The sequence below is a fragment of the Nelumbo lutea genome, chromosome 4 (genome assembly GCF_056320005.1).
Source record: "Nelumbo lutea isolate HS-2025 chromosome 4, American lotus-T2T, whole genome shotgun sequence".
Classification (NCBI taxonomy): Eukaryota; Viridiplantae; Streptophyta; class Magnoliopsida; order Proteales; family Nelumbonaceae; genus Nelumbo; species Nelumbo lutea.
The window spans coordinates 13,262,515-13,334,603 of record NC_142687.1 but is presented as its reverse complement, the minus strand read 5'-3'; the positions used below and the strand labels follow the sequence as shown (position 1 = coordinate 13,334,603).

Genomic DNA, 72,089 nt, shown 5'->3' with positions numbered 1-72,089 from the left:
TCACCTTCAATTGTAACATATAACACACTAATCAATGGACACTGCATTTTAGGAAGACTAGATGAGGCTTTGGGAGTCATTCAAGATATGGTGGTTAAAGGGTTAAACCCAGATGTGGTAAGTTACAGTACAGTTATAACTGGTTTTTGCAGAAAACGGGATTTAGAAAAGGCATTCCAAATGAAGCATGAGATGGTCAGGAAGGGTGTTTCGCCAGATGCAATTACATACTCAGCACTAGTTCAAGGTCTCTGTGATCAAAGGAGACTGGCTGAAGCTTGTGATCTTTTCCATGAGATGTTGTGCATAGGTCTGTCTCCCGATGAAGTTGCATATACAACTCTGATCAATGGTTACTGCATAGAAGGTGATGTTAAAAAGGCTCTCCATCTACATGATGAAATGATTCAAAAGGGGTTCCTTCCTGATGTTGTTACCTATAATGTGCTTATAAATGGTTTAAGTAAGCAAGCTCGGACAAAGGAAGCCAAGAAGCTTCTATTCAGGTTGATTTATGAAGAGTCAATTCCAAATGACATCACATATGATACTTTGATGGGGCATTGCAGTAATGCCGAATTTAAGTGTGTGCTGGCTCTCATAAAGGGATTTTGCATGAAGGGTTTGATGAATGAAGCAGATCGAGTGTTTAAATGTATGTCTCAGAGAAACTGGAAGCCTAATGAGGCAGCCTATAATATCATTATACATGGTCATTGTAGGGGAGGCAATATACGAAAGGCACTTGATCTATATAATGAAATGGTGACTTCTGGTTTTGTTCCTAATACTATAACTGCTATTGCTCTCATTAAGTCACTTTTCAATGAAGGAATGAGTGAGCAAATGAGTAAAGTGATACAAAATATTCTAAAGCTGTGTAGGCTTCCTGATGGTGAGATCACAAAGGCTCTTGTCAAGATAAATCATAATGAAGGGAACATGAATGAAGTATTTGATGTACTTACCATAATGGCCAAGGATGGCCTCCTTCCTAACAGTGGGAGAATTTTCATTTCAAAGGAATAATTACTCTGGATGGATTACTCACTGGTTGAGCCTTTTCGAACACTCTACTGAACGTCTTCCCTTCCTATGTCTGGAATAGGACTCACCAAATAGCAAGAATCCCTATGTCATTCCCTTTTGATCATTATGGGTGCAAGTCGACATAGCATGGGGCCTAGAGGGTCTAGGCCCATTCAGTTGTTTGCAAATGCTCAACCTGAGCCACGCAAGTTGCAGCCCTATTAATCATAGCAGCAAATGCTTTATTGGACTTCATGCGGCAGATACTTTGAGTCTTTGCCTCCTTGGCATCTAGAAATTGAAAAGGATATAAGGGGGACTAATTAATTGAATATCAGAGTGTTGACTTTCAATTTCCCTTATGCTGTGTCTGGCTTGAAGAAAAAGGTAGGGAAACCTATACAAACCATAAAGGTGAAAGTAAGAAGCTATTATCACTGATCTCCTTCATTGGAGTTATTTCTATTCTGGTTCATTTTGTTTACAAGTATATTGTTGGACTAAATTATTGAAATTTCTATGAACAGAGACATTGTAATTGCAATTTCCGAGTTGAAACAATGGAATAGAATAAAAGTTTGTTTCGAAGTTACTAAGGGTAGGAGTGCGATCTTATTTTTTCTCTTCTATCTTTTTCTCAAGAAGTCTGAACTGTAAACTTTCTTCTCTCTTCCTTTTTTTTGACTATTACAGATCTGAACCTCTTTTTCATATATTGAATCCTTAGTTCCCATTCCTTACCTATCACACTTTACTTTTACTATTTTTGATAGTAAAAGTAAAAATTTTCATTAAAAAGGAAAAAAGATACAATCTGACCAGGTGTTAAGGCAACACCTTGGAACATCATGAACAACAGAAAAAACAATAGAATACAACAGATCAGATCATATTGTGCAAATTTCAAATTTGAAATCCCAACACTTCCCCAAACCTGTCCCCAAGGTCTTTTTTCTTAATTTGTGTAAAATCAAGCAGCTCTATTTCCTCACCATATTCCTTAACAAAACTCTTCTTCTTCCTTTACTTAAACCCCCAACTTTTTCCAGGATAACTCCCTTCACCCTCCCCTCTTTACACTTTTGACAACTCCCTTCACTCTTCCTCAGAAAAATCCTCTTCTCTCCCTTCTCCTTCGTCCCCCCACCCTCCCCCGTTTACTCTTTTGACAATTCCCATCACTCTTACTCAGCAAAATCCTCTTCCCTCCCTTCTCCTTCGTCCCACACCTCGCCCCCTCCCTGCTCCTTTCAAAATGTTTAATTAACTTTCTAACCACACTCTCCCCCGCCAGAAAAAATAAGCCAAGTGATTTTCCAACCTTCACCTGTCTCTCTACTGGTTGTTCAACATCCACCCTTCCGTCGACGGCATTTGCCTCCTTTACCCCCCCCCCCCCCTCCCAATACCTCTTGTCCTTCCACTTCTGCCCTTTCAACCCCAACTCCTTCATTCATCAATGTTATTTTGCTTCTCTTTCTATTGTACACCCTTTATTGTTGCTCGACCCTTTCACCCACTTTAAAAAAATTTCTCTTCTTTTTGCTTCCCTAGTCTTTCTCTTCTCCAACATTGAAAATTCCATTCTCCCCTTCTTTATTTGAGGCCTCCATCACAATGAGAGAATAAGTATTAGAACTTGCCTCAATGTTTAGACAGGTGACTACCTTGAGAGATTTTGAACCAGGCAAGAATCTTTTCAAGTTCTCTACCATTGCTACCTTGTCCTCCTGATTAGCTAGCACTAACTCAAGCCCCTTCAGCTATTGTTCCCCCACTAAGTTTAGTCTTCTAGCAACTAAATAAGATACCACAACCTGGTTCTCAAACATCAAGCTATTATGCTTTCCTTTTTCTTTTCTTTTTTTCTTTTGATATAGTTTTTCTTATTATCAATAAGAAACCCTGCAAAAAGGTTGGTGATACAAGTAACAAGAGATTATAATGTCAAAGTACTAGAGACATATTTTCATGAATATGAAATGAATTGTACTGATATGTCTGCCTTTTGAGTTTCCTGAAGTTGTTATGTCAAGTCTAACACTTCATATTAGTGTCAATGTCCTCATCATATAGCCCTATGTCATCATATTATAAAAGATTATGACTATATATGTGTGTGTCTGTAGTAGTAGTAGATTAAAACAAACTCTAAATTTGTTTTGGTGCTTGTTTTGCTACTGGTTTTCAGTTTTCTCATTATTCTTTGAATCCTTTTCACTTTTTGGCATACATATAGTCTTTGCTTATTAAAAATAAACAAATAAATGGAATAAAACAAATCCCTAGGGGACAGTTCAGAAATTCATTAGGCTCTGAAGAAACTAAACAACCTATGGGCCATTCGGCCCATCTTCTCTACACTCCCCCTTAAACTGAGCATAGATGTCAATCATGCCAAGCTTGCTGGTATCATGTTGAAGTTTTGCCTTGGGAATGCCTTTGGTGAGATAATCTGCCAACTGTCCTTCAGATATGATGAAAGGAAGACACACTTCACTCGAAGAGACCCTTTCCGTAATGAAGTGTCGATCAATTTCAATATGCTTGGTTCTATCATGTTGCACTGGGTTGTGAGCAATGTTGATGGCAGCCTGATTATCACAGTACAACATCATTGGCTTGTCATATTCAACTCCAAATTCTTCCATAAAGGATTTTAGCCATAATAATTCAGAAACTCCATGTGCCATGGCCCTGTATTCTGCTTCAGCCGAAGACCGAGCAACAACCGATTGTTTCTTGCTTCTCCAAGAAACAACATTACCAGCCATCAAGCTGCAATACCCAGAAGTAGATCTTCTGTCATCAATGTTTCCGGCCCAGCCAGCATCGGTGTAGGCTTCAAGTTTCAGATGACCATGCTTGGTAAACAGAATGCCCTTTTTTGGGGAGCCCTTCAAATAACATAGGATTATCTCTGCTGCTGCCATATGAGTGTCTCGGGGAGCATGCATGAATTGGCTAATGCAACTGACTGCATATGCAATATATGGCCGAGTCATGCATAGGTACAAAAGTTTCCCAAGAAGTCTCTAAAAGATTCCTTTGTCTTCTAACAATGCCCCTTCTGAGGCTGAGAGTTTATGACTCATATCAATAGGAGTAGCAACTGGTCTAGCACCCATCTTTTCAGTCTCGGAGAGCAAATCAAGAACATACTTCCTTTGGGAGATAAGAATCACATCCTTTGATCGAGCCACTTCTATACCAAGAAAGTATCTCAAGTCCCCCAAATCTTTAATCTCAAACTCTGTATGGAAAAAAGATTTTAGATCATGAATTCCTAAAACATCATTACCAGTCACTACAATATCATCTACATACACAATGAGGTATACTACCAGAGGTCCACTCCTCTTCACAAAAAGAGTATGATCGGACTGTGTCTGCACATAACCAAAGTTAACAAGTGTTGTTCTAAATCTCTTAAACCATGCTCTAGGGGACTGTTTCAGTCCATAAAGAGATTTCTTCAGCCTGCATACCTTCCCTTTCATATCAGTTCCATACATCACTGGAGGAAGAGACATATAAACCTCCTCATGTAATTCACCATTCAAAAATGCATTCTTCACATCCAATTGATAAAGAGGCCAGTCAAAGTGAGCAGCTAAAGATAGAAGAACCCTCACAGATGTCATCTTGGCAACAGGTGCAAAGGTCTCTAAATAATCAATCTCATATGTCTTTGTATAGCCTTTTGTAACCAGCATGGCCTTGTACCTTTCAATGGTGCCATCAGCTCGGTATTTGATAGTAAAGACTCACTTGCAACCGACTGGATCCTTCCCTTCAGGAAAATCCACCACTTTCCATGTGTCATTCTTGTATAGGGCATCGATTTCAGATCTCATAGCATCCCCCACTCTGGAATCTTAAGAGCTTTTGACACAGACCTGGGAATAGGATGAGAAGCAACAGAAGAGAGATAGGCAAAGTATGGAGGTGAAAGAAAACTGTAGAAAAGGTGCTTTGAAATGCAGTGTGCAATGCACTTCCGTTTTCATTTTCTAACAGCAATGGGAATATCAAGTCAGGGAAAGATGAATCCAAAGGTGCTAAAACAGTATTTGTTGTCTCTTTTGTGACTGAAAGTGTATGAGGTTCATGTGTTGTAGGAGAAACAACCTGCACATTTCTGAATCTGTGCCTTTGATACACATTGGGATTGAGGATAGGATGAGGAGGTAGAGTATTGGGACAAGGAGAAGGAGACACATCAAGAGACTCAACAGGGACAGGAGAAACAGACACATCAAGAGATTCAATAGGGACAGGGAGAGGAAGAGCAAACACCTGTGACAAATCCTCCCCCTGTGGACAATGTCCTTCTGGAGATGAACCATAAAAGGGGGAAAGCTCATCAAAGGTGACATCCATTGAGATATACCGATTGCCAGACTTTGGATCAAAACAATAATAACCCTTCAGTGTGGGGGAATAACTAAGGAAGATACACTTTTGAGCTTTGGGTTCAAATTTATGCCTTTAGAAACTTGGAACATATACATAACAGGTGCATCCAAAGACACGAATAGGAACAGGAAAAATGTCCTTATCTGGATGAAAAAGATGGAAGGGAAACTTAAACCCCAAAACCCTGGATGACATACGATTTATAAGGTAGGTAGCAGTAAAAACAACATCACCCCAAAACCTGGTAGGAACATGTGAGGCAAATAAGATACTTCTTGCAATTTCAACAATATGCCTATTTTTCCTCTCAGCAACCCCATTCTGTTCTGGGGTCCTAGCACATGAGCTTTGATGAATGACACCCATGTCAGAGAGATAGCAGGATATGTTCTTCTCAAAGTATTATTTTGCATTGTCAGATCTGAAGATTTTAATCTTGGTATCAAATTGGGTTAGAACAAATTCATGGAATTGTTTTATAAGTCTTGGAACTTCATCACGTGATTTCATTAGGAATATCCAAGTGAATCGAGAAAAATCATCAATAAACAGGATAAAATATTTATAGCTACTCATGGAAGGTAAGTGTTAAGGCCCCCACACATCAGAGTGCACAATATTAAAAGGAAAGGAATATCTTTTATTACTCAAAGGATAATTGTTTCTACACTGCTTTGATAATTCACAAGACTCACAATGAAGACTAGACAAACTAATTCCCTTAAACAGCTCAGGGAAAAGATGACTCAAGGCAGAAAAAGACAGATGACCAAAACGATGATGACACAACATAATCCGACTAACAGACTCTGAAGAAACAAATCCAAGAGTAGCATTCCCAAGATGATCAGTGCATTGTTTTGGGGTATCAAGCAGATATATTTCGTTCGCCTCATGGCCACTCCCAAACACAGTAGGAAGGAAAGAAGGTTACACAATAGTTTAGTGACTTGGTTAAATTGTTTACAAACAACAAATTTGTATTTAGTTTAGGTACATGAAGGGCAGGAGGTAGGAACAAGGAATCCGTAGCCTTGATGGTTCCCTTACCAGAAATAGGGGCAAGTGAACCATCAGCTAAAGTGATTTTATCCCGTCCAGGAAGAAAGTCATATGAAACAAATAAGGTAGAGAAATTGGTCATATGGTCAGAAGCACTTGAGTCAATAATCCAAGAGATCTTGAGATTACCTGAAGTGGTAGCATGATTGACAGAAGCCCTTATACCTGAATGAGCAAATGCTGAAGCAACAAAAGAATTGCCTGAAGGGTTGGGAGAAGAGGTCACATCACTCAGCTGACTGATCATCTTCCCAAACTTTTCATATTCTGCTCTTATGGCTGCCAACTATGCAGAAGCAGACATTTCTTCACTATTTGGCCCAACAGTTATATTTGCATTTCTTGATCTTTTACTATCATGCATTTTCTGAAACCGACTGGGAACAAGATTATGATGTAATTTCCAACACTTGTCTTTGGTGTGTTTCGGCTTCTTAAAATACTCAATATAACTTCTTTCTTTCCTATGCCACCAGAAGTTCCAGCATTCCCTTTGGGTTTAATTCTCCAATTGGCAAAGTGATCATTAATATTAGCCCCTTGAACCTGAACAACCCTTTTGCTCTCTTCACTACTCACCAATGCATAAGCTTGTGACAAAGAGACACACTCCTTGGAAAGAACATTTTGTTTTGTGATATCATATTCTGAGTTTAGTCCAGTTAAGAATTCAAATACCCTGTTCCTTTCGACCAATTTTCTGTAGGTCTCTACATCATTGGTGGTGTCCCAAGTTACAACTTTTATTAGGTCAATCTCTTGCCATAGGGACTTCAGGGTTGAGAAATATACAATGAGAGGTTTCTCCCATTGCCTTAAATTCTTTACATCACTTCTCAATTTATATGCCCGGGCCACATTGAGTTTTTGTGAATAGGTTTTCGCAACACTGTCTCAAATTTCTTTTGCTGAATTCATCCATAGGTAGTGTTGATTGATTTGTGGCTGCATTGAATTCATAAGCCACCCAATGACAGTGTAATTTTCTTGCATCCACTTCTCGTAAGATGGATCATCTTCTGGGAGAGCCTTCTTACTCCCGGAAATGAATCCCCACTTTCCTCTACTACAAACATGAATCTTTACTGATTGTGACCATGCTAGATAATTAGTTCCATCGAGTTTAACTGTGGTCACAGTCAATAAGGAATCACTTGGAGTCCCCTGAACCAGTCCATATTCAGCACCATTTTTGTTTTCAAACTCTGAGGAGTACATCATGTACACACTTTAAATATGATTTCAGATGACTTATACAAATATACTGAATGAGGACAAGCAATAACAGAGTTCAGCCGACCACAAGAAGACAATATTCTGAGTTCAGCCTTCAAGAAGTAATCAGAAACTCCTAGGCACTGTGTATTCAGCCGAAGTACCTTTTCAAAGCTGTGCACTCAGCCAAGAAGAGTAAATACCAATCGGTATTGCTGAACAAGCCTTTTCACAAACACAATGTGGGCAATAGAGACAACCCCACTGTCAAGGAAGAGAAAAGACCCAAAAAACAGTTCGTACAACCAGCCAAAATATGAGTAACAATACACAACCTTGTTACAAGGATGTTTCGGTAGGTTTTAACAGTCCAAGAAGAAGAGAAAAACAGCCTAGAAATTTCTGGGTTAAACTAGATTTAATGCAGTCGAAGATAGTACAGAACAACTAGGATTTTCAAACACTTCAACAGTCCAAACACAGTCGAAGATAATACAGAACAACCAGAAAAACTGAGCACAACTTACAGTCCAAACATAGTCGAGCTTCAAAACAGAACAACTAGAAAACTGAGCACAACTTACAGTTCAAACTCCAACAGTCCAAACATAGTCGATCTTCATAAACAGAACCGAGTTGTTTCTCTTCCCCTCTTTCTTTCTCTGATTCTTCCTGGCCACCGAACCACTTTACCAAGAGATTCTAGTCTTGGGCTCGTCCAATGACCTCCAAGAATCAGGCAGTACATGACTAAGCTTCCAGCCCTAGGATATTCAAATTCAAATATGCTCTGATACCATGAAGAAACTGAAGAGAGGAGAGCTTGAGAGTTCAGCAATGAGGGTCTGAGAATGAGAGTTTCGAACATTCCCTCTCTCAACACCCTAACACTCTTTTATTAAGATATATTTGAATAATTACAAGGAGGCCCCTAATTGGGCAAGAATTTACACAGAACTTAATATAGACAGGATGGGCCCAGAATAAAGCCCATTACAGAAAAGAAACATAAATAACAAGAAAGACTAAACAACCTATGGGCCATTTGGCCCATCTTCTCTACAGGCTCAGTTTGGAAGGAGTACAAATACAAACATGTAGAGTGCAAAACCTTGTATTTTGTATTATTTTCGTATGTATTTGCACTGTACATATTTGTATTTGTACTCCTTCCAAACTGAGACTTATGTGCAGTAATGGTCCATATACAACATTCCTTATGGTAATATAATTGCTCGTTCATGCTTCTAATGTTTGGCTATATAATTGCTCGTTCATGCTTTTGATATTTGGCCATATAATTGCTCATTCATGCTTATGAGGATCTAGGAGAGAATTTGTTGCATAGAATGCCAAAAACCTCCAGAATCTTGGTAGTGAGGTATGTGGCACCCATCCACCCCCTAATAGCTAGACTTATGTTATTCGGATGTGGCAAGCATATGGCTGGATACAGTATCAAATATGAATTTTACAATAAAAGTTGAAGTATTTGGCATGATACAGCACCTTTGTACTGATATCCAGGTATCATACTACATCACTTGAACGACTTTCTGTAAAATTTCAGTCACTTTAGGAGGGTTACATGTAGGAGATCCTTGATTCTAAATTCAGTTGTTGCATTTGTTGCTGAATCTTGGAGAAAAACATGATCTTACCAAGAGAAGAGAAGAAAAATTGGACTAAAATGTGCCGTATAGCTAGTTTTTGTCATGTACCAACTAAGATCAACTAAAATGGGCTGTACCATTCACACAAAAAGCATGTGTCAATGGTATTTGAAAGTATTATCCATTTCAGGCCCAACTAAGATCAACCAACTTGCTCTCTAATAAACTAGGCAGATTGTTTTTGTTATAGTAGAAGAAACAAACCAACCAAGCAGCAAATTGATATCTAATGCACTTTTTGGGAATTTAGGAGATCTAAAAGAGCTACCGGAAGACTGAGAAGAACATAAGCTGATGCAGCAAGAAAGGATATGATAATTAACAATTTGGCACAGGATGTCTCATAGATGGAATGATGAAATAGGATTTATGCAGCTATCCATTAAGAAAACAGGATTTGTGTAGCTGGCCTCATGTAAGCTCCAAATTAGCCTGCGAAGTTCTAAGATAAAGAGAAAAATCTGGAAAACAGTCCTTTTAGGGAAACAGTGATGTACAACATAATTGGATCATGATATTTACATCTGAACGGAACTTTGTAAGTTTCCAACTTGTTAGTAAGTAGCCAATTATTTTATATCACAAACATTTGCCCTATGACTGTTTCTTTCAGTCAGTTGTTGCTTCTCAAACATTTGGGTTGATGCCTTCTATGTACATAATTGTTTTGCCAGTTACATTCTTGGAGAGCTGGCATATAGAGCTGCATTGTGTTGAGTTAATGAGGGACACTGGCTTTTCAGGTTTTTCACCAAACATGACTTCAAGGCTTTCTATGTAAGGCCTACCCTGCAATGCCATAAGCCACTGCATGAAAATCCTCCCAAAGGGGCACTAAATGAGAGGTATAGGAGTAGCCCAAAATGGGTATTGTACTCACCCTTCTCCTTTAGGCTTTAGACAACAATTGGTATTCTGCAACCTACCTACAAAAGTTTCTGGGACCAGGGGGTGCCCAAAAGTTTCTGGGCTGGAAGTATCCCATGGACCAGTTGGCTTTGGCCCATGTCCACCCCTATTTACTCTGGTGTCCACAGTTTCGTCATGACTCATGAGGCAGCCTATGGTAATTTCCCCCATTCCCTGTTGAATTGTCATTTAAAGCTATGTTTGGTTCATTCTCTGAAGATTACAAGGCCATGTTTGGTTCACTGCTATGGGCCTCATTCTTTTAGTTCTTGCTCATTCTAGGCAAGAATGGGCAAGAATGAATAACATTAGAGTGTTTGGTTACAAAATCCTTGCCATTGGGCCACATTCTTTTTATAATGAAAAATCAGCCCCATAGCACAAAAATTGAGTAGCCTATCACATGAAAAATAATCATGCCCCATCTTGCTCATTTTCATTCTTTAATGAAACTTTGCCTACAAAGCTGCTGCCATAGATGTTTACTTTTGCGAAAACACTTTTATGAAAGCATTTTTACAAAAATACTTTTACAAAAATGCTTTTACAAAAAACACTTTTATAAAAGTAAATTTATGAAAAGTGCTTTTGTGAAAGTAAAGTACTTTTACGAAAGTACTTTTATAAAAGCACTTTTATAAAAGTACTTTTATGAAAGCATTTTAATAAAAACATTTTTACGAAAATACTTTTATAAAATTACTTTTACTAAATCACTTTTACAAAAAAAGTACTTTTTATAAAAAACATTTTTATGGAAGTACTTTTTACGAAAGCACTTTGACAAAAGTACTTTTATAAAATCACTTTTACAAAAGTACTTTTATAAAAGTACATCTATGGCAACTAATAAACATTGATCGTCGCCCATCCACCAGTAAACATCTATGCCAATAGTTTGGAGACCTAAGTTGGTGGTTTATAAATACCAACATGTTTTTTTTTTTTTAGAATGAAAATGAGCAATATAGGGCACTTGACAGTGTGAAAATAATTCATTTTTAAGAAAAAATGTTTGGTTCATAGCAATATTTTCTCATTCTGCCTATTTTTACCCATTCTTGTCTATTTTAGAATTTTATCTTGGGTAAGAATGAGAAATGATAAGAATTGAATCAAACATGGCATAAATAACTTTCCTAATTGGAGGAAATGTTATCAACACTTGATGGGACAATATTGTCTTTTCGGGTTGAATCTTTTTTGAAGGGACAATATAAATTCACATACTTGAATCTAATTTGATTACAATTTTTCCTTGAAAATGATTGATCATTGACCGGCAAAAACATAAATAGGGTTGATTTCGGTATGGAAAAATTCCACTTTAGTACCTTGAAGTTTGGGGATTGTCAAGTTAGTACTTGAATTTCAAATATGTCACTACAGTATCCAAACTTTCAAAAAGTGTGAAGTCCATCGTGACATGTACAACTGTTCGTTCTCTTTTACTTTGAGACTGAACCGATTGATGTGTAAAACCACTAGCGTTTTCTGGCTTTTTAATTAATGTCAAGAGTGAAATGTTGGAAGTTCTCCCTCAATGCGAAACTCATGAAGAAGAAAAACCTATTGAACTGCATCTTCAATTTTTGAAATATCCGCAATTTTTCATTTTTAATATCCAAGAGAAATTGTCGCGTTGGATTGTCTATACGGAATACCAAGGGTCTATTTGATTGCTGAGAAAAGATGAGAAAAGGAAATATTTTCGAATGATTCTGTTTTGCGCGAAAAACATGAGAGACGCGGATCCCAAAATTAAGTAACGAAACGAAAGTTCTGAGAGGGAGAAAGAGAGAGCGAGCTCTGAGAGGGAGAGATGGAACACGAAACGAAAGGAGGAGCTAAAGCAGTGTTAAATCTTCAACCGAACTCCTCAATCTCGATCGCTTATCACCCCCACTTTGGGCCCCATGATGATCTTATGCTTCTTGAAATCGACGAGAAGCTGCTTCCTGATATCCTTCACAACAGGTGATCGCAATGAGTTTTCAACTCTTCAAATTCGATTTTTTAGGTTTCATCCATATTTCTTTTCTGTATCTCTGCAGTTTCTTCGACTTGGGTTATGATTCGGTATTCAGTTCTAGGGTTCTTTATTTGTAGAGTGAGTCTACGAGGTCAGTCCGACGAAGAAGCTGTTCTTTGTACGTCGTCCAAGACTTATGCCGTCAAGTTCGTCGGAACCTCCAATTCTGTGTTCCTCGTTCCTCCATCAGATCCGTCGGAGTCGAGTGAGACTGCTAGCGATGAGCCAGTGGTTGCATCGGTACTCAAAGTGGCACTTGGAATTATGGAACTTGTGGAAGTTGCTCCCAAGCTGGATAAGCTTAAATTGCTCCTCATGGAGAACCCCTACAGACCAGAAGATGAGATGGATGTGGAGGAATTGGAGGAGATTGAGAAAGACAAGACGGGTTTATTTCGATGGGAGGACTTAGTTGACAGGATACAAGCTAGTGATGAGGAATTGAGAGCTGGTCTGCCAGCTCTTTCGGCTGTGGAGATTGATGGCTATTGGAGAATCGTGGATGAGAAGTATGTGGATATTGTTCTGAGTATGCTTTTGCACAATGCGAGCTCTTTCGGCATACCGCATTTGTCTGCCTTAAGGATTTGGCTTGGATTTTCAACATTCTTCAGTCTAATATATATCATTATAGGATTCACGCTGTCGCTTAAAGATGGTAGGTGCTTCTATGTCCTATGATTAGTTATGTACTGTAAAAGTTTAATTATGTCAAATATTTTGTAAATTCTCTTCCTTAATTATCTTTGTTTTTCATCTTAAAAAAGAAATGATGTTTATTTTTTCATATTGTATATTCTAGTTATCATGACCTTCCTTGTTCAAAATAATGTCACACTCATAAAATCATTGAGTACATTTTTAACTGTATCTTTACCTTCTTATCCTCTTGGTATTTGTCCATTTTTACAGTGCCAAATAAGAGATGGGCATTCTTTGAGACCAAGGACTAGCTTTTGTATCCTGCTTGGTACAAAGTAATGTCCCACTCCCTTTATGTGCATTGTCATGATGGATACCTGATTCTAGTACTTCCAATATTGAATCAGTTTTCTCAATTTGGTTCTGATATCCCCAGCCTCTCTGGCACTGTGCTAGTTCTAGTGCAAGACTTGTGGTTGTTAGTATTCTTCCAACATGTATGTTGCTGTTTTGTTGTTTTGGATTCTAATTTCTAAGCAGGATTTGCTTTCTTGGATATTGGGGAAGGGAAGTACTGCACTTGGACTAAGGTAGCAAAATTCTATGGAGATTCCTGCACAGAGATGTGAAATAAAGAAACATGGAGAAAACTTAGATAATTATGAGCTAGTGTTAATAAAGAAATATTTAAGCACTAGTAAACAAGAGACATGAATGGTGAAAAGTAGGCTGAGGATAGTGTGAGCCCTCTGAGTTTAGCTATTAGAAATGGAAGGAGTGTTAAGAGTGTTAAAGAGAGAAGTACAAATTTGCATCAGATATTTCACCTAAAATTAGAAACATCATTAGAACCTTTGCCCAACTAGGGATGCAACTTGGGTTGGATTAGTTAAGAATTTGTCAAATTTTGAATGGGCCTTAGCCTGATGTAGTTGAAATCTATTTTACCTGGATATGGAAAGGGCACAAATGGATTGGATATGAAATTTACAGTAAAAATTGAAGTATCTGACATGAATCATGATACGGCATACAACATCCTTGTACAGCTATCCAGGTATCATAGGTTGATATTCTTGAACTTGGGCAACTCAACTCGCACCTCTAGGCACAAAGATTCTTGGAACTAGGATATTACATGGATATTACACTTTGCGATGGTTAGATATGGCCTACTCCTCTAAAACAATATCAATATCAGTTGCTGAACTATATTATATAGGCAGCTTGGCAGTTATAGTAGCATCAGTGTTTGATTTATATTACAACCTTGAAAACTCAACAGTAAAGCATGAGTCCAGACTCTTGAAGAGAAGTTTGGTACCTATCCATCTTATTTTGTTCCTTGTTAAAAAGGAAAAAGATAAAGGCCTCGTGGTCTCTGAGGCTCTGTGCTATATTTCATTAATCTTGACCGTGTGCAATATGAAAGAGAATAACTGTTCTCTGGGGAAGTCAGAAATTAGGGTGATTACCCCTAGAAGGTAAAGGTTAAAAAAGCGTATGAGATGGTGATGTTGATCTTGGATTTGCAAGGGGAAGTAGTGTAGATCTCTCCATTTTAGTTGGAAATTGATTTAATTAAGTAGCACTAAGATTTTCTTTTGCATGTTGGAGGCATGAAGACCAAATCCAGTCTGTCATTGGGGTTTTTGGTTGCTTCAAGAGACATTTAAGTTTATCTTTCAATCAAATATTTTTAAAGGCCAAAGTCATAATTGAGCTGGTTGGGCTTGGAGAGGTGTGAGATTTAGTCTGGGAGGACATGTTAGTGGATGAGCCGGCATCATTTCCCAATTCCCAAAAGTTAGCCCCACCTGACAAACCATTCAAACTTCTTCATCTCCTCTCCTCCACCTTGATGTAGAACAAATTGCTGAAAAGTTTTTAGAGGCCTAGGATCACAAAGAAAAGAAGAAAAGAGGCCAAAACAGGTGCTGAATCTTCAAATGTCCATAATTTTTTATCCAGGCATCCATTTTTGACATGTCATTAGTCAAAATGATAGTCTCTATGAGCACTACATGCTGACAAGTTCCATCATTTTGGTCTCCAAATGGGGGATTTTTCTAAAAACTTTCATTTTATGGTAAGCTTTGGCATCCTTTTCATTTTAGTTTGTTATGAGTCTGAGTTTGATTAGAAAGTCTTCTTTTAGTAAAATACAATGTTTTGGAAAGATTTAGCCCAATTAGGGTTTTATTATTTTTACTAATTTTACTATTGTAGGAAAGTTGGGCAGTGCCTATAAATAGACCATTGTACAAGCTCAATTTCAGTGAATTGAATACAGTTTCTTTTGAGATTTCATTACTTTCTCCTTTGAGGTTCATCTGGGAAGAGGACAATGATGTTCAAGGTATGCCTCAAGGTGTTTTTAGAGTTAAAAAATTGACTAAAATACATTCCCCTTGATGTTTACGTGTTTCTTCCTTTTTTTACTCATATATTATCAGTTCTAGAAAGGTTTCTCTATGGTGTATTCTCATTCTAATAATTCTTCTGTTGTTTGTAGGGATAAACACCCCTACTAGGGATTACAACATTCCGGGATCAAAAGCAAGCAATATATTTATTACTATAGGGGCAGCTGCAAATCTTGTTTTTTCCTTCAATACAGGTACCCCCCCCCCCCTCCCAAAAAAAAAAAAAAAAAACAAACAAACAAACAAACAAAAAAACAAAAATACACACACACATACAAATTTCAAATGGTCTGAAGTGACTTTAGGTTCTTGTCAAATGATTAAAAACATGATTGTATGGTAGAAATAGGTTTATAGTTTCTTAAACAGAAAAGCAAAACCTTTTACTGGTGTTAATGCTCCTTATATACGTTTCTTATAGTGTCACAAGGACTTGATGGCGAGTCAGGTCCACCCAGGATTATAAAAATTGTTCCCACAAGTGTCTTTCATTTTCTTCTGGTCTAAGAATTGGTGGAAAAGAGTAACTCTTATCTCATATTTGACATGGTAGGTGATTGAGCGAAAGATTAGTCAGATTCCTCTATTTGGAAACGTGGTCAAAGAGGTGCTCTTGATGCCCATTCTGAATTGTTCTGAAAGTTGTTTTTTTAATGTTTCTTAGTCTATCTATGGTTGAATTGGGAGGTGGGTTTTAATTGCTTTTTGAATATAGATTGTTTAATTTGAGTGTTGTAATCTGTCTTTAGTTTAATAAATTCTCTGTGTTTCTATTATAAAAAACGTTTATCTGTTCGTGAATTCTTACATTTTGTACTTTATTCCTGTAACTGCCCACAGTTAAACAGCCTGTTGTCAGAAGCATGCAGAAGGCACTCAAAATGGATGAAGAAAATTCCTGCTGGGATGTCTGCAAGCTTTGAGATGTTGGAAGGGGAAGTGTTGGTAGAGAGGCTTGGAGTTGAGACTTGGATCCGTGCCTTCAGTGTTTCATCTCTGCCCTCCACTCCTGCTGATCGTTTTGTATCTTTTTTGGGTTCATTTTGTGTCCATTTTGTATATTTTTTGGGGATGCATTGGCAATTTGATTGTTGTCCCTTTTTTTTTGCGATGGTCAATCTACTTAGGTAGAATGAATGGTTATATTTTACCACAAATGGATTTATTGGTATATGGATGATTATGGCTACATGGAATGAATAGGTTGAACTATTGGCATTGATGAACTAATTACAGATTAAAGACAAATTCAAATGATTTATTAATGTATGTATGACTTTTTGAATGAAATATGTTATTGAATGCAACTTCTTTGATGTACCAATAGGTCCAAATAATAGAGCAATTATAGTTTATAGTAGACTATTTTATGAATGCATGCACAAGTTTTTTATGGATGAGTACATTGAGTAGACCTATGAACAAATTATACGATGAATGAGCAAGTCCAAATAATTAAGCATTTCTTACTCTTTCTAAGTAAAATTTTTGAATGAGCAAGTTTAATAACACTATCATGCCATGTGGCAAGTTCAATCATGTATCATACATTTGGGGGTGCAAGTTGTCATAAAAGTAAATTACACGCATTTTTTTAGTTGAGAAAAATTTTCTCAGCAAACAAACACTAGAAAGTGGATTTTCTCACAAAAATTTTCTCAGCAAACAAACACATTAAAACTAACTGAGTCATCCCGACATTTCTCATTCCATTCTTTCTTACTCCAATTTTCTCAGCAATCAAACAGACCCTAAAGGAGCGATAACATTCTATGTTATTCACCCATCCATCAAGTGATGAAGATGGAAACGAGGGTTCTCAAACTGCTCAGATGTTGCAAATTCGCTCATCTGATCGATCATCAATCATTCAAAGAGATCAAGAAAAGTTGAGTTTACATTTTTATTTACTTTTTCTATTTCTTTCCGACAAAAAGATGAGTTGCACTACATTAAAATTCACAAAAAAAAAAGGTGAAAAGAAAAAGAACAAAGAGACCACAACAGTTCCATAAAAAAACACCATAACACATAAGACGGTATTATCATCATCATCATCACCATCACCTAGTCTTATTCGATCTGTTATTTGAGAAATATGCTTTGGAACTTCTCTCAAAATCCGCTCTAGGAATCTTGTAGTTTTTTGTAGGGGCTTTCATCATCTTCTTTGGTCGTTGTTCTTTGATCTTAAGCCATAATATCAGAAAAAAGCAAGAAACCCATGACGCTCACGACATAAGAGATAATGTTCTCATAGTAACTTACTCGTGTATGTTTATATATGAGGATGGGTTCTCTTCAGCAAAAGAATGAACGGGGTGTTGGAAAATAGAAGAATCAGTACATGATATTTAACGTCCATCAACGATTTTGGATCAACTTGATACTTTTTTGAAGTTTGAATATAATGCAGTGACAGACAGGTTTAAACACTACCCCAAACTTCAGTACTAAAGTGAAAATTTCAATTATAATATAACCGTCATTCTCCCGAACGCGCGGTTCCTTGGAGCAAACTGTGATGTAATCATATAAATTATAATCCCTCGTAAAAGAAGCTGGCAAGCTGCGTCCTCAATCTTCATGGAGAGTTGTGGTGATAAAAGGAAGAACCAACCGAAAGAACCATCTCCCAACAAATCAAAGTGTAGCAAAACCGAAAACGCGGCGGCTTCCGAGAGCACCGAGGGACCTTACCCAACATACCCTCGACCAACCCCAGAAGAATGCCGAGCTGTTCGAGACGATTTATTGGCCCTACATGGCTTCCCTCAAGAATTCACCAAGTTCCGTACTGCTAGACACTCTCCTGGACCTGGTGTGGCTTCTTCCTCACCTCTTCCGTTGGTGAAATCAGAACCCATACATGGAGAAGGAGATGAGTTCCTTTCCTGCCCAGAAACCACGCCTCTGGAATCTCGCAATGAGAGCGTTTTGGACGGTCTCGTCAGCACTCTTCTCTCTCAGAACACTACCGAAGCCAACTCCGCAAGGGCATTCGCTTCTCTCAAATCAGCTTTCCAAACTTGGGAAGATGTAATCAAACTACTCTCTCCATCCCTCACCCATACACACAATGTTGTTATGCAACCCATGTTATTTTAATTTTTCATTTTAGGTTCTGTTACAAAAGTTTCATGGTTACAAAGGAAAGCTTTAGAAATTGAATTTATTGTTGTTTTCCTGAAGGTTCATGCTGCCGAACCCAAGTGTATAGAAAATGCCATAAAATGTGGTGGTCTAGCCGTGACAAAAACTTCTTGCATTAAGCAATTACTGAAAGGCCTACTTGAGAAGAGGGGTAAATTATGCATGGAGTACTTGAGAGACATGTCAGTTGAAGAAATCAAGGCTGAGCTTTGTAGTTTCAAAGGAATTGGGCCCAAAACGGTAATTTTTCTGTTGATTTCAGTTTCTTCCTAAGGGTTTAGGTTCTTACTGTGCTATTTATGCTGAAAATAAACAAAATAGAGATTTGGCGAAACATTTTGCACCATTTCAGAAAAATGGAAGGACTATTGTCGTGCTTTGTGATGATGATTCAATCGTTGAAGGCAGAACTTTGTAGGATCTATTTATAGCGTACTTCCTGTTTTTGATAGTAGTAATCAGTGTAGATGCTTGCTTGAGAGTGTAATGCCATGGTCAAACTGCTTTCTTGCATTCACCTGGTTGGAGGCTTGGAGCCTGGTTGAAAACATCAAATTCCTTTTCATACCCTTAATGTCTCAACCTGATCAAACCACTGACTGAACCTTTCCCTTTCCCCTTCTTTTCCTAAGGTCTCATTTGTTTGCGGCGTAAATACCGAACTGGTGTAATATTACACTCTGGTCCGGTTTTACAGCTGTTTGGATGGAGTGTAGTAGAACACCGATTACTGATGTAAAACTCCATTCACAAAGAGTTTTACACCAACCGGGTTACTCTTCTGTTCAAAGGTTCTTGAGATTCCATGAAGGGAGGGAAGGTCAGCGGGGTAAGCTTGGAAAGAGGGAGGGAAGGTCAGTTCCTGCAAGCTAAAAGATGGAAGAAAGTGTTGAAGGTGGGTGCGAAGACTTTCATCTTGGAAGAAATCTGGACTAGAAATGGACTTTCTCTAAAGATTGTAGAATCGAGGAAAGCTTCTTTGCTTCTTGAAGGAAGGGCGGTACCATGGTTCCAAGGAGTTCTTGATGGAGCTAAAATAACAGAAAAATCAAGGGAATGGAGGTGCTGTCTATTGGAGCAGAACAGGAAGTATGTGGCTGAAAGAAAAGAGAACAAGTACGGGAGGATTTCGGGAGTGCAGGAACACTTTGGTGAGGGGCTGAAGCAGTTTACCTGTTTCCCTGAAGGGAGGGAGGCCTCGGGATGGACCAGTTAGCAGAAGCAATTCAGGAGTTAATGGTGGTAACTAAGGACAGAGAAAGTGCCCTAAAAGATGGTCAAAAAATTAAGGAACAATCTGAAGGGCAGTCAGGGAAAGTTTTCAGGGAGATCCCAGGAGAGGAGGAGATAGGGATGGAAAGTAAATTGCAGATTGATGCTGGACTAGGTTTGGTGAAATTGTGGGTGAACAAACCTAAAGAGGATTGGCAGCTTAAACTTGTCCTCTCGGTAAACAAGAAAGTAAAAGATTGGGAGAGACTAGGTGAAGAAGTCCAACAGATATTGAAGACTACAGAGGTATTGCAGATTTCTCCCTTTGACGACCACAAGGCTGTAGTGTATTTTCAGGGGATTCCTCTGGATTTTTCTACTGTTTCGGCTGTAACAGAGCAAGGTATGGTGGTGTTGGAGAGTAGTCGATCAAGACTACAATCAGTCTTGAATTCGAAAGAAAAAAATTAGAGATTTCAGAAGAAAAGAAGAAGCACACGAAGGGATTTAGAAAAGAGAGAGAGGGTTGATCAATCAGATCTGCCGACCCACTCTTAATATTTATATATGTTGACTAATTGTAAAAGGGCTGAATTGCCCTTATTGCTTACATGGCAAATAAACTAATAATAAAGCTGAAATGACAAATTGAAATAATTACCAATAACAACAAACAAAACATATGCTATGCTGTCATACGAACACAGTGGGGACCACAGCAATGGGGTCCACATTAGTGTTCTCTACACTCCCCTTCAAGTTGGGAATAGATATTTGTCATTCCTTGGAACAACCTTGGTAAGAAGATCTGCAAGCTGCATGCTGGAGGTGATATACGGGAGAAACACTTCTTGAGGCGAAACCCTTTCTCTGACAAAATGTTGGTCGACTTCGATATGCTTAGTTCTGTCATGCTGTACCGGATTATGAGCTATATTAGTAGCAGCCTGATTATCACAATACAACATTAAGGGCTTCTCATAAGCAATACCTAACTCCTCAAATAATGACTTCAGCCATAGGATTTCAGCTATACCATTAGTATAGATCTATATTCATCTTCAACACTAGAGCAAGAAACAACACTTTGTTTCTTACTCCTCCAGGAGACAAGGTTACCTCTTACAAAGGCACAATATCCAGAGGTAGATCTTATGTCATCAACACTCCCAGCCCAATCATCATCTGTATAGATCTCTATCTTCATGTGACCATTATTCTTGAATTATATACCTCTACTTGGACATCTCTTCAAGTATGCTAATATTCTTTCAACTGCAAGGAGGTGAGTAGTTCTAGGAGAGTGCATAAATTGACTGACAACGTTGACTGCATAATTGATGTCCGGTCGTGTGAGACAAAGATAGAGGAGTTTTCCAACCAACCGTTGGAACATAGCTTTGTCTTCAAGAGGCTCTCCACCCTGTGCATTGATCTTGTGATTCTGTTCAATAGGTGTATCTGTAGGCTTAACACATAACTTTCTAGTTTCATCTAATAGATCTATAACATAATTCCTTTGAGAAATAAAAATCTCATGTTTAGATCTGGCAACCTCAATACCCAAGAAGTACCGTAGCTCTCCCAGATCTTTCACCTCAAATTCTTGATGAAGGAGTTGTTTAAGAGACTCAATCTCACTGTTATCATTCCCTGTCACTACAATGTCATCCACATATACAACAAGCAAAGTCAAGGAAGAGTCCACTCTTTTAATGAACAATGTATGGTTTGACTGGGCCTGTACATAGCCGAATTTTTCAAGGGCTTGTCTGAATTTATCAAACCAAGCTCTGGGGGACTGCTTTAGTCCATACAAGGCTTTATTCAACCGGCAAACCTTATTACCTGTCTCTGCATCATAAAATCTAGAAGGTAATTGGATGTGGACTTCTTCCTATAAGTCTCCATTGAGGAAGGTATTTTTAACATCCATCTGGAACAGGGGCCAAGAATAACTGGCTGCAAGGAATAGCAGAACTCGAATAGTGGTCATCTTTGCTACTGGAGCAAAAGTCTCCAAGTAGTCTATACCATAAGTCTGAGTAAATCCCTTTTCAACTAACCGGGCCTTATACCTTTCAATGGAACCATCAACATTATGTTTCACAGTAAATACCCATCTACATCCAACCGGTTTCTTTAGGCTGGTCAACTAGTTCCCAAGTATTATTCCTCAAAAGGGCTTCCATTTCAACCTTCATTGCCTCTTTCCACTCAGGAACTGACAATGCTTCCTGCACTGTTCTGGGAATAGGAATATCAGCAATGGATGTAAGAAAGGACCTGTAAGAGGGGGATAGGCAATCATAGGACAAAAACTGGGAAATGTAGTGAGTTGTGGATGTGGTGCAATGCCGTTTGCCTTTACGGATTGCAATGGGGAGGTCAAGGTCATCCAAAGGAGGTAAAGTAGCAACAGTGGAAGGTATTTCAGGGGGACCTAGATCTGATAAAGGGATTGTGGTACCTAGATCTGGATCCACAGAAGGAACTAGGGCTGGCCTAGACTGCTGATGACCGAAATCAACCTACCTCCACCGCCTGTGATAGACTCTCAAATCCTGACACTTCTGACAACCCTCCCCATTACATGCCTCGTCACTCAATGGAACAGGTAAAAGAACTTTTGATGAGTTAACCCCACTCTCACTACTCTCCCCTTGAGGAGAAACCCTAGGGTAATAGGGTACCTCCTCAAAGAAAGTAACATCCATCGAGACAAATCTCCTCCTAGAAGTAGGTTCATAGTAGCAATAACCCTTTTGAGTTTGTGCATAACTAAGAAAAACGCATTTGGAGGCCTTAGGATCAAATTTGGAACAATGAGGTCCAAGAATTTGAACAAAGCAAGTGCAACCAAAGCTTTTAAGGGGAACAATAAACAATTCTATATCGGGGTATAGAAGGGTAAAGGGGGGTTTCATGTCAAGAACCCGTGAAGGAACTCGATTAATGAGATACACTGCTGTAAGAATAGCATCGCCCCAGAAAAGGATAGACACATTGGAGTTAAACATAATGCTTCTAGCCACCTCCAATATGTGCCTATTCTTCCTCTCAGCAACCCCATTCTGCTGTGGTGTATAAGGACAAGTACTCTAGTGAATAATCCCATGATCAAGCAGATAAGAGGCTAATGGCTTAGTAAAGTATTCTTTCGCATTATCGGATCTGAAGATTTTGATTTTGACCCCAAACTAGGTTAAAATCATCTGATGAAAGATCTGGGTCAGAGCATGAACCTCATCTTGAGAACGCATAAGGTAAACCCAAGAAAAACGGGTATAGTCATCAACAAACAACATGAAATATCTGTATCCCCCCATAGAAGGGATGTGATACGGTCCCCAAACATCGGTGTGCACAACATCAAAAGAATTACTACTACTTTTATTACTCAAGGAATAAGATGTTTTACAATGCTTTGCAAGCTCACAACTCTCACATCTCAAATTTGACATCTGAACAGACAAACAAATTTAGAAACAAACTCTTCAAAGACCGAAAGGATAAATGATCTAACCGATTATGCCAAAGCATAACCTGACTAACAGACTGAGAAACAAAAGACTTCCTATCTTTACGATCTTCCCAATGAGAACTCTCTCCAAGTAGATAGATCCCATTCGTCTCATGGCCAGTTCCAATCACCTTCCTTGTCTCCAAGTCCTGAAAAATATATCGGTCAGGGAAAAAAGTTACTGAACAATTCTGATGTTTTGTAATACTACTGACTGAAAGCAAGTTAGTATCAAGCTTAGGAACATGTAGAACTGAAGATAAGGAAATGGTATTAGACAACTTGATGTCTCCCTTGCCAGAAACGGGAACAAGGGAACCATCAGCAATGGACACTTTATTTCTACCAGAAAATAAGTGATAGGTAGTGAACAGTGATGGCAAGATAGTCATATGGTCAGATGCACATGAGTCTATTACCCAACATCATAGTCATAGGCTTGAGATAAGGTCACACTGTCCCTTGTTAGTATTTGCTGTCTCACAATATCATAGTCAGGATTCAGACCAGCTAGGAATTCAAAAACCTATTAGTTTCAACTTGCTTTCTATGAGTCTGTGCATCCTTCTGACTTTCCCACTCAAGTGTTCCTAGGTGGTCAATTTCATGCCACAAAGATTTCGAAGTAGAGAAGTAAATCGAGACTGGTTTCTTTCCTTGCTTAAGGTTATTAACCTCACACTTCAATTCATAGGCCCTAGCAACATTAAGGGGTTGGGAGTAAGTCTCTTTCATGACATCCCAAATTTCCTTGGCTATTTTTGCCCACAAATAGTTCCAGTTGATATGTGGTTGCATAGAGTTGCACAGCCATGTCATAACCAAATAGTTCTCCTGAACCTATTTGGTCCTCCTTAGTTGGTTCTTTCACATCTCCCAACAAGTAGCTGAGTTTTCCTCTACCCCCAATGGCCATCATAGCCGATTGAGCCCATTCTAAGTAATTGGATCCATCAAACTTCACAGTTGTAATCTGAAAGGCATTCTCAGGCATGTTACCAGAATTTCTAGTCCCCAAAACACCTTCCCTTGATTCTTGAACTCCATTCTTGGTCAAGAATTAACAATAAAAAACTTTTGAAGCTACTATAATAGAAAACAACACCTAAACAACTGATAACAACCGGCCTAGGTCTTCTAAAGAATAAGGAAAAACAGAATTCTGTATGAAACCAGTTCAAAATCTGATCTGAAACTAACAATAGTTCTGAATTTTAGGGTTTTCTCTCAAAACCCTAGAAAGAAAAAAAGGTTTTCCAGCTACACCTCTCAGAATAAACCAAGATGATTCTTTCAAGGTTGTTCTCAAGCAAAAAAAAACTTACTTTATGAAAGAAAATCTCTAGCCGCCACCTTCTGTCTGATGCAGAATCCTAATCTTGGGGATCTAAAGCCTTTTCTAATTCTTCCTGACTACTGGAACTCTCCTAGCCTTCTACAACCTTCTTAGTAGTAGCCGCACACTACCAGTAGCCTCCAAGAATCAACCGATCCTCCTTCTTTGTTGAAAATCTTCTAAACGTAGGAAATTCTCATGTAGTCAATCTAATTAGACTAACATAAGACTTTCTCTGCAACTGGTTTTAGGTTTTGAATAGAAATTCTGATCGCCACCTTCAGCCTTGATAAAGAAACTGATCTTGGACTCTTTATCTTCCTCTGATTCTTCCTGATTATTAAGAACACAATCCACTCTTTGGACAGCTGTTACAGTCTCTGATAACCTCCAAGAATCAGCCGAAAAGGGATCCTCTTAATCTTCCAGCCCTAGGCAACTCTCATGTGGTTGGCTGGATCAGACTCACATGAGAAGCCCTAATCCTTGCTCTGATACCAAGTAGTCGATCAAGATTACAATCATTCTTGAATTCGAAAGAAAAAAAAATGAGAGATTTCAGAAGAAAAGAAGAAGAAGAGAGGAAGAAAAGAAGAAGCACACGAAGGGATTTAGAAAAGAGAGAGAGGGTTGATCAATCAGATCTGCCGACCCACTCTTAATATTTATGTATGTTGACTAATTGTAAAAGGGATGAATTGCCCTTATTGCTTACATAGCAAATAAACTAATAATAAAGCTGAAATAACAAGCTGTAACAACAAACTGAAATAACTACCATTAACAACAAACAAAACATATGCTATGCTGCCATACGAACACAGTGGGGACCACAGCAGTTGGGTCCACATCAGTGTTCTCTACATGGAGAAATGGAAGCCTTTATGCAATGTACAGTTGGTGAAACCCACAGAACTTATCAATCTGAAAATTATTGGGTTGCCTTTCCATCTATGGAAGATGGAGGTATTCAGGAAAGTTGCGAAGCTATGTGGAGGCGAGATGGTTTCCTTTGATGCTTCCAACCTGAGTGCCATGCAGATTAATGTAGCTGGAGCAAAGCCAGAGCTTATCCCAAGGTCTTTGGATTTAACTTCAGATAATGTAGAACTCAGGGTTTGGATTGCAACTTCTACAGAAGCTAGATGGTGGAGATTGGGGAGGAGTGGGGAAGACGAAGATGACATGGCCTCCAAGGTTCGAGTTAACACTGGGAAGGAAACTGTAAAAGCAAGGGATAGGAAAGCAGTACCCCAGTCTTCCACTTTAATTGGCAAATCAGAGGATCGGACTAGGACTTTTGCTCAGGTAGTAACGTCCAAGGTGGAGAAAGTCTGTCAGAAGACTTTTTGAATTTGAACAAGTGTCCAAAGGTGGGGACAGGTGGAGTTAGATTGGAACAGCAACCAGGTAGATTGTCATTTGATATGGCCCAGGCCTGCAGTCAGGGAACCAATACTAAACTTTTAAAAAGATTGGGTCAGGTTCAAAATTATAAGGATGGGCCAACGGTAGAAGTGAGGGGTACTGGTGGGCCCAATCTTAAACTTCAAGTGGATGGGCCTGGAAATAAGACTCCAACAGCAACTCATATTGCGTCTTCTTCCTCCCAAGGTTTGGATTGTTTTCAGGTTCAGTTTTTGGTTACTAACTCTGTTTCCCCAAGTCCTGTGTGTGTCTGGCCTACAGGTGATTCCAGCCCAGCTTTAAAGTCTGCCAATTCATTTGATTCGGGACAAGTGACAGAGGTAGTGGGGGAGATAAATTCAGAAGCAGAAGAGAGAGAACTAGGGGACAAAATTTTGGAATTAATCTTGGAACTATTTAGAATCAGAATGGAAGAGGAGCTGAATGTGAAAGAGGGTAGGGTTGAGGAGGAGATTATTCAATTTCCCAATACAGTGGAGAAAAGTGGATACAGTGGAAAATCAAAAGGACAATGGAAAAAGAAGAAGGGGTCAGGCAAGAAACTAGAATGAAATGAGAAGGTGGAAGAGTCTAGTAAGAAGGTAGGAGAGCTTTCTAAGAAGAGGAAGAAGAAAAAGCTGAGTGAGGTGGAGAGGTTGAAGAGTGGGGTGGTTTATGATAAAGCGAGTGGGGGTAGGAAGGATAGAAAAAAGGAGTAAAAAGGGTGGTTTGGTTGGGGCTACCTGAAATGTTTGTCCATGAAGTTAATAAGCTGGGATGTAAGAGGTTTTGGGGAGTTCAAAGAAAAGGCGAGTGATCAAAGACTTCTTGAGAAGAGAAAATCCAGATGTGGTCTTAATACAAGAATCAAAACTGTCTGAGGTGGACAGGAAATGGGTGGGGAGCATTTGGTCAACAAGAAATTTGAGTTGGGCCTTTGCACAATCGTGTGGAGCTTCAGGGGGAATTATTTCTTTATGGAGAAATGAAGACTGAGAGTGTGAAGAAAAATTAGTTGGGAACTTCTCGGTGTCAATAAAATTGAAGAGAAAGGAAGATGGGTGAGCTTGGGTGCTAACTAATGTCTATGGTCCCACCTCTTACAGGGAAAGGGAAGGTTTCTAGGAAGAACTAGCAGCTGTTAGGGGTTTGTGGGATGGCCCTTGGTGTTTGGGTGGGGATTTCAACGTAATAAGATTCTTAAACAAGTCCAATAACCCCAGTCATAGGATTACATCTAGCATGAGGAAGTTTAATATCTTTGTGGAGAATTTTGCATTGTGGGACCTCCCTCTTCAGCAAGCAAATTTTACTTGGTCAAACTTCCAAGAAAACCCTACCTATTGTCGATTGGATAGGTTCCTCTTTACAGTGGATTGGGAAGCTGAATAGGGGATTTTAGGTGTTACAGCATTGTCGAGACCTATTTCAGTTCATTGCCCAATCAGGTTGTCTCAAGAAAGACTAGATGGAGGCCCGTGCCCTTTTAGGTTTGAAAACATGTGGTTACTTCATCCAGAGTTTCTAGCTAAGGTAAAAGAATGGTGGGAAGTGGACCAAGTAGAATTCCGATGGAAGGGGTATAGGTTTTACAAGAAACTACAACTCTTGAAAGCTAGACTCAAGATTTGGAATAAAGAGATTTTTGGTAGATTAGAGCAAAGGAAAGTGGAAATCAGTCAAAGAGTGCAGGAGCTAGATGGACTAGGAGCTGAAAGAAGGCTGGGGGAAGAGGGTATGGTGGAAAGATGGAATTTGAAACAGGATCTGGAAGATCTTCTTAGGAAGGAGGAGATAAGTTGGAGGCAAAATTCCAGGTGCAAATGGCTAAAGGAAGGGGACATCAATACAAGGTTTTTTCATTTGTTGGCAAATGGGAGGAGAAGGAAGAGTTATGTTTCAAAATTGGAGTGCGACGGGCAATTGCTGACAAGGGAAGATGATATAGCTCAAGCTTTGGTTAATCACTTCAAATTAGTGTATGACAACCCAGGAAGACCTAGTGAGAGCTTAGAGGACTTGGAGTGGAGGGTGGAAGATAGTCTCTTATTGGAATCTTTGGAAAGAAGATTTGAGGCCCAAGAAGTGAGAAATGCAATCTTCTTCATGGATCGAGCTAAAGCTCCTGGGCCTAATGGTTTTTCGATGGCCTTTTATCAAGATTGTTGGGAGATAATTAGAGAGGATTTGTTGGAGGTTTTTGAAGACTTCTATAAGAGAGGCAAATTTAACTCAGGAGCAAATGCAACTTTTATTGCCTTGGTTCCTAAGAAGAAGGACGATCTCCTACCAAAGGATTTCAGACCTATAAGCTTGGTGGGAAGCATGTAAAAGATCATCTCTAAGGTCCTAGCGCTAAGATTAAAAAAGATCCTCCCATCTCTAATCTCACCGTATCAAGGGGCCTTTGTAGAAGGAAGACAAATTGTAGATCAAATACTTATTGCCAATGAATGTGTTGAGGTGAAAGGAAAAGGGGTTGGCTTGCAAATTGGATCTTGAAAAGGCATATGACATGGTGGATTGGGATTTTTTACTAGAGGTTCTCAAGTGGAAAGGGTTTGGGGAGAGATGGTGCAGTTGGGTAAAGGGATGCATTTCTTCATGTCATTTCTCAATATTGGTGAATGGTGTAGCTAGGGGTTTCTTTCCTGCAAAGAGGGGTATTAGGCAAGGAGATCCATTGTCCCCATTCCTCTTTACCCTAGTAGCTGATGTGTTGAGTGCCATGATTTTGAGGGCCGATGCTAACAATTTGATAAGAGATTGGAGGATTGGTAGGGAGGTGGTGGTGGTCACACACTTACAATTTGTATATGACATCATCTTGTTTTGTGACAGGGAGGAAGGGGAATTATGGAACTTAAAGAGTCTAGTGTTTCAATTTGAAAGGAAGTCCAATCTTAAAGTGAACTGGGGAAAAAGTTGTGTGGCAGGGCTCAATCTAGGTGGAGAGGAGGTGGATTCCCTAGCTAGGATTTTGGGGTGTGAAGTGGGGGGCTGGCCTTTACAATATTTAGGGCTATCAGTTGGAGGGAACCCAATGGTTGAGAGTTTTTGGTACCCCGTAATTGAAAGATTCTCCAAGAGGTTAGCAAATCGGAAGAGGAATTACATCTCTTTAGGGGGTAGGATAACCTTAATCAAGTCAACCTTAGCCAACCTGCCGGTTTATTTCTTGTCTACCTTTAGAGTACCGATGAAAGTAGCTAACCAGTTAGAGAAGATAATGAGGGATTTCTCGTGGGAACCAGGGGATACTAAGAAGGATCACTTAGTGAAGTGGGAGGTGGTTTCTAGGAGTAGGGATGATGGAGGCCTTGGGTTAGGAAATATAAGATTAAGAAACATGGCTTTGCTGGGGAAATGAATTTGGAGACTACCGATGGAGCATGACAGACTTTGGTCTACATTGATTGTTAGTATTCATGGATTGGTAGATAATGGCTGGGATGCAGGACTCGACCCTGGGGCTTCTTAGTGTTCTCCTTGGAAAGCTATTCAAGGTATTTTTGCCTCTTATGCTTCCTTATTTCAAATATGATGTCTGCGCTAGAAATAAAGTCTTCAGTGTTTGTTGATAACTCTTGGGATTTGGGCTTAAGAAGAGGTCTAAGGGATTCTGAAATGGGGATGGTTGATGATTTGATCACTCAGTTAGGGGAAGTCTTTCTTGATCAGTCCTGTAGAGATAGTAGAATTTGGAAACCTTCCCCTTCTGGTTTTTTCAATTGCTCTTCTTTCTATAACATTTTGCTTCAGACGTATAACCTTGTAGGGAACTTTCCTTCAAAGGAGTTGTGGGGTAGCCCTGTACCCCCTAAAATTCAGGCCTTTTGTTGGGAAGTGGTACTCCAAAAAATCAACACCTTAGATTTATTGCAGAAAAAGAGGCCAAATATGTGCCTCTCCCCCTATGTTTGTTGCCTCTGTTTGGGTTCTGGTGAGACAATTTCACATTTACTAATCTCATGTCCCTTTGTGTTCTTTATTTGGTCTTGGCTCTCTTCTCTCTTTGGCTACAGGTGGACTCCCTCCTCAAGCGTGGTGAACCTCTTTGATCCAACTTTTTATAGGCAACCAACGGTTCGTGGAAGGATTATGTGGAGAGCCACTAGAGCTGTTGTATTGTGGTCAGTGTGGGAGGAAAGAAATAATAGGATCTTTAAAGGCAGATGTAGATCCAAGGAAGAGGTTGTGGAAGGAATAACTACTAAGTTTATCCATTGGTTGAAATCCTGTGATCTTTTTAAGGATTTCTCAGTTGAAGACATTTATAGAAGTTGGGGTATTGTGGCATCTACTACTACTTCCAAAGCTATGATATAGGAAGTTTGGTACCCACCGGCATAACAAAGGGTGAAACTGAACTTTGATGGAAGCTCTATAGGTAATCCAGGCCCATCTGGTATAGGAGGTGTTTTCAGAGATAATTAAGGCAAGATAATGGCTTTGTTTTCAGGTCCAATAGGAGTTGGAGATTCCTTAAGAGCGAAAGTCTTGGCACTACATCAAGGTGTAAAACTGGCCAAACAGTTGGGGCTACAACAAATTGAGATAGAGGGAGACTCCAAGTTGGTAATTGGGTGGATACAATCAGGGCAGCTGGGAATTTGGCAATATAGACAGCTGATAAGGGAAATTTTTAGCATAACAAGGGAGGTGGGTGTTTGGTTCAAGTGGGTAAGGAGATCAACAAATGGTTTTGCTGACGCCCTAGCAAAACAAGGGACTGTAAGGGAGAGTCTTTTTTGGGCAGTGCTTTAATGTTTGATGTTTATTGGATCAACCTTTTCTAATAAGGGTTGAATTTTGTATTTTAGGTTAATTTATCTCTAATGAAAGTTATCATTTCTGATAAAAAGAAAGAGTTTTACACCAATGGTCGAAGTAAAAAACACATCGATTTTTTTCGATGTAAAAGCTCTCTATTTCTCTCATCTATGTAAAACTCCTCCCGAGACTCGTTACACGTCTCTCTTTTCCATCTCCTTCCCACCACTCCAATGGTCAAGGGGCACCATTGTCCCCGTCTCTGCCATGCTTGATTTTACATATCTACTCTCTTCAGGCAATCTTCCAAGATTGGGTGTTGCGTATGCCGGTAACATGTACACTCGATCAAAACTCCTAGCTAAAATCTGGATGCATTGATGGGCTCTCAAGACCAGGTGAATTCTTTCGAGAGAAGGAAATCTCCGAAGGAGGAGCCCCAACCCTTGTATTACCAGAGACATACCTCGTCGACCCAAGGATTTGCTTACCAAAAATCTTCCTCGGCAACAAATCTCTCGAAACATAAAAAAAAACGGATTTTGAGAAAAAATAGTCTAGGTTATTGACGCTTGAACGATCCCTGTGTTAATCGCAACGGACCTATTAACCCTCGTTATATTCAATGTGAATGTCCCGGCACCCATGGCTTCTGTTGCCAATGGCTCTTTAACCTACGTATGATGGAAAATAAACTCGACTTCTAGTCTTAAATAACATAAATAAATCATTTTCTAGTAAGGACTTTAAAAAAAGTCTCCCTTGGCAAAACTAAGTATAAAAAAAACATAACAAATTAGAGAACTAATCTTAATTGAATTTATTTAAACCGTAGTGAATTGTAGAAACCATATAAAACGTAAGATTTATGAATCAAATCATAGGGTTCAAACAAAAATCATAAGATTTTTGCAAAAAAGGATTTGGACATAAAATGCAAATCGAAACCCTTGGGATTCATGATGAGGTGCCCGAAAAAGGGACAGAATCTTGCAAAAGCGTACAAGGGCAATTGCGATCTAGACACTTCGGGAAGAAAGAAATGCAAGAATTTTTTAAGAGGAAGAGAGAAACAGGGAGACATTAATTGATACATTACTCTAAGAGTAGTACATTGGGTGAAGACAATGAAACCCTCTTCAGACTTCACAATAGATGGTATTATCAGAAATTGAGGTGTAGTAGTAGGGTCCTCGCCTAAAAAATTAAAAGCAAAAAAAGGACTGAACACCTCCAGATAATGGGTGGCTGAAGTTGAATTTTGATGAAAGTAGCATGGGTTATCTTGGGAGTTGAGAGGTTGATTGAAGGTGACCCATAGGTGGTAGTCAGCTGATTAATAAGGAAAAGAATGTGGTGTGGAATTTCAGAAATGAATTCAGGGGGTTCAAGTGACTTTCAAAAGACATGTAGATACAAGTGAAATGGGTATAGAGGTTGGCTAACTGTTTGGTCAATGGTCTAGCCAAACTAGGGGTCAATAGAAAGCAAGTTTTTAAAGGGTGTGGTAGGGTTGAATAGTGGTGACCATCCTCTTACCATTGTATTCACAACCTCTTGTTGTAACTGTTTTAATCTTTATTGAATGAACTCCTTTCTTTGTTGCTGATAAAAAATAAAATTGATTCTTAAGGTTTGATAGAATTTCTTGAATTAGTTTAACTTGGAAAAATTCACACTATTCATCTTTCCTAATATGATTCTTATCTAACCAATGAAAATCCTTTGGTATCTCCTCCCTTTGCAATATGATGGATCTTTTGGAAGGAAAGGAAATGCTAGTTTTGATAATTTTACCATTCCCATTCAATAGGTAAATAGGCAAGAGAGGGGGTATCAAGAACTCTACCAGTGTGAACTTGTCTTACACCACAAATCCCAAACCCAGATAAAGGAGGAGGGTTGTGTCATGTTGCCAGTAGGCATAAAACTTTTGCCAAACCCCTGTGGTCATGGATCCTGATTTGCCTTTCCTTGCTCATTATAGGGCATTTTGACACTAAATAAAATAGAATGGCGAAACAGGATTCATGTAACTGACCCATATAGTTAGGATAAGGCTTAGATAGATGATCATGATGCTGATGAGAGGGTATCAAGGTTACCATTAGTAGAAAAGTTTGGACAACCTGTTTTCATATAAAAACTGTAAAAGAAAGAAGAAAAGAAAGAGAAGAAAAGGTTTCAGCTGAGAAAGAGAGAGAAGAGAGATAGAAGAGAATGGGAGAAGCTCAGAATTAGGTCTGGCCACCCCTTTCATTAGATTATATACTCATAAATAAAAGAGAGTACAAAAACAAGTATGCCCTTAGTAAGTCAACTACTTGTGAGAACTTAAAAACACTCTTGACTTAAAACATAAACTAATGGGCCTAAGGCCCAATAACTTCCTAACTATGCTATGTAAATAAAAAACATGTTATATCTGCCCAAAACTCAACACTCCCCCTCAAGTTGGGAATAAATGTTGAAGAAAACAGACCTTGAGAGTTCGGCAATGAGGGTGTAGAGAATGAGAGTTTCGAACATTGCTCTCTCTCTAACACCCTAACAGCATTTTATTAAGATAAACTTTGAATAATTACAAGGAGGCCCTTAGTTGGGCAAGAATTTACACAAAACATAACATAGAAAGGATGGGCCCAGAGTAAGGCCCATTACAGACAAGAACATAAACAATAAGAAAGAATAAAAGAATAAACAGCCTATGGGCCATTCGGCCCATCTTCTCTACATTTCCCCTCAAGCTGAGCATAGATGTCAATCATGCCAAGCTTGCCAGTATCATGCTGAAGTTTTGCCTTGGGAATGCCTTTGGTGAGAAAATCTACCAACTGTCCTTCAGATGTGGTGAAAGGAAGACATACTTCACCCGAAGAAACCCTTTCTCTAATGAAGTGTCGATCAACTTCAATATGCTTAGTTCTATCATGTAGCACTGGGTTGTGAGCAATGTTGATGGCAGCTTGATTATCACAGTACAACATCATTGGCTTGTCATGTTCAACCCCAAATTCCTCCATCAATGATTTTAGCCATAAAAGTTCAGAGACTCCATGTGCCATGGCCCTGTATTCTGCTTCAGCTGAAGTCCGAGCAACAACCGATTGTTTCTTGCTTCTCCAAGAAACAACATTACCAGCCACCAAGCTGCAATACCCAGAAGTAGATCTTCTGTCATCAATGTTTTCGGCCCAGTCAGCATTGGTGTAGGCTTCAAGTTTCATGTGACCATGCTTGGCAAGCAGAATTCCCTTTCCTGGGGAGCCCTTCAAATAACACAAGATTCGCTCTGCTGCTGCCATGTGAGTGTCTCGAGGAGTATGCATGAATTGGCTAATGCAACTGACTGCATATGCAATATTTGGCCGAATCATGCATAGGTACAGAAGTTTCTCAAGAAGCATCTGGAAGATTCCTTTGTCTTCTAACAATGTCCCATCTGATGTAGAGAGTTTATGACTCATATCAATAGGAGTAGCAACCGGTCTAGCACCCATCTTCCCAGTTTCAAAGAGCAAGTCAAGAACATACTTCCTTTGGGAGATAAGAATCCCATCCTTGGATCGAGCAACTTCTATGCCAAGGAAGTATCTCAGTTCCACAAATCTTTAATCTCAAACTCTGTATGGAGGAAAGATTTGAGATCATGAATTCCTAAAACATCATTACTAGTCACTACAATGTCATCTACATACACAATGGGGTATACTGCCAGAGGTCCACTCCTCTTCACAAAAAGAGTATGATCAGATTGTGTCTGCACATAACCAAAGTTAACAAGTGTTGTTCTAAATCTCTCAAACCATGCTCTAGGGGACTGTTTTAGTCCATAAAGTGATTTCTTCAGTCTGCATACCTTTCCTTGCATATCAGTTCCATACATCCTTGGAGGAAGAGACATATAAACCTCCTCATGTAATTCACCATTCAGAAATGCATTCTTCACATCCAATTGATAAAGGGGCCAGTCAAAGTGAGCAGCTAAAGATAGAAGAACCCTCACAGATGTCATCTTGGCAACAGGTGCAAAGGTCTCCAGATAATCAATCCCATATGTCTGTGTATAGCCTTTTGCAACCAGCTTGGCCTTGTACCTTTCAATGGTGCCATCAGCTCGATATTTGGTAGTAAAGACCCACTTGCAACCGACTCGATCATTCCCTTCAGGCAAATCAACCACTTCCCATGTGTCATTCTTGTATAGGGCATCAATTTCATACCTCATAGCATCCCTCCATTCTGGAATATTAAGAACTTCTGACACAAACTTGGGAATAGGTTTAGAAGCAACAGAAGATAGATAGGCAAAGTATGAAGGAAAAAGCAACCTGTAAGAAAGGTGCTTGGAAATGCAGTGAGTAGTGCATTTCCGTTTTCCTTTTCTAACAGCAATGGGAATATCAAGGTCAGGGAAGGATGACTCCAAGGGTGCTAAAACAGTACCTGTTGTCTCATCTGTGACTGGAAGTGTATGAGGCTCATGTGTTGTGGGAGAAACAACCTACTCATTTTTGGATCTTTGCCTTTGATACACCTTGGGATTGAGGATAAGACGAGGAGGTAAAGAAGGAAGAACACTGGGACAGGGAGAATGGAACAACTTATCCGCCCTTGGTTCATTTGAAGGAGAAGCAGACTTGTCAAAAGACTCAACTGGAACAGGAAGAGGAAGGGCAAACACCTGTGACAAATCCTCCCCCTGTGGACAATGTCCTTCCCGAGAGGAACCATAAAAGGGAGAAATCTCATTAAAGGTGACGTCCATTAAGACATACCGAGTGCCAGTCTTTGGATCAAAATAGCAATAACCCTTCTGTACCAAGGAAGATACACTTGTGGGCTTTTGGTTCAAATTTATGCCTTTGGACACTTGGAACATGTACATAACAGGTGCAGCCAAAGACACAAAGAGGAATAGGAAAAAGGTCCTTGTCCGGATGAAGGAGATGGAAGGGAGACTTAAACCCTAAAACCCTAGATGGCATACGGTTTATAATGTAGGTAGCAGTGAGGACGACATCACCCCAAAACCTTGTAGGAACATGTGAGGCAAATAAGATACTTCTTGCAACTTCAACAATATGCCTATTTTTCCTCTCAGCCACTCCATTCACTTCTGGGTCCTAGCACAGGAGCTTTGATGAATAACCCCCATGTCAGAGAGATAGCAGGATAGATTCTTCTCAAAGTATTCTTTTGCATTGTCAGATCTGAAGATTTTAATCCTGGTATCAAATTGGATTAGAACAAATTCATGGAATTGTCTTACAAGTCTTGGAACTTCATCACGGGATTTCATCAGGAATATCCAAGTGAACCGAGAAAAGTCATCAATAAATAGGATAAAATATTTGTAGCCACCCGTGGAGGGTAAATGGTAACGGCCCCACACATCAGAATGCACAATATCAAAAGGAAAAGAAGATCTTTTATTACTCGAAGGATAATTGTTTCTACAATGTTTTGATAACTCACAAGACTCACAATGAAGACTGGACAAACTAATTCCCTTAAGCAGTTCAAGGAATAGATGACTCAAGGCAGAAAAAGACAGATGACCCAAACGACGATGACACAACATAATCCGACTAATAGACTCTGAAGAAACAGACCCAAGAGCAACATTCCCAGGATGATTAGTGCATTGTCCCAGAGTATCAAACAGGTATATTCCGTTCGCCTCATGGTCACTCCCAATCACCTTCCAAGACTCCAGATCCTGAAAAACACAGTAGGAAGGAAAGAAGGTTACACAACAGTTGAGTGATTTGGTTAGACTACTTACAGACAACAAATTTGTATTTTGGTCTAGGTACATGAAGTGCAGAAGGTAAGAACAAGGAATCTGTAGCCTTGATGGTTCCCTTGCTAGAAATAGGGGCAAGCGAACCATCGGCTAAAGTGATTTTATCACGTCTAGAAAGCAAGTCATATGAAACAAACAGGGTAGAGAGGTTGGTCATATGATTAGAAGCACCTGAGTTAATAATCCAAGGGATCTTAAGATTACCTGAAGTGGTTGCATGATTGGCAAAGGCCCTTGTACCTGAATGAGCAAAGCCAGAAGGAGCTGAATTTCCTGAAGGGTTGGAAGAAGTCACATCCTCTAGATGACTGATCATCTTTCCAAACTTTTCATATTCTGCTTTCATGGCTGCCAACTGTGCACACGTAGACATTTCTTCAGTATAGTACTTATCACTATTTGGCCCAACAGCCATATTTGCACTCCCTGTCCCTTACTATCATGTTTTTTCTAAAACCGAATTGGAATAAGATCAGGATGTAACTTCCAACACTTATCTTTGGTGTGCTTCGGCTTCTTGCAGTACTCACATACCACTTCTTTCTTTCCAGGGCCACTAGAAGTCCCAGCAACCCTTTTGGATTTAATCTCCATATTTGCAAAGTGATCACTAAAACCAGCCCCTTGAACCTGGACAGCCCTCTTGCTCTCTTCACTGCTCACCAATGCATAAGCTTGTGACAATGTGACACTCTCCTTGGATAGAATATTATGCTTTGTGATATCATATTCTAGGTTTAGTTCGGTTAAGAACTCAAACACCATGTTTCTTTCAACCAGTTTCCTATAGGTCTCTGCATCATTAGTGGTGTCACAGGTTACAATTTCTATCAAGTCTATTTCTTGCGACAAAGACTTCAAGGTTGAGAAGTATACAGATAATGGTTTCTCCCCCCTGTCTCAGATTCTTCACATCACTTTTCAACTTGTAGGCTCTAGCCACATTTAGTTTTTGGGAATAGGTTTCAGCAACACTATCTCAGATTTCCTTTGCTGAATTCATCCATAGATAGTGTTGGCTGATTTGTGGCTGCATTGAGTTCACAAGCCACCCAATAACAATGTAGTTCTCTTGGATCCACTTCTCATGAGATGGATCATCTTCTCGGGGAGCCTTCTTGCTCCCGGAGATAAACCCCCACTTTCCTCTACTACATATATAAATCTTTACTGATTGTGACCATGCTAGATAATTAGTTCCATCTAGCTTGAGTGTGGTCACAGTCAATAAAGAGTCAACAGGAGCTCCTGGAACCTGTCCGAATTCAGCCACATTCTTGTTTTCAATCTCTAATGAGTCCATCTTTTTAACCACTTCAAATAAGATTTCAGCAAACTTGAACCAAAACAACACCGGATGAGGATGAACAAGGGCTGTATTAAACCAGCCTCAAGCAGCAATACACAAAGCTGAGTCACACCCCAAAAAACAGAGGCAGCACCTTGTTGACAGCACGAGACACCAACAAACTTGGTTCGGCCTTCAAGGATAAATCAGAAAACTACCAAACACTGTGCACCCAGTCCAAGCTCCCTTTCTTAAACAAAAAAATTTAGATACTTTCCAAACAGTACCCCACAAGGGAAGAGAACAGTCCCTACTATCGAAGAGACCTTTTTACAAACACAGAGTGGGCAGTATAGAAGACCACACTGTCAAAGATGAAAACAGACCCAAAGAACAGCCCGTACAGGGGCCCAAAAACAATCCAAAAAGGACAATAAACAGCAGTACTGATTTCAGAGGTATTTCGGCTACTTGACAGTCCAGAAAAGAAATGAAAACAACCCAAAAATCTCTGGATTAAACCTGATCAAAGGATAGCTGAATATCTGTACTGTTTTCAAAGGAACTTCAGAGATTAACAGTGCAGAACAAGAAAAAATAACCCAGAAGTCTGAGCACAACTTACAATATTTAAGCTTCAAATCAGGAACCGAGTTGTTTCCCCTTTTTTCTCTTATTCTTCCTGGTCACCGAATCACTTCTCCAAGAAAATTGAGTCTTGGGCAACTCCCAATGACCTCCAAGAATCAGGCAACACGAGCTGAATCTTCCATCCCTAGAATACTAAAGTTCAGGCCTGCTCTGATACCATGAAGAAAACAAACCTTGAGAGTTCGGCAATGAGGGTGTAGAGAATGAGAGTTTCGAACATTGCTCTCTCTCTAACACCCTAACAGCATTTTATTAAGATAAACTTTGAATAATTACAAGGAGGCCCTTAGTTGGGCAAGAATTTACACAGAACATAACATAGAAAGGATGGGCCCAGAGTAAGGCCCATTACAGACAAGAACATAAACAGTAAGAAAGAATAAAAGAATAAACAGCCTATGGGCCATTCGGCCCATCTTCTCTACAAATGTCACACATTCCCAACTTGCGTAGATCATGCTCTAGCTCGTTTCTTGCAACTCCTTTTGTAAGAATATCAGCAAACTGCAAGTCAGATGCAACATATGGCAAGCAAACTTCTCCAGATGTCATCCTTTCTCTTATAAAGTGTCTATCCACTTCTATACGCTTCGTCCTATCATGATGAACTAGGTTGTGGGCAATGTTAATTGCTGCCTGATTGTCACAATATAGTATCATAGGTTCTTTGGCCTCAACTCCAATCGTCCTATCATGATGAATTGGCTTTGTATTCAACTTCTGCACTTGACCTTGCCACAACTGTTTGTTTCTTACTCTTCCATGAAACTAAATTACCTCCAACAAGAGTACAAACTCCTGATGTAGATCTCCTGTCATCTAAACACCCTATCCAATCAACATCTGTGTAAGCCTCTAACTTCAAATGTCCATGGTCAGCAAACAATATGCCTCTACCTGGGTGTCCCTTCAAATAGGAAAGTATCCTGTCAATAGCCTCCCAATGCTGAACTCGTGGGGCATGCATGTATTGACTCACCATAGTTACTGCATAAGAGATGTCTGGTCATGTCATGCATAAGTAAAGCAACCACCCCACTAACCTTTGATATCTTCCAACATCCTTCACTAGTTCATCCTCTAAAGCATTTATCCTGTGGTTCTGATCAATAGGTGTATCAGCTGCCTTTGCCCCAAGTTTTCTTGTCTCCTATAGTAGATCTAGAACATACTTCATCTGTGAGATGAAGATCCCATGTTTGGACCTTGCCACTTCAATGCCCAGAAAGTACTTCAGCTCCCCAAGATCCTTAATCTCAAACTCTTTGTGCAGATTCTTCTTCAAGTATCAATCTCACCTAAATCATTTCCTTTGACTACAATGCCATCCACATACAATATCAAAACTGACACCAATGACCCCCTCCTCTTCACAAAAAGATTATGATCAAATTGAATTTGAGTATAGCCAAACACAACCAATGCACTTCTAAACTTATCAAACCAAGCTTTGGGTGGTTGCTTTAAACCGTATAGACTTCTTCAACCTGCATACTTTTCCTTTTTCCACATTATTGTAGAAGACAACTGGAAGGTCCATATACACCTCCTACAAGTCCCCATTGAGAAAGACATTCTTCACATCAAGTTGGAAGAGTGGCCAAGAGTATATAGCTACTAGTGATAGAAGAATCTCAACTGAACTCATCTTTGCCACTGGTGCAAAAGTTTCCAAGTAATATATGCCATAAGTCTAAGTATACCCTTTTGCAACCAGCCTCGCCTTGTACCTTTTTATACTCCCATCAGCCTTGTACTTCATTGGATAAACCCATCTGCATCTAATTGTCTCATTGCCATCAGGCAAATCCACAATCTTCCCTGTTTGGTTTTTGTTAGAGTGCTCGAGTCAGGGGTATTTTAGTCATTCTGGTTTATCTTCTTGAAAGTGAAAGGTCTATTGTATCTGAGTTTAAGTTATGTGTCCCATCTTATATGAGGGATAAAACTGCCTTTCTTGTAACTCCAAGTTTTATGAATAAAATCCAAGTGGGTCGGCTAGGAGAGTGATTTTTACACATTCTCTCTTCTAGTCTGGCCGAATATTCTTCTCCTTCTTTCTCTTTTCTTTCTTCTTCCTTCTTCTCTACTTTGACCTAGAATCAACTAGGGTTTATTCACACGGTATCCTTATTTCTTTCTTGTTGTTGTTCTGTTTCTGGGTTCGTCGCCAGCTTTCACAGTCGTCGTCTTCTTTTTCGATTGACCTGAGTGGAGGTTCGATAAGGGCTGAAAAGGAGCTGTCGTTTTGTGGGTCTGGAGGTGAGAATGCCTCCAGTCGTTGCTGTGGTGGTCGTTGAAGTGGTATACTAAACCCTCTATTCAGTATCGAAGAGGGCTGAATGTGCACAGGTATGAACACTACTGTTGTTTGTCCAAGTAAGGGACTATGAATGTTTTCTTGTTGCTTCAAAGTTGGTTGTGGTGATGCTCGGTGTGACTGATATGCATTTCAGTCGTATTCCTCTGCATTTCTTTTCATATGTATGCTGAAAGAAGAGTTGTCGACTGCTGAAGTTCACAACAGCAGTAGATTGGTGGTGGTTGTGTCGTGGCGATTGGTGGTGGTGGTGGTTGTACCCTAGACCTTGTGTGTAATCAGTTCTGCCGGGTGCAGCCCAAGTGTTTGATGTGGAGACTGAGTGATTTCAGTCTTAATGCGTGGTGGTGAGTGGTTTTGCAGTGTGCTGCCCAGGTGTTTGATGTGAAGATTGAGTGATTTCAGCCTTAGTGTGTGGTGTGTAATGTGTATTTAAAGCTGGGGTTGGTGGTATCATAAGTGAGATAATTCTTGTGACAAGTGTGAGATTGTGGTGTATATTCAAAGGAGAAATAATTGAGATGGCTTCAACTGTAATTGGGAATGACAACAAAACAGGCATCATGCTTTCTTTAGATTATCTAAGTGTTCAAATGACATCTATCAAGTTGAATGGTGAGAACTATGTACCATGGGCAAAATCTATGGAGGTGTTCTTGAAGGCCAAGAGGAAAGTAAAACATGTGAGGGAGGAGAAACCTTCCTCTGATTCTCCTGGGTTCAGTGATTGGGAACAAGATGATGCATAGATAATGACATGGCTTTGGAACAGCATGGAACCAAAGATTAGTGTGAACTTCATGTTCCTAGATACAACCAAAGAGATCTGGGATCATGCTAAAAAGTTGTACTCTGGACAAGACAACACAACTAGGGTATATCAGTTATACCAAGAGTAATTCAATTTGAAGCAAGGAAGTCAAAGTTTAGAGGAATATTATGCAAATTTGAGGAACATCCACAATGAGATAAATGTGTATCACCCTCTAACATCAGATGTCCAAATCCAACAAAAGCAACGTGAATAGATTGATGTGACTAGGTTTCTTGTGGGCTTGAAGGCTGAGTATGAGCCTGTCAGAGCACAGATATTGGGGGGATCAGCTCTCCCTTCACTTGAAGAAGTTTTTGCCCGTCTTAAAAGGACATCCATTGAGCCGGTGGAACATTCTTCCTTCTTTGATAGATCTGGTTTAGTAGTGACTAAAGGGAGTGGCCGTGGAAGTAGAAGTGGTGGTGGCAGTAGTGGCCCTCCAAGCAACTGTGGTGGACACATGTTTAACCGGGCTAGTGGTCTGATTGGAGGCCAAGAGTTAGGGGGAGGTCGTGGAAGAGGAAGGAGTAATGCTCAGAGAAAATGTACACATTGTGGCTTAGAGGGGCACACAGTTAATTTCTGCTATGATTTGCGTGGTCCACCCAATACTTGGGCTAACCATGCTACATCTAAGAGTAGTAGCACAATTACTAAAAGCCAGCAAACTGCCCCAACCCCCTCCACACCCACTTGAGCTTCCGGGCAGGAAATGGTGAGTGTACCACGGGCAGTATATGAGCAGTTCCTTCAAACATTTCAGTCAGTTACTCTTGCTAATGGTTCTACATTTCCTATTTGTGGTGTTGGTGATATTGATTTCTCCTCCTTGTCTTTAGCATCTGTTTTATATGTTCCTAAGTTTCCGTTTAATCTTATGTCTGGGGGCATATTAACCAACTCTCTTAATTGTTCTGTAACCTTCTATCCTTCTTCTTGTGTGTTTCAGGATCTCAAGACGGGGAAGAAGATTGGTGAAGGGCATGAAGCAGGTGGTTTGTATTACCTTGATGGTGGTGGCCCCCCAGTGGCTTTTCAGTCGTCTCTTACTCCTCTCCAATGGCATTGCATACTCGGTCATCCCTCTCTCAAGGCTTTGAAGCTGCTAGTTCCTTCTTTGAGTCATCTTTCATCGTTAAATTGTGAGTCGTGTCAGTTGGGAAAACATCATCGAGTCTCATTTAGTCCAAGAATTGATAGTCATGTCTCTAGTCCTTTTGCTTTAGTTCATTATGATGTATGGGGTCCAGTTAAAGTTGTGTCATACAATGGATTTAAGTACTTTGTAATCTTTGTTGATGACTTTTCAATGATGACATGGATCTATCTTATGAAAGACCGTAGTGAATTGTTCTCTATTTTTCAAAAATTTCATGCTGAAATACGCACTCAATTTGGTGTTCATATGAAAATACTTCGCTCCGATAATGCCAAAGAATACATCTCCTCACCATTTCAGCAATACCTAGAACATCATGGAATAATTCATCAAACTTCTTGTGCCTACACCCCGCAACAAAACGGTGTAGCTGAACGGAAAAATAGACATCCTCTTGAAACTGCTCGGTCCTTGATGATCAACATGCATGTCCCAAAGCATTTTTGGAGTGATGCTATTCTTACATCCCGTTTTTTGATAAATCGGATGCCCATGTCAATCCTTGGAAGTCAATCCCCTTTCTCCGTGTTGTCCCACTTTGTCTCCATTTCCTCTCACCCCAAGAGTCTTTGGTTGTGTTTGTTTTGTTTAACACTTGGGGCCTGGAGTAGATAAGCTAGATGCTCGAGCTACGAAGTGTATTTTTCTTGGTTACTCAAGTGTATACCTGCAGAAGTGCTTCGACCCCTCCTCCACTTCAGTGACAGATCCTGCTACTGCTCCTTCTCCCTCAGATCTTGATCTTCCTATTGCTTTGCGGAAAGGTAAACGTACTTGTACTTCTCATCCCATTTCGGACTATGTTTCCACTGCTCACCTTTCTGCATCTCATTGCAAGTTTATATCATTACTCTCATCGATTCCCATTCCCAAGACTGTACAGGAAGCCCTTACCTCTCCAGGGTGGAGGCAAGCCATGGAAGAAGAACTCTCTGCTCTACAACATAATCACACGTGGGAACTCACCACCCTTCCTCCTGGTAAGCACACTGTTGGGTGTAAATGGATCTATACAGTGAAGCATCTTCCTGATGGCAGTGTGGAACGATTGAAGGCACGGTTAGTGGCCAAGGGCTATTCTTAGTTATATGGTGTGGACAATATGGAGACATTCTCTTCTGTGGCTAAAAATGGTTCAGTTCGGGTGTTAATCTCATTAGCTGCTATGTATGATTGGCCTCTTGTGCAACTTGACATAAAAAATGCCTTCCTCCATGGTGATCTTGTTGAAGAGGTGTATATGGAGCAACGACCAGGGTTTGTTGCTCAGGGGGAGGCTGTAAGGTGTGCAGGCTCAAAAAGAAAATCTATAGATTGAAACAATCTCCATGTGCATGGTTTGGTAGGTTCAGTGAAGTGGCAAAGGCCTTTGGGATGAAACAGTGTCAGGTTGATCATTCTGTGTTCAATTATAACTCAAGGGATGGGACAATTTTGCTAGTCGTGTATGTAGATGATATTGTCATAACTAGAAGTGACAACAATGGCATTGACAGGCTGAAAAAATTCTTATAGGACCACTTCAATACGAAAGATCTGGGGAAGATAAAGTATTTCCTAGGGATTGAGGTTGCGAGGTCAAAACAGGGGATCAACCTATGTTAGAGAAAATATGTTCTTGATCTACTTGAAGAAACAGGGTTGTTAGGTGCTAAACCAGCAGTTAACTTCCTTGCATAATACTCCTCTAAGCTTTGACTTCCTTGCTTCAAATTGAATTACTCTTGGTATAACTGATATACCCTAGTTGTGTTGTCTTGTTCAGAGTACAACTTTTTAGCATGATCCTAGATCTCTTTGGCTGTATCTAGGAACATGAAGTTCACACTAATCATTGGTTCTATGTTGTTCCAAAGCCATGTTATTATCTATGCATCATCTTGTTCCCAATCACTGAACCCAGGAGAATCAGAGGAAGGTTTCTCCCCCCTCACATGTTTTACTTTCCTCTTGGCCTTCAAGAACACCTCCATAGATTTTGCCCATGGTACATAGTTCTCACCATTCAACTTGATAGATGTCATTTGAACACTTAGATAATCTGAATAAAGCATGATGTCTGTTTTGTTGTCATTCCCAACTACAGTTGAAGCCATCTCAATTATTTCTCCTTTGAATATACACCACAATCTCACACTTGTCACAAGACTTATCTCACTTATGATACCACCAACCCACTTTCTTCAACTGCACATTACACACTACACTCTAAAGCTGAAATCATTCAGTCAACACATCAAACACTTGGATTGCACACTGCATGATCATTTACCACCAACACACCACTACTGAAATTACTCAGTCATTTCATCGAACACTTGTTATTCATACTGCAGATCTGATTATACACAAGGTCTAGGGGTTCACTTTTAAGCATTTAGAATCATAGATATGTCAGCCACCACAACACAATCAACACCACACCACTGCTGTCGTGGACATCAGCAGTCTACTACTCTGTATACGTCCAGCCCTCTTTGTACACTGAATAGAGGGTCTAGTATACCACTTCAACGACCACCACAGCACCGGCCAGAGGCATTCTCACCTCCAGGCCCTCAAAATGACAACTCCTTTTCAGCCCTTTATCGAGTCTTCAATCAGATCAGCTGTAGGATGATGAAACCTACTATGAAGCTAGCGGCGATCCTAGGAAGAAGACAGCAGCAAGAAAAAGAACACGATACCTTAATGCTCTGATACCCTGTGAATAAACCCTAGTTACTTCTAGGTTAAAGTAGAGAAGAAGAAAGAAGAAGAAAGAAAAGAGAAAGAAGAAGGAGAGGAGAAAAGTGTTTGGCCAGACTAGAAGAGAGGATGTTCAAAAGTTACTCTCCTAGCCGACCCACTTGACTTTTATTCATAAAACTTAAGTTACAAGAAAGACAATTTTGTCCCTCATTGAAGTTGGGACACAACTTAAACTCAGATACAATAGACATTTCACTTTCAATAAGATACACCAAAATTCCCCTGATTGAGCATTCTAATAGAAGAGCAAGAAGCAAACAGTGGTGGCAAGAAGTAGTGCAGAAGTAGAGTACAGGGCTATGGTCCATACCACATGTGAACTAGTATGGCTGAAGAACTTACTACGGGAGATGGGGTTCTCAATTGACAAACCCATGAAACTATACTGTGATAACCAAGCTACTGTTCACATCTCATCCAATCCCGTCTTCCATGAAAGAACTAAACATATTGAGGTGGATTGTCACTCTGTGAGAGAGAAAGTGATAAGTGGGGTAATTACTAATCTCATGTGAGCTTAGGAAATCAGTGGGCAGATCTCTTCACAAAAGGATTGTCTCGGGGAAGAATAGATTACATTTGTAACAAGCTGGGACTATATGATATATACTCTCCAGCTTGAGGGGGAGTGTTAGAGTGCTCGAGTCTGGGGTATTTTAGTCATTCTGGCTTATCTTCTTGAAAGTGAAAGGTCTATTGTATTTGAGTTTAAGTTATGTGTCCCATCTTATATGAGGGACAAAACTGTATTTCTTGTAACTCCAAGTTTTATGAATAAAATCCAAGTGGGTCGGCTAGGAGAGTGATTTTTACACATTCTCTCTTCTAGTCTGGCCGAATATTCTTCCCCTTCTTTCTCTTTTCTTTCTTCTTCCTTCTTCTCTACTTTGACCTAGAATCAACTAGGGTTTATTCACAGTTTTTAATCAATGCTTTCATTTCCTCCTGCATAGTTGTCTTCCACTTAGGTTTGGAGAGAGCCTCACTAACACTCCTAGGTATAGACACAAAGTCAAGGGAGGAAAGGAAGGCCTGGTAGGAAGGGGATAATCCACTGTAGGAAAGATAGTGTGAGATGCAATGAGCGGTACACTTCCTTTTCCATTTTCTAGGGGTTTCGATGGAGGGGATGGAAGGTGAAACAGTAAAGTTTTTGGAAGGGATTGAGCAAAGAGTTCTTATGGAGAGGGGGAAAATGGTGGCAAAAAAAGGAGGAACAAACTCAAAGAGAAATAAAGAAATGATGAGACTTACTTGGGGTCTGAATGACAAGGCGGGGAGTAGTGAAGGGGCAGCAAGGGGGTGTAAGAAGGTTTGAGGCGGGGGGGAGGGTGGTTGGTTGTTTCTGATAGTGTTCTCCATGGATTTAAAAATTTTATCTTGGAAAGTGTTAAAGTTCGGCCTGCCCTAAAAGTCTGTTTTGTTTGTTAGCTGTAAAGTAAACAACAAGAAGGAAGAGAGGAAAGAAGAAGGAAGAAAGAGGAAGGAGAAGAGAAAAGGTCTGGTTCGAAATTAGGAAAAAGTCAACCCTAGTTTTGGCCAGATCTGTTATTATATTATTAATGTGGCTGGAAAAGACATAAGTGCCCTTATTTAAGAGGTACTCGAACTAACATAATAGTACACATCAGCACTCTCAACAGGTACAAAGACCGAAATACCCCTTCACTAACAGAAAGAGGTTTGGGTTCGGGAAGGAGAAGATTGGTGGTTTGTGACTCTTTGAAGGTGTCGAAGTCGAAGATTGTCCTGCTCCAAGAAACAAAGTTGGGGAAGTTAGATGTTGCTATTATCCAAAGTATTTGGGGGGAAGGTCAGATTAGGTGGAAGGCAAAGGCAGCTTCTGGGAGTGCAGGGGGCCTTCTGAGTCTTTGGGATCCTTCTTTTTGTAGCCTAGTTTCTAGCAAAGTTGGAAATTTCTCAATTTCTTTAGTTCTGAAGCTTCATGATACCAATGTTATCCAAGTTACAAATGTTTATGGACCAACAGTTTCAAATCTTAGGGTGGTTTTCTAGGAGTTATCAGATATGAGAGGCTCTCTAACCCATCCTTGGGTCATTGGTGGTGATTTTAATGCGACTTTGTTGGTGGAAGAGAAAAATACGAGGAGTGGAAGAACAGTGTTGATGAGGTTGTTTGCTGATTTTATTAATAATATGGAACTTATGGATATCCCTATTCAAGGCAACAGATGCACCTAGACCAATAATCAAGAAAATCCCACCCTTGTAAGGCTGGATAGATTTTTGGTATCTTCAAATTGGGATGATATCTTCCCTGATTTTAGGCAGGTTACCCTCCCTAGACCTGTTTCTGATCATAGTCCTATTCAACTTATATGTGGTCATTGTGAGAGAATCAGAGCTCCTTTTAAATTTGAAAATGCCTGGTTTGAGGATGACAAGCTTATTCCTTTGATGAAATCTGTGGAATGAGCTTCAGGTAGAGAGTTCAAGCTCTTTTATCTTGGCAAAAAAAACTGGGAGCTATCAAAGGAAAATAAAAAATTTGGAATTTGGAGAATAGATTGAACTCGGGTAATGAAAAGAAAGCTTTATTGAGTACCATTGAAGAGATTGATAGAGTTGAAGAGGTGAGTCCCTTATCTGAAGAGTTGAGGCTGAAGAGATCCCAAGCAAAAAACATTTTTGATAAGTTGGCTGTAAAGGAAGAAATTAAGTGGAGACAAAGAGCTAAAACCACTTGGTTAAAGGAGGGTGACAAAAATACGCACTTCTTTCACGAAATGGCAAACGCCTGAGCTAGAGTTTCCACAATCAACAAGATAGTGTGGGAAGATAGGAGTGGGGAATCATGTACAAAGATTAAGTCAGTAGCAACCTCCTTTTATAAAAATCTCTATAAGGAAAATTGGACCTACCCTTTCCTATTGACCTTCCTTTCAAGCAGCTGAATGAAGATAAAAAACTTTGGCTTGAGAGACCCTTCACAGAGGAGGAAATTAGGGCAGCAATTAAGAAGTTAAAAGGTGATAAATCACCTGGGCCGGATGGTCTTACAAACCTTTTCTACTTAAAATGTTGGGATTCTGTGAAAAAAGACTTATTGAATGTGTTCTAGGTTTTTCGTTCAAATGCCTCTCTGCAAAGAACTTTGAATGCCACATTTATTACTCTCATTCCAAAGATTGAAGGGGCTGTGAACATTAAAGATTTTAGGCCAATCAGCCTCCTGCACAGTTTCTATAAAATCCTGGCTAAAGTTCTGGCAGAAAGAATGAAAGAGGTGTTAGGCAGTGTAATTTCTAATAACCAAAGTGCATTTGTTCCGGGGAGGCAGATGGTAGACTCAATTCTCATTGCTAATGAGTTGATAGATTCTAGAAGAAGAGAGGGAACCCCGGGTGTGGTTTCTAAACTTGGTATTGAGAAAGCATATGACCATGTCAATTGGAATTGCTTGGATCTGGAGTTGGAAAAAAAGAATTTTAGGCAGCAATGGAGAAATTGGATTAGAGTTTGTGTTAAGACCCCTAAATTTTCAATCCTAATTAATGGCCAGTCTACAGGGTTTTTTGGCAGTTCTAGAGGCTTGAGGCAGGGGAGATCCTCTTTCCACTTTGCTGTTATCTGTGTCATGGAAATTCTCACTCTTTTTAGTAAAAAGGCTGCAGATTCTAGGTATTGGGATGGATTTGCAATCTCCCATGGAAAGGAAAAATTCAATATCCTCCAATTTGCAGATGATACCCTATGTTTTGTTGATGCATCTCTGATTCAGTTGGAACCAATGCTTGGGATTCTGAGCTGGTTTGAAGTGGTGTTTGGTCTCAAAGTTAATCTGAGTAAAAGTCAGATCATCCCTATGGGCCATGTCTCAAATTTAGAAGAATGTGCAGAAGTGATGGCTTGTCAAATCGGTTTTTCTCTTAGTAAGGTATTTGGGGCTACCTCTTGGGGTTAAATACTCTTCCTCCTCGACTTGGGTTTCAATTATTGAGAAATGGAGAAAAAAATGTCTTCTTGGAAGGCAAAATATCTGTCATTTGGGAGTAGAGTGATGTTGATTGAGAGTACCCTTTCTAACCTCCCTGCTTATTTCCTCTCTTTTCCTCATCCCAAACAAAATAGCAAATAGGCTGGAGCAAATCCAAAGGAACTTTTTATGGAGGGGATGAGAAGATGAAAAGAAGATTCACATTGTAAAGTGGGAGCAAGTGTGTCTCCCTAAGGAAGTTGGTGGATTGGGAATAAGAAATCTGAAGAAATTTAATTCTGCCCTTCTCAGTAAATGGTTATGGAAATTTACTACTGAAAGGAATGCATGGTGGAGAAACCTTATTGCGGTGAAGTATGGGATGGAGTGGGGTGATTGGAGATCTAAGGATCCTCATCCAAGAGGGGGCAGATCTCTCTAGGCAGGCATATTGAAGAATCTTCCTATCCTCTTGGATGGGATCAGACTTAAGGTGGGTAAAGGGGATAGAATTAAGTTTTGGAAGGACCCCTGGTGTTTAGAGGGCTCCTTGGCAGATGCTTTCCCCCTCCTTTTCCAAATCTCTGTGAATCAAGATTCTTCAGTAGCTAATAATTTTAATGTTTCTGGTGATTCCATTATTTGGATGACTCCTTCTAGGAAAAGTTTGTTTGATTGGAAGGTGGAAGAGTATGTGGCGTTGTTGGGGCTGCCTCAAAGTCAGATGATAGATTTGAGTCAGGAGGATGAATGGAGCTGGAAATGGAATGCAGATGGTTGTTTCTCTGTTAAATCCTTGGTTCTTAAGTTGTATAGGTCAGGTCAGGTGGATTTCCCTGCCAATCAGATTTGGAATCCAACTAGTCCCTTCAAGATTAATTTTCTGGTTTGGACAATGGCTCTTGATAAATGTCTAACTAAAGTTAATCTGGAGAGATGTGGCATTCAGATTCTGGATCATTCTTGTGGTTTGTGTGGAACTCTTGCAGAAACTACAGAGCATTTGTGTATCCACTACCCAGTTTCTTCTATGGTCTGGAGGCATTTCCTAAAGGCTTTGGCAATTAGTTGGGTTATGCCAAAATCAGTGAAGGAGCTGTTGAACTGTTGGAGAATTGAGGGCCTCAGCAAGAAAGGAAAGCTTGTATGGAGTACCATTCCAGCAGTTGTGTTATGGTCCATTTGGATTGAGAGAAACAACAAAATTAAAAGCCCGGATGAAGTAGAGTTGTGGGCAAGTTATTCTCTTGGGTGTCGGTGACTGAAGAGTTCAAACATCAGAGTCTGTCTCTTTTGTTTTGTTCTCAGTCCTGGATGAGTTTGTAATTTGATTTGTGCCCAGGCACTCTTAGCGGTCTGGGTTTTGATGTATTAATCATCGTTTTCTATGCTAAATAAATTACTTTACCTTTTTCCAAAAAAGGGTAGTAGTATCAATACGAACTAAACCATCGGGGGGAACAAGAGGCATACCTGGGTCTATGTCAGTCAAACCTGGAATCTCTAACAAGCCGATAGGGAGTGACGTGGGTTCCTCTACTATGGAATCAACCTCCTTGTGAGAGACATGACAGAATGGAGGTGGCAAAGTGGGTGAGATAGGTAGGTCAGACACTGGAGTAGATGAAGGAGCTGGAACAAGAAGTGGTATAGATTGCTCACTTCATTCTCCAAAGCACTCCCCTTGAGAAGAACCCCCCGAGAAAAAAAGGTGTGAACTCAAAAAAGGTGACATCCATAGTAACATATCGACTCCCGGAGACTGGATCATAACAGCAATACCCCTTCTGATTTCCTGCATACCCAAGGAAGACACATTTCTTCGCCTTAGGATCCAGTTTTGAATGGTGAGAACCAAGAACATGGACAAAGCATACACATCCAAACACCCTTAGAGGAATATGGAATGTCTCCCCCTCAGGAAAAAGAAGGTTGATCAGAGTGCTATATCCAAGAACACGAGAAGGCACCCGGTTAATCAAGAATACTATTGTAAGAACTGCATCACCCCAAAAACAAACTAGAACTGTAGAGCTCAACATCATGCTTCTTGCTACTAACACAATATGTTTGTTCTTCCTTTTTGCTACACCATTCTTTTGTGGAGTGTATGTACAACTGCTCTATTGGATAACTCCATGCTCCAATGGGTATGATGCCATGTTTTTTTCAAAGTATTCCTTGGCATTGCTAATCTAAACACTTTCACTCGTACCCCAAACTGTTAGCACCATCTAATGGAATTGTTGAACCAAAGACTATACCTCATCACGGGATCTCATCAAATATATCCAAGAGTACCGAGAATAATCATCCACAAACAGAAGAAAATAACGATAGTTGTCCATAGAGGAAACATGGTATGGCCCCCACATATCAACATGAACAATATAAAAAACAGAAGAACATATTTCATTACTTGCTTTAAAGGAATGTCTACAAAGCTTTCCAAGTTGATAGCCCTTACACTCCAAACTGGACAAACTGACAGACTCTAGAGAGGTTGCAGTAGGTGGCCTTGATAAATCACCAACCACTGCCATATTCACATTTCCCTTCTTATTTCTGAGCTGGCTTGGTACAAGGTGTGGGTAAAGCTTCTAGTAGTTATCTCAGGTATGTTTGGGTAGTCACAGATTAGGTCCCTTTTGTCCTCCTTCCTCGGTTCATTTCCACCCCTGTCCCCACTCGACTTAGGCTTCACTATGCTAACCATAGCTGACTGCTTAAGGCTTGTTCCTCATCATCACATTCCTCCTACTCTCCTCTCCAAACACAAAAGCATATGCCTGGGAGAGAGTTACATTGTCTCAGGAAAGAATATGTTTCTGTGCAATATTATACTGAGGGTTAAGTCTAGCTAAAAACTCAAAAACCCTATTCTTCTCTACCAGCTTCTGATAAGTTGTTGCATCTTTGCTACTTTCCCAAACCACAGTCTCCAAATGATTTATCTCCTACCATAAGGTTTTGAGGGCTGAAAAATAAATTGCAACAAACTTATCTCCCTGTCTAGTAGCAATCACTTGGTTTCTCAACTGATAGTCTCTAACAACATTCTCATTTTGTGAATAGGTTTATGCTACTCCATCCCAAATCTCCTTAGTTGTGTTAGCCCATAAAAAGTTCTTGCTTATATGAGGCAACATGGAATTACACAGTCAAGTCATCACCATATAGTTCTCCTCTACCAACCAGGAGTGGTTAGTTTCAAGTTTCTTTTCCTCACTAGTGACATACTCCAGTTTTCCATGAGCACCGCCATCTTTGCAAATTTTGAACATTCTAAGTAGTTTGTACCATCTAATTTGACCGTAGTGATGGCTCCGGCCCTGAAGAGATCTCCAACACCTCCTTCCTTGTATCTCATTTCTCTTGTAAATTTGTTTTCAACTCCACAACCTTCCATAACTCCCATAATAGATTAGGAAATCAATTTGAGATAAAAAGAAAGGTATTTATCTCCTCTAGAAACCTCAAACACCATCCCAGAACCCTAGAAGGACCTCCCTCCAAATATTCCTTTTTTCGTGGGAGCGGGAGAAGAGAGAGAAGAGGCTGTCACTCCCTCCAAAAACCTCCAAAAAGGTTGGGACTTGAACTATCCCCTTCAGAAAACCTCAAGGAACCCTAGAAAACTAGAGTGCCACTTCCTAGGTCAAAATTGAAGAGTCCTACTAAAATAGGACTCTCCCCCTTTCTCCAATTCTTCCTGATTTTGGTGTAAAACGCTAGACCAGCTACAAGGGATTGCAATTCCACTAAAAAATCCAAAAACTGGGCTTACATGAAGTCTTCGATCAGCCCTTTACCTTATCATGCAGTCATCCGATCTAGGGCTGCATGATGGAGAAGCTCAAGAAATCTTTAAACTTGCTCTAATACCAAGTAGAAAAGTTTGGACAATTTGTTTTGATATAAAAACTGTGAAAGGAAGGAAAGAGAACAAAAGGTTTCAGTTGAGAAAGAGAGAGAAGAGAGATAGAAGAGAATGGGAGAAGCTCAGAATTAGGTCTGGCCACCCCTTTCATTAGATTATATACTCATAAAAAAGAGAGTACAAAGACAAGTATGCCCTTAGTAAGTCAGCTACTTGTGAGAACTTAAAAACACTTTTAACTTAAAACATAAACTAATGGGCCTAAGGCCCAATAACTCCCTAACTATGCTATGTAAATAAAAAACATGTTATATCAGCCCAAAACTCAACACCATTTTTAGGTCCTGTTGTAGTATAATGGAATTTGTCTTTTTGTTTTTTAATCATTAAGAATTTTATTTTTCTTGTTTGAGGATTACTTGAATAAGGTCATTTTTCTTTGTTTTGATTTATTGTGAATTTTATAGTCTAGCTGCTATTTACCTATACAAAACAACTGATAAAGTCTTTTTTTTTTTCGTTTGGAATAGTCTCCTTATATTCTTTTAACAATGCAAATATTTTCATAATTTACTAGTAAAAGATAATAGCTGAGCAATTCTTTAACCGTCAATGTCATTTCATTAGAAAGCATACCTAAAGCATTTAAATTTGGATATTTATTAAAAAGAATTGATTTAAGCTTACAAGATACCTATGAACCAATTTTATCCAACTTGGATTCCACGAAACAAATTGGATTTATATGGGGTCAAGTAGGGAATCTCCTAGTTGGAGGAATCCTGTGGCTAATCTGCAGTGTCCATTGGATAATTTGGCACATTCACTCCTGCAGTCCACTTCAGTCTGTTCTGTATCCAACCTTGTATTGGAGTTTCCCCTTGGTTATATGATCTGTCCAAGGTTGATAAAGTGTAAACTATAAAGATACTTCAAGATTGTGTTGCAACCATTGCATAATATTAGAATACAAGGGAGTGAAATGGTTATTAGAATGGACATGTTGTTAACTCAGCAATCTGTTTCCTTTTTTTATTTCTGTTGGGAGGGGGGATAACTTTTTATCCTTTAGAAGGATTTTATGGTTTATCTTGTTGATGTTTCGGAGTGGGGATTCTGCTCCCCTTTTTCTCTTTTCTTTTGATGTAATTTTTTCTTATTATCAATAAGAAACCCTGCAAAACGGTTGGTGATTCAACTAACAAGAGATTATAACGTCAAAGTAGTAGACATATTTTCATATGAAACAAATTGTACTGGTATGTCTGCCTTTTTGAGTTTCCTGAATTTGTTATGTCAAGCCTAACACCTTGTATAAGTGTCAATGTCCTCATCATATAACCCTATGTCATCATATTATATCACTATAAATATATAGATTAAAACGAACTCTGAATTTATTTTGGTGTTTGTTTTGTTACTGGTTTTCAGTCTTCTCATTATTCTTTGAATCCTTTTCATTTTTTGACATGCACATAGTAAAAAATAAACAAATAAATGAAATAAAATAAAGTCTTAAGAAGCAATTCAGAAATTCCTTATGTGCAGTAATGGTCCATATACAGCATAGCTTATAGTAACTTGGCTATATAATTGCTCATTCATGCTTCTGAGGATCTAGGAGAGAATTTGTTGCATAGAAGGCCAGAAACCTCTGGAATCTTGGTAGTAAGGTATGTTGCAGTATGGCACCCATCCACCCACTAATGGCTAGACTTATGTTACCCGGATGTGCAAGGATATGGCTGGATACAGTATCAAATATGAAACTTACAATAAAAGTATTTGACATGATACAACACCTTTGTACAGGTATCCAGGTATCATACTACATCACTTGAATGGCTTTCTTTAAAAATTCAGTCACTTTACTAGGGTTATCTGTAAGAGGTCCTTGATTCTAAATTCAGTTGTTGCATTTGTTGCTGAATCCTGGAGAAAATCAGGATCTTACCAAGAGAAGAGAAGAAAATTTGGACTAAAGTGGGCAGTATAGCTAGTTTATGTCATGTATAGAACATTAGTTGCCGGGGTTTTATTTTTGTTCTTTTTTTCTTAATTGTCTAAATTAGTATGTCATATCTCATATGTAGACATGTAGTTAATAATTTTGATTCTTAGGTTTATAGGTAAAAAGGATTTATACAAATGTTTTATCAAGTTATGGTTTTTGTACATTCTCTCTTTGGTTACAAATAACCAAAGCCAATTGCTGTATTGGATATTTTGTCCTACTTCTCTAAAGATTGTTGGAGAGTAATATTTTTGATTCCTTTGCTTTATCAATCAAATAAATCAGATCATTTGTTACTGATTAAAAAAAAAAAGAAATCCTTTTTCAAGCTCTCTGTTTTAATGGTATGGCATGATGCCACCCAAATCTTGATTCATGGTCATTATGATTCCTTTTGTTGTTTAGCAAGGAGGTTAGACTTACCAAGTAGCTTTCTTTGCTTCTTAGAACTTAGGTTCTTGTCTCAATTCCTGTTTTTTGAATTTTGAATTCTTGATTGAAGTTGTTGAACCATGAACATACCTACAGGAGACATATTATCATTAGAAGCCTGATTCTAGAGATTGCTATCCTTAGATCTAACATATCCTACAGAAGATATATATCATTAGAATCCAATAATACATGGTTTGTAGCTCCTTATCTGTCATTGTTGTATGCCAATCCCACCTAGGGATGTCAATGGACCAGATATTGGTCCAATCCGATCTGGTCCAGTATGAGCCCATTACAGATGGACCAGATCCAATCTAATCCATTGAATAATTTGGACCATTCTGGACTGGTCCAATTTAATATTTGGACTATCCAGCCTGTTCAAATTGGTTTTAATTTAGATTGGGTTCAACCTAAACCTGGTCCATTGACACCCGTGCTCTTATCTTATGTCAATGGACCCAATATTGGTTCAATCCGACCTAGTCCAATATAAATCCATTATAAATGGACCTGGTCCAACCAATATGTCTTAGTGGTCCATCCAATCCATTCAAATTGATTTTGATTTGGATGGGGTTCAACCCAAACCCAGTCCACCTAATTATTATTATTAAGTTTCATACCCATCCTCTAGCATGGTAGCACTAATGTGGTAGTTGTAACTGTTCAAGATAATGAATAATGAAATCACTTAGACAATTTTGGCTTTGAGAGTTGAGCACTTGATGCAGAAGCAAGCAAGTTAAAATTGGAAATTTCTGATTTTTATGTACTTTTTTATTTTTAGGCAGTAGCGGTAAGTATGTTAATAATTTTGCTACAAAAATCATTTTATATGTATGTACTATGAAGGAAAAACATGGTCAATGATTTTTGAAGTGAACTTTATTGTGCTATCATGAGTGGTTTCCCTATACCCTAGAGTTATCTTATGTGCTTGTTAAGTGTCCAAGTTCTTTCTTTTCTCTTTTTTTTTTTCAATGACCTTTTCTGCAAGCTTTCTGATTCAGCATTGATTTGCTATCATGACCAGGGGAAATATCATAAAATTACATCAATAAAGGTTTGATATCGATCATAGATAAATTCTTTTATTAGTTTCCCCAATACCCAGAATTCCTCTTGACATTTTTCATCCTTGTGTCAAATCACTTCCACATCTCATGCTAGGTTGCCCCCCACCCCCACCTAGGCTCTAGACTTTTCTTCACAAGACAGCATTTGTGTCTTTGTATGCTAGACCTAGAAGCTTTACAAACTTGGTTGCCCCTACAACTTTCTATTATAAACATTCATAGAAAGCTTCATTAGAAAATTCTGTACCTAGACTGACCCAATTATGTTAGCTTTGGTTTCTAAACCTTTTGCCTAGCGCTATATACCCATCTTAAGTTGAACTTGTCCAATGTTAGCTTCGTATCAAATTAGCTGGTTCTACATCACCACTCTTAATCAGTTTATTTATCAAATTTTAGATATATCAGATCTGTCCTAGTTATTAACCTGGTAGTTGGTGGATAAGATGATGAATAATCAATTACTTTAACAAAGTTGCATGTAACATCAGCTTTAGCAAATATGCTTCATTGATCTGTTGGTGAGTAGAGCTGCAACTTGGGCGGGCCCAACCCAACCCAACCTGAGTTTTTGCACGAGTTGGTCACTTGGATTTGAATTTTTGGGCTCCCGGCTGGGCCAGGACCAGAAAACTCGGGCCATATTTGGGTTGGTCTTGGGCCAACACTGTATGATATAGATGTCTATATTGTTTGTTTACGACGTGTATATATGTATCTATAGTACATATTTACATATTTACACTATCATGTACAACCTAAACTGTATTTAGTTATTTACAATATGTATATGGTTAGCCCAAACTCACCCATGTACAAATATGTGCAAATGCATATAGATAGATAGATAGAGATAGAGATGCATTAATGCATATCTTCAATCCGTTCTACTTTGAAATTGGGTCATGGGTTGATCCTCAATCACACCTAACCTGCTTAAGTTGCACCCATATTGGTGAGACCTGGCTTGTGCACTAGTTTATTTGAAAACTGATTGCTCCCAGAGATAGCACATGTGCTTGAGTATTCCAGTTCATTAAGATGAGGGTAAGGTAGAGAAAGAGATGTCAAAACAAGTTCAACATGGCATTAGTATTTTGGTTTCTGAAAGAAGCTGAAGACTATACATGAACATCACTTATTAGGGGTGTAATTGGGCCAAACTGAACTGAACTTTGGCATGTCTTGGTTTAGCTTGACTAAAATACTACTAGGTTTGAGCTCTAGTTCGTGTTCGATTTGGACTCTATTTTCTGGTATAAGCTTGGTTTGATTAAATATTCAATGAACCCAAGTTTGGCGTGAAAACTCGAAAATGAATATATTTTTATCTTTTATGAATATATGATATATTTTTATAATATATAGTATATTCTTATATTATATAATATACATATATATATATATATGTATGTATGTATGTATGTATGATATATATGATATTTTTATAATATCAAGGCAGACCTGCAAGCTTTCAACCCTAACTTTTTATTGGTCAAGCTTGAGTTCGAATAACTAATCGAGCTTACCCCAAGATTCGAACTCAAACCAAGCCTAGTCAAACTTGAGCCCAAACAACTCGATTAGAGCTCAATTCAATTGCACCCCTATCACTTATAGTAATTACCATCATTTGAGTTTTAGTTCCTGGGAACTGTAAAGTTCTCTGATCTCATTAACTACCTTATGTTAAGTGCCAAAGGTTAGTCTGTGCCCTGTCTTCCGCTTCAAGATCTTGGATGGCCAGGATTAGCGTCGAGTAAATGACCTTTAAATTTCCCAGGTGTATGCAGGCTTAAATTTTTTCTGGAAATGCACAGCTCTGTCATGAAAATTTTGCCTAGTCACTGAAATTCACACAAAAGCATGTGTCAATGGTATTTGAAAGTTTATCCATTTTAGGCCCAACTAAGATCAACCCCAACTTGCTCCCTAATAAACTAGGCAGATTGTTTTTTGTTATAGTAGGAGAAACAAACCAACCAAGCAGCAAATTGATACCTAAAGCACTTTTTGGGAATTTAGGAGATCTAAAAGAGCTACAGGAAGACTGAGAACATAGGCTGATGCAGCAAGAAAGGATCTGATAATTAACAATTTGACAAAGGTTTTGTCTCACAGATGCATTGATGAAACAGGATTTATGCAGCTATCCAAAAAAAAAAAGGGATTTGTGTAGCTGACCCCATGTAAGCTCTACATTAGCTGCCTGTGAAGTTCTAAGATAAGGAGAAAAATCTGGAAAACAATCCTTTTGGGGGAAACAGTGATGTGCAATGTAATTGGATCATAAAATTTATTTCTGAACGGAACTTTGCAAGTTTCCAAGTTGTTAGGAAGTAGCCAATTATTTTATATCACAAACATTTGCCCTATGACTGTTTCTTTCAGTCAGTTGTTGCTTCTCAAACATTTAGGTTGATGCCTGCTATGTACATAATGTTTGGCCAGTTACATTCTTGGAGAGCTGGCAAACAAAGCTACATTATTCTTTCTGATTGGAAAATGCTAAATTATGCAGGATCTACCTTTATAAAAGCAACTCATGGCTTTTAACACCAGGATTCTGCAATCCACTCTGTTGAAGCTGTGCTAATTTATGCAGCACCAACTATTTGCTTGCATCATGGCAGTGTTTGGACAGAATCTGTTTAATATTGTAACTTGGCAGGCTCTTGATACAAGCATCTTTGGAGGTTTGTTAAATATGTTTTCTATACTATATTAAGTACAATTTGCTTCCCAATGGATTCCTGTCGTACATAATTTAAAGTTGTTGGATTTATAGTTCGGATGCCTTAACCACCAGATATGGTGAAAGATTCCTTTGACGGATGATCTTACCAGTTACCACATGACAAGCTCAAGAACTTCTCTATGCATAGCTCCTATTGACAATGGATGACTTGTGCACTGTGCCGTTTTGCCCTCAGCATTTACTTTACGAATGTGGTTTGCCTGGATTTGACTTTGTCAGTGCTTGAACTTTTTTGCCTGCCTCATCAGGATGAAAAGCAATCATGTGCATTTTTTTATTGTCAATTACGAATTTCAAATTTCAAATGCTCTTTTAGAAGGAAACTCCACTACCACTTGAAGATTATTTATTAAAGAAAATTTCCCCAAGTTACATTATTATTGTAATGCTATCTTCAATTATATATTCTTCTGCTCTAAATTGTTTAGATATGTGAAAGTTGACAAAATGGATGACAGGTGGCTTGTGTTCTCATGTTCCATCTTCAGCAAGATGATTTCCCTGTGGACACACACGTGAGTATAAAACTACAAATATTCTTATAACCTTTCTCACACAAAAGTTTATCTATCCTCGGATTCCTTAAATAATTAATTATGCAGAACTGGAATACAGGTGTTTCGGATTTCAAAGGCCATGGGTTGGATACCCACGAGTGCTGATAGAGAAAAGGCATACCTTCATCTGAACAAACGGATTCCAAACGAATTGAAGTTTGATCTCAACTGTCTGCTTGTGACCCACGGCAAGCTCTGCGTGAAGTGTGCAAAGAAAGGGGTTCACCGGAAAAAAGTAACCTCCGACCAACCCTGCCCTCTATCAAAATACTGTTGCATTACTGAATTCAAACGCATAAAAGAATAAATAACTGGTTACAGGGGGGAGAGGGGTTTCAATTTGACAATTTCCATCTCGTGGGATCTGAAGTCAATTTTGGCATCCTTACTATCCTCCGGAGGATATGTGAACCACCCACCACAATCGGGTTCTCCCCCCTAGACGGTGTCTGATTCCGCATATCAAGACAGTGAATGCTTGATGACTTAGCATGGTTATTGACTACTTGGACTTCTTCCCCTAAGCAAGAAACCAGGTTTTATATATATTAAAAAGGATAGAAACAGTTGGAGAGAGAGAGAGAGAGAGAGAGAGAGAGAGAGAGAGAGAGAGAGAGAACAATCGGTGGAAAGAGCCCCCAGTAATGGATCTAATATGAAACAATGAAATAACAATCTAGCATGTCTCTGAAGTTTTAAAAAGTGGGTACATTTGGAACAACCACCCAAGTCCAACAAAAATGCTATGGTTGTTTATTCAATGGAAGCTGATGACCTAATTCGGCCTTGAAGTGTAAACCTCTGCTTTTGGGTATTTGTCTTCCAAGAAGATATTCCCAGATCTCATTGAAGACTCCTATTAGTATATATGCTTACATCATTACCCACCTCAAATATTCCTTCGTTTAGCATCCAAGAGCATTCCCAAAAGATGGTCAAAATTGACAGTTTTAGGGCTTGTTTAGATCCATTTGGGTTTAAAGAATATTTATAAACAGCCTTCTTTAAGTGCCAGATAACCACCAAACTACAGAAACATAATATTTCAAATAATACATAGGGTCTCATTGATTGAACCCCGTGGTGGGTTGGACTGGGTACCCACTGGTATGATTTGCATATATTTTATTGCTTTTCGTGTTACATGTTGATCTATGGTCGAGAAGAAAATGCACAAATACACTGACTCGTTAGGTGGTCAGGAAAAATGTGCTTTTATATTCAATTTTGGTACAGTGGGATTGGTAGATTTGTTTGCACAGTTGAGAGACTTCCTCCCAGGTGGGTTGCATCTCTCTAATCCTCTTTTTGACTTTTGGAACTATAGAGCAAATATAATATCATGCTCTTCTTCTTATTACATGGCCATAAATGTTTTAAATGCCCAAGTTGGTAGAATAATCGCATCTCAGAATTGATTATCGTAACACTTATAGTTATAGACCGGGATCTCTCCTCAATTAGACAGACTGAATCCCCTTTGATGGGGGGGAGTTTGTAGCATATCTAGTTTAATATGGAAAAGTTCTACCCCAATACTGAATGACGGCTGCTTCAATCTGAGTCATCTGGCCTATCCCCCCCCTCCTTTTGTTGACCCTTTCGGCACGTCTATTCTGTTCATGATTATAAAATTCATCTCGCTTGGGTTCATTTCACCATTGGATCCGAACAAGCTTCCTATAAATTGAAGAGAGATCAGACAACTGATAGGTGTCTCGGTTCCAGTACAAATTAGATCCCAATATCCCCATCTTCAGAGAGAGAGAGAGAGAGATGGAAAAGGATGCATTAGAACATGGCCTCGCTGCCTCTTCTGATCTATTACCTCCCAAATGGGTTAAAGAAGATGGCCTCCAGCTCCAAGTTAAAATTCACAGCGAAGAGAAGAAGCTCCGATTATTCGGCTTCGAGGTGGATCCCTGTGCAAATGATGGAAGGTGCTCTAGAGGGTCGGAGGAAGGAGATGAAAGTTCCAATTCATCAATCACAGTTTCATCTCAGACTCGGAGGGAGAAGCCTTGTAAGGAAAAAGCTCCAACAGCTGAGCTGGAAGACAAGAGGTATGAGTGCCAATTTTGTTTCAAGGAGTTTGCCAATTCACAGGCGCTAGGGGGTCACCAAAATGCGCATAAAAAAGAGAGACTGAAGAAAAAGAGATTGCAGCTTCAAGCGAGGAGGGCAAGCGTCAATTATTATCTCCAACCTTTGCAGAATAACCAAGCTTTCATTTACCATCCTTCAGCTTCTCTCTTCTATGATCCTTCTGACTCCACACTGGTTGAAGAGTCCAATATCAGTTTCAACCGGTTTGATCAGAAAGCGTTCCTCAGTGCGAACAACTTATCAAAATCATATCCTCTATCCAATCATCAATTCCCGCTCCAACAAGACACTTGTATGTTCACTCCGACACAGACAAACAAGCTCAACCAGAATAGACCAATAGTCATTAAGCCCTCGCCCTTGCCCGTTAAAAAGCAAAGCTGTAAAAGTTTGGATCTTCATCTGGGGCTTACTCTGCAATCCAACATCTGCAGCTCCTCCAGAACAGGGCTTTAACAGATGTACAGGTAGACGGGGTTTAGCTTTAACATCTGCAACCATGGCCTCTTGTATGCTCAACATGGTTTCAATCAAACTATGGATAGTTGGTTGGGACGTAGGGTTTTATAGACTCTAGCAGCTATCAGTGGTCATCACTGAAGACACAACACCTCAGGCACCTCCATGGCTAAATAAGGTTTGAAGATTTGAGTTATCGTATTACACCATAAAGCACGAAGCATAGTTTCAGGAGGCCCACAACTGGGTCAATCATAGTATCAGATAAACATGTTTTACTAATAAACCACCTAGAAATACTGAAGATGGTTATGGCCACAAGGAATGTCTCATGTGTTTATTGTAAAGTGTAAACCATGTATTTATATCGTATACAGTGTACAAGCATTCAATTGTGAGTTGTGTGTAAATGACTTGTTATCATCTTCAAACCCAAAACCAAATAGGGGATCCATCTTCCACCACAGCAGTAAGAGTGAAAATTTGTAAAAAGTTCAGAGATGTTTCCAGCCTCCTACTATTTTCCTGATAAATTCCTTATAAAACAAATTGTTCCAGTAATCTCATCTCCATTGTTTGCTTAACATGCAATCATCTTTATTTAAATTCTAGTTATCTCAAAAGAAAAGGGATGGAAGAGTAACGTTTCTTCATACCTTAGCCTATGATATATAATCTATAACCATGAAATTCTACAGATTAAATTAGATATACTTGTTAGTAATGAAATCTAAGGTCGAATAAAACATGGTTAACCAGAAATTGCTCAAAGGCTATGCACGTGCTTCATGCCCAACACTTAAACGTGTAAATTCATCTCCTCTGACTCGATTTCTTTTCTGGTTTTCCTTTGTAAATTAAGATTTCAAAAGCCTGGGTTTGTGCATGGGCCTATTTTTGCAGGTAGTTGTGCTTCTTGGCTCTTTGTATTTGCTGTATAGGGATGGTCATCTATATAGGGGCTTGGGTTGTCTAAGGTTTTCTATTGTTCTAGTCCAGGTGCTTTGCACTTGTTTTATATACACTTGCATTTACTTATTGATACAATATTTCTTCTTCTAGAAGAAGTTAAAATAAATGAAAAAGAAAACTGCTTCCTTAGCTTATTCTAATGATACGGATGTTTGATATGTCTAGATGCAATGACTCGGTGCTGCAAATCTGCAATTGGTTACATGAAAACAATAGGCTTATCTGTCATTTTGTCAAAAGGCCTAATATTAAAATCTGTTAAGGCAACTTGTACATTTACATCAAAATAAGAAAAAGATGGTTTCTTAATACATCTAGGCTGACATTATAAAATTTGATCCATTATCAAATTAAATAATTATTGATGTTATGGTATTGCCATGTCAGACTCAGATTTCTGATAGAGATGTAGGGAGGTTCCACATAAATGATTCATGATTAGTTGGATACAAATAAAAGTAATTATGAATTTCAAACCTAATCCAACTAGGTCATGACTCATGAATCATGTAAAATGTGCTATCAATTATAATAGTCTCAAGTTTAAAGCTCATTCATGAGTGAACTTAGGCCCGTAGGTGCTGGATTAAACCTACTAGGGAAAATAGGCACTTTGACATTTTGATTGTAAAAGTTCAGTGGCAACTTAAAACTCATTTTTGAGCTTGCCTTACATAGCCTATTCAAACCTGGATAAAAACCAGAAATTGTCATAAAAAAAGTTTTTTAATCAATAACAAAACTTTCATTAATCAAAAAGGACAATTAATTACAAAGAAGGGGAGATAAACTATCTTAACTCCCTTAAGAGAGGCTAGGGCCCCCAAAAGGAAAAGAACCAAAATTACAACTGAGCCCAGAGTAGGAAACGCGGTTTGGTTGAGTTGAATTGACCCATAGCTTCACATAGCTCTTACAGCTCAAACTGAACCTCCCTTAGGTAAAAGAATTTAGAGTTCAACTAGAGTATTTATTAGTATTGGCTGTAATGTTAAATCTAGATTTCAACCAATCATGTTAAAGTCTGTTTATTTTTCATGTTTACCAAGATATATTTGCCAGCACATTTAACCAATTACATCTTTTACTGCATGATGCAGCAGATGCACCATGGACTTTGCCAAAAACTTAAAAAAAAAAATTCTCAACCAGTGATTTGTACTAATAAGCTGAACCCAAATAATAAGGCTATATTGAGTTGAGTTGGTGTTTATACATATTAACACAACTAGGGCTGTCGAGGCTTTTTCAGTGGGCTTCATAATTTGAATCTAGAGGAGGGAAACTTGGTCTTTTCCTCCGTTCTCTCAGAATTTCTTTTGCAAAAGCCTGGATTCCCGGTTAGAAGAAGCCAATTCAAACCCAACTGAAAATGAACTTTTAGGCACGTGTAATGAACATCCTTTTTTTTTTTATCAAGTCCACTCCACCCTTTGTTGGCTTTCTTGATATAATAGTCTGCCTCATTTTAACATGTAACTAAGGGGGTGTTTGGTATCAGGGTGTTGTGTTTTAGTTTAGGGGCCTCACTCCGCCTCAGTGCCACTTTGGCTATCCAAGCTAAACAAAGGGCCCGTTTGGTGTGTCTTTTTGGGAAGATCTTCTGATAGCTCGACAGTCAAAAGATGTATTGAGCTTTTGCATGAAGATCTGAGCAGCCCAAAGTTAGTTTGGCAGTATCATGTCTTTTCGTGTCTTTCCACATGAGAATAAAACGTGAAAGATGTGAAAAGCTTCATTTGGAGCTTCCCGAAATCAGCCTAAAATGGGCTTCTCACATCTTTTCGGTGCTCCAGCTTTTGGCGGTTAGATCTTTCATGAACCAATCGGGAATAGACCAAAAATCGGTCTGTCCGGCTTGTAAACAACCAAAAGAATGCACAGAAAGACGCACCAAACTGACCCAAATATAAATCACATTCGGTGTCTGGTGACTCCTGTTTGAGGTGAAACGGGTTGTAAAATACTTTGCATTGTAAATGAAAACAGAAACTCAATGCAATAGGTGTTGTATATCCACTAAACGGAAACCCACCAAACACCATTTAAAGTTGCAATGTGATTAAACTATTAGAATGTAGAAAGGAACTTCATTCTTAATTCCTTTCCATTTTTTCTTTGAACTTAAAAGAAGCAGCAAAAGGCTACAGAAGAAATGGGGAACCTTCCAATACGGGCTAATCAAGAATCAGAGTGGTTTAGCTTTTCTTTTTTCAGGTAAAATGACTTTGGGTAGACTTACCAGTGCTTTAGTTTTAAGGCTAGTAGTATTGGCTCTAAAGATTAAAGAGCAAAGCCCGCACCAACTGAAGGGTGGCTCAGTTGTTATGTTAGCTGGTTCATTAGGGTGGCTCAGTTGGTATGTTAGCTGGTTCATTCCAGCATAAATGTGAATTTGATTCCCACAACCATAGACTTTTGGGGGAGAGGATTATTAGTGTGGTGCGTATCACCAAATATCAGGAAAAAAATACACACACACAAAGCCCACAGACTGGCGGGCTGCTTCTTATTCTTATTGAAGCACGTAGAATAGAACTTAGAAGTTCATCTAACCATAGGCTTTAGAGTGTAGAGTCTATAGCCACTTGAGCTTTTCTGTGACATGAATGGAATATGGCACCTTTAGACTATCTATCCATCTATGATGTATCTGATAAAGAGTTCAAATGGTCTACGATTCTACTCTTTGTAGACTGGGCCAATTTTGATCAACTACATCAGCTCTGTAATGTCCAATTTTGAAATGGTTTACATGATTACCCCTCCATAATCCTAACCCCTTCTTGTTTTTGACCCGTTTTTCCTTTGTTTAATGCACTTCAGTATTTTATAATAGCTAGGTGTAGAAAATAATGATTCTTTCTCTCAATCGGCAGTTGGCAAAGAGATAAAATGTCAGCCCATTCCAGCCCATAACCGAAGTGGGCTGGACCACCCATTAGCTCCCCTACTACAGTCCTACTTAGCAAATGGCATGGCATTGGCCTAGGAAAGATTCCTCATCTTGGCCACTGTAAAATAGAAATGAAATGCCCAAGGCCACTTTTTGGTGTAGTCTAGGATGCGGGTTCTAATCGTGGGGGCAAGATAGGATTTGAATTGACACTGAAGAAATGAAATGATCATCCCTGATTCACTCTGATTAAGTGATTCACCCAAACAACAAAATTCAGCGATTCACTCACAGTGCAAAATTATCTGGAAGATCTAAATTGGATTCCATATATATTTCCATCAAAACTTCAAAAAGATCTGTTTATTTAGATATGCTATATTGAGATCAAAATTTTGGATGATGATAAGGATCACTTGCAATTTATCTTCAACTTAAGTAGGAATTTGTGATTGAATGATGATTCCTCTGATTAAATTTCTCATAAATTATTTGTTTTATCTCCCCTATCCACGTCAGATGCCACATCATTCAAAAAAAAATCAGAATCGATTTTAATAATCAATGTCTGACCGATGTGCTGATTTCTCAAAAATCAGCCAATAAAATAGCAAAATAATAATGGATTTTTGAAATGCTAATGTGCCAAATTCTGAACATGACTTGAAAAAACAAATTAAATAAGGTTCAGAACATTTATATATAGCAGGAATTTTCCTGGTTGATTAATTACATCAGCTAGTTTAGACAGTTCGGATCATTAGCATGATTTGTTTTACCAAAGGGATAAATATTTAAATCAATATTGTCAGACTAGAACCACGTACAAAACAGTTTTGGTCGAGGGTCAGAGATAGAGATATAATAGGCAATTAACTTTAAGGTTTAAAATATTGATACAATACTCTCGATAATGGGGTGTATCATATCCATATCCATGGCCATCTATATAATATACACCACAACTGGATATTTATTCTACTAGTCATGTATATCATGTCGATACACCTAAATATCAGGTCGTATCATGTTATATCAATAGATATGACCCAATATGCATGAATACAAAAACATATTAATGCCTAATTTGATGAAATTGTATATTGACCATTTTTTAATTATTTTTGAACTTTAATAAAAATTGAAAATTATAATTATAAAAATAAAACATTTGATTTTAGATTTAATTTTTCCAAAAAAAAAAGTAATAAGAACTGAAACTTATAAAAATAATTTATTTTTCTATCTTAAATGATTTATATGTTTTATTTTACATATAAATTATATGTTAAAAGTGAAAATATATTTATTATTTGAAAAGGTGGAGTTATTATTTATACAAAAGTACTAAATAAATAAATTTTCCTAACAAGATTAATAAACATTGAAAACTATAATTATAAAATCTGAAATAAAGTTATAATTATAAAAATTGAAATAAATAATTTAAATTTTAATTTTATTAACCTGAAAATGATAAAAATAATTTATTTTACCTTAAATGGTTTATATGTTTTATTTTACAATCATATGTTAAAAATAAAAGCATATTCATTGTTTGTAAAAAATAGAGTTATCATTTATATAAAAATACTAAATAAATAAATTTCTTAAAATTTTAATAAAAATCAAAATTACAAGTGATAATTTTTCATGTGTTTATATTTTATTCACAGATAACTCAACTTTAGATTTAGTTTTATTCATGTATTTATGTGATTTGTATACATTTCCTAGTGTATCTAAGCATTTAATATCTTTCATTTGTATGTATGCAATTTCAAAGTCACATTGTATCCATATCTATGATATAGTACGCCAATACCCAATACTGATGTTCTAATCCCTGATTTTAGAACTAGTAATATCCTTTGGTCATTCCTTTTAAATTACATGCTTTCTTTTGTTCTAAAGTATGCCTTTTTGTTCTGTGCGTATGTAACACAAATAAGATTAAAATTAAGCATTATTGCAAGCTTTCCATTGTAGTTTAGTTGGTTTGGATGCTCGTTTCTCACTTGAGAGACTAGGTTTGAGTCATGGCAATGGAAGTGATATTTTTAAATTTTGGGTAAAAACAAAAACCTCCCCTAAAGTTTCTAACAATCATAAAACCTCCATTATAGTTTCATTTAGCAAAAGCATCCCCTTTATTTTTGAAAAATTTGATAGATACCTTCCTTCTGTCAATGACCAAGACCTAAAATGTGTATAATTACATTTTTGCCCTTAGGTGTCATCAGATCAATTTGCAAAATTTCATATTTGCCCTTAATAACCCTACCAATTACACAACGATATTACTAGATATATTCCATCATCCATTTTTCGGCGATCGTACTTCATGGGAGACAATGGTTTACCACTGCCCTTCACTGGAGACTGGTGTTCCCTAGTCATTTAGAGTTTGGCAAGGTTCAAAGTATCGGAAACACAATGTGTATCGGAAAGGTAATTTTAAGAGACGTATTGAGATACGCTTTGGAAATGTATAGATATGGACGAAAAATCAAGATATGCATGAAAATACTACAAAATCCAAAAAAAAATCCTTAAAAATATGAACAATAATAAAATGAGTTTTATGTGAGTATAACTAATTTATTTAAACATAAAAAACATTATTTAATGACTTATATAAAATATCGGGATATAATTAGTAACCATTGAAAAATAATAGAAGAACTAAAATGTGTGTATATATATACTAATATTTATTAGTTAATATTTTTTGAAATCATTTATAGTTAATATTTATTATATATATAGATAATATTTATTATATATATAGATAATATTTATTATGTGTACAAGTTAATATATATATATATATCTTAATTTTTAATAAATAAATATATCTTGTATCCATATTATTATTATATAAATATTAATAATCAAATTTATAGCATTTGTTGGGAAACATCCACCAAGGGCAAGAAATATAAAAAAAAAAAAACATGTAATTCTAATAAGTAATTAAGGTTGGCATAATGGTTAATTAATTATTTTTGTAAGCAAATGACCTGGGTTCGAAACTTGTTACCTTTGGTTTGTGATTTTTGACAAGTTATTTCACTTAAATAACATTTAATGACATATTAAATGTTGTAATCAAATGTAACTTAAATGAGCATTTAATTAAATAATATCAGCATTTAGTGACGTCCGATACCTATCGGCCGATACGTTGTGAAATTTAAAACCTTGGAGTTTGGTCCTACTTTGTGTAGGCGTTTGCTAGTTCATGCTTCAAAGAAAATTCTTTTATTTATTTTGAGTTTGTATAATGCTATCCAGTTGTCGTTAAAGCTCGACACAAGTTGTTGTCAACGGTTTGTACAATGCTATTCTAAGTTCTCAACTCCTTGGTGTGGGCCCTCCATGCCTAGTTGTTCTTTGTCTCGGAAGCACTCCCACCCAAGACGACGGTGATGACCCTGACAGGGGAAGCTCGGGCTAGGGGCGCGTTGGCGTGGCGTGGCTCTTCTCTAGGCTTATGTTATTTGATGTCGATGAACCCATAGAGGTATCCGCGTCGAACGAGGTCTTCCAAGTGGTGGCAGAGGTCATGGCAACTTTCAGTCTCGTGGTCGTGGTCCCGATGGAATTCATTGTACTTGTCTCGATCTCTCTTGTTGCCCTGGATTTTCATCTTTTCAGGCCACCTGACGAAGCTACAGTTATGAATTTGCATCAATATCTCGGCCCGCGGTGCATTGAGCGAAGTGAAGTTATAATACATCGGTGGTGGAGTTCTTGTTCTATGGTCAGGCCAATGGTCCTGCCTCTTGCTATCTCAATCCAACCTCCAATCATCGTGGTCTTTCCACTTCCAATTGTGTTGGTCCTCTTCACTCCTGCTTAGTGCTTGGGCTTCCTTGGCATTCATGTATTTTTGTGTGTGCTTCATAAGCGCAACTAGGTTGGGTGGAGGATTTTTTTGCAGCGAGAAGCTAAAACATTGAGGAGCATAGCCTACTTATGATGGTCGTTACAACCACCGATTGGTCTGGAGCTTGGACCTAGAGGGCCTCAGCATTAAACCTCGCCAAGTACTTTCTTGAGGTCTCTCATTTCTTTGGTACACTTACATGAGATTGGTCGAAGTCTTCTAGTGCCTTTGGCTGGTGGTGAACTGTGTCGGGAACTATGTTTCCAACTATGCCCAAGAGGAAATGGACCGTGGTGGAAGGGAGGCATACCAGGTTCTAGCAACTTCGTGCAGGGTGGCGACGAAGGCCTTGCACATGAGACCCTTGGATGAGCTGTGCAGTGTCATTATTTCCTTGAATCTTTCAATGTGATTGTTAGGGTCTGAGGTTCCATCGTACTTCTCGAATTGAGGGGGTCACCATCCGGTTGGGGGGAGCTTGTCGATGATCTCTTGGACGAAGATTGGTTCCTTTGCGAACTGCTGGCCGTGGTGTTGCTTTGTTGGTCGGGCAGTCGGAGAAGCCATGCTATGATATACTGGGGTGCATTGCAATTCGGCTAACCATTTTTGTAAATCTCTGATCTTGACATCCCTGTCAGCTAGGGCTACATTCATGGGCTATTCTAGTTTAGGGATTGCTCGTCGGTCTCGTACCGAGATGGATTCGGCTATCAAGAGTGGGGATCGGTGCATGCCTCGACCGAGCCATTCTTTTGTTGGGATCCTATTGACGAAGTGGTGGGATCTGCTATGGGCATTGTGGGTGCGGAGCCGTGCTTGGGAATCGAACTTTCACAATGATGACTAGGCTCTTCTTCAGCCCACGTAGTGCCATTTGGGGTCTTCGATTAGAGGATTAGCAGTCATAGGCGCCTAAAAGACAGGGCGAGGGGCCAGGGGAGCTTTAGCTGGCTAACCCAATGTCTCCATCATGGCTAGGATACAATTGGCCTACTATTGCATGGTCTGGAACTGAGCGGGATTGACTGTGGCTTGAGGCTAAGGTTCTCGAGGTGGAGACGTATGGAATGAATGGGATCCCCGAGATAGGGAGCAAGCTACTAAGTGGTCGGATGCGTTCTTTGGCATAATTGCGTTTGGTGCACGGTTAGGAGGTTAGGGAATCAAATTTTTGTATAGTTCCCATAGGCGATGCCAATATGATGCTATCCAATCCAAAGTGTTCCGAACTAAGGCTACAGTCAGATAGTCCTGCCAACTAGATGAAGCCGAGGTGGATTGATGAAACTGCACATTGAAGTCTTCAATCACAGGAAGAGTCAGAGGCCCGGGAAGTTATTCCCTGGATAGGTACTCCAACGCTCAAGTTAGTGAGTGGCAAAGAGATTGGTCAAGACGAATTGAGGTATGTGGGTTGGTTGAGACCGAGGTGAATGCAAAAAGGGTGTTTGATTGAGCCTTGAGTACAAAAAGTCCCTTATCTTGAGCGTGGCATGCC

At 38.9% G+C, this 72,089-nt stretch overlaps 4 protein-coding genes across 16 annotated transcripts in view; all 4 read left to right on the top strand.

Annotated features, from left to right (window-relative positions):
* Nucleotides 1-1,625, top strand: part of EMB2745 (Tetratricopeptide repeat (TPR)-like superfamily protein) — a 3,139-nt gene extending 1,514 nt beyond the window's left edge. Inside the window, exon 1 of the mRNA XM_088983025.1 lies at nt 1-1,625. This exon is cut by the window's left edge and continues 1,514 nt beyond it. Coding sequence (XP_088839151.1) covers nt 1-1,029 — 1,029 coding nt within the window. The 3' untranslated portion in view covers nt 1,030-1,625.
* A 10,157-nt stretch (nt 1,626-11,782) lies between these two features.
* LOC148854018 (uncharacterized) lies at nt 11,783-16,714 on the top strand. Of its 13 annotated transcripts, none has more exons than XR_016113223.1 (6): nt 11,855-12,284; nt 12,417-12,997; nt 15,216-15,340; nt 15,497-15,601; nt 15,961-16,014; nt 16,248-16,714. XR_016113223.1 is itself a non-coding variant. In XM_088985970.1 (5 exons), the coding sequence occupies exons 1-4, from the start codon at nt 12,130-12,132 to the stop codon at nt 15,966-15,968; spliced, it is 849 nt and encodes a 282-aa protein (XP_088842096.1). In that variant the 5' UTR covers nt 11,783-12,129; the 3' UTR covers nt 15,969-16,014; nt 16,248-16,714. The 13 variants fall into 13 exon arrangements, 8 of the variants coding, with proteins under 8 accessions (XP_088842096.1, XP_088842098.1, XP_088842093.1 ...); XR_016113222.1 differs by having other exon boundaries at nt 15,211-15,340; XM_088985970.1 differs by lacking the exon at nt 15,216-15,340 and having other exon boundaries at nt 11,783-12,284.
* A 1,127-nt stretch (nt 16,715-17,841) lies between these two features.
* LOC148854016 (DNA glycosylase superfamily protein) lies at nt 17,842-63,389 on the top strand. Its single transcript, XM_088985965.1, has 4 exons — nt 17,842-18,446; nt 18,600-18,800; nt 60,165-60,221; nt 60,322-63,389. Exons 1-4 carry the CDS (start codon nt 17,994-17,996, stop codon nt 60,568-60,570), a joined length of 960 nt encoding a protein of 319 aa, XP_088842091.1. The 5' UTR covers nt 17,842-17,993; the 3' UTR covers nt 60,571-63,389.
* On the top strand, nt 62,040-63,389 carry LOC148854017 (uncharacterized). The gene has a single exon (XM_088985966.1). The coding sequence runs from the start codon at nt 62,040-62,042 to the stop codon at nt 62,823-62,825; it is 786 nt and encodes a 261-aa protein (XP_088842092.1). The 3' UTR covers nt 62,826-63,389.
* Nucleotides 63,390-72,089: the final 8,700 nt, after the last annotated feature.

Excerpts from the sequence above, each read along its gene's own strand:
- LOC148854018 (XM_088985967.1), top strand. The coding sequence starts at position 12,130 with ATGGAACACGAAACGAAAGGAGGAGCTAAAGCAGTGTTAAATCTTCAA. Across the intron at positions 12,285-12,416 it reads CCTGATATCCTTCACAACAG|AGTGAGTCTACGAGGTCAGT; the intron begins GTGATCGCAATG and ends CTTTATTTGTAG. Across the intron at positions 12,998-15,496 it reads CACGCTGTCGCTTAAAGATG|GGATAAACACCCCTACTAGG; the intron begins GTAGGTGCTTCT and ends TGTTGTTTGTAG.
- LOC148854016 (XM_088985965.1), top strand. The coding sequence starts at position 17,994 with ATGGAGAGTTGTGGTGATAAAAGGAAGAACCAACCGAAAGAACCATCT. Across the intron at positions 18,801-60,164 it reads AAGGAATTGGGCCCAAAACG|GTGGCTTGTGTTCTCATGTT; the intron begins GTAATTTTTCTG and ends AATGGATGACAG. Across the intron at positions 60,222-60,321 it reads ATTTCCCTGTGGACACACAC|GTGTTTCGGATTTCAAAGGC; the intron begins GTGAGTATAAAA and ends ACTGGAATACAG.
- LOC148854017 (XM_088985966.1), top strand. The coding sequence starts at position 62,040 with ATGGAAAAGGATGCATTAGAACATGGCCTCGCTGCCTCTTCTGATCTA.